At 44.3% G+C, this 54312-nt stretch overlaps 1 long non-coding RNA gene across 2 annotated transcripts; it reads right to left on the bottom strand.

Annotated features, from left to right (window-relative positions):
* Window positions 1–21225: 21225 nt before the first annotated feature.
* Window positions 21226–39207, bottom strand: LOC123591433. 2 transcript variants are annotated; one of them, XR_006709319.1, is made up of 5 exons: window positions 39103–39207; window positions 34119–34246; window positions 33216–33323; window positions 32763–32910; window positions 21226–21677 (listed from the first exon to the last, which is right to left on the bottom strand). It is a non-coding gene; the product is annotated as an uncharacterized LOC123591433 (long non-coding RNA). The 2 variants fall into 2 exon arrangements; XR_006709316.1 differs by having other exon boundaries at window positions 21226–21674.
* Between the last annotated feature and the right edge of the window lie 15105 nt (window positions 39208–54312).

Below are 54312 nucleotides of genomic sequence, written 5' to 3'. Positions count from 1 at the left end.
GAGACTGATGTGGGGCTCGAACTCACAGACCGCAAGATCGTGACCTGAGCCAAAGTGGGTTGCTTAACCAACTGAGCCACCCAGGCATCCCATGAATGAGAACATTTTAGAAACACATATTACTCCAGTGTTTGTTCACATACAGTTATGTAGACCGTATCTTGAAGATCTGCTATCAGTCTCTAATTATTCTTCCTCAGGGAACATACACAGACCTGTAGTTGGTGAGTCAGAGAATAGTGTCTTTTCTGTCTGATCTACAGTCCTCTTCATGGAGATTTTGCCAATCCCCCCTTTCACACATCCTATGATATGGTTATCTTGTAGAGATCTCAGCTGGAGTATCTCTTTCTTATTAGCAAGAAATCTTGAGTTTCACCTTACAATCACTATCAACTAATTGTTTTAAAGGTTAGTCTTTCTAAAACCTCTACAAAATTCTGCTTGTCCACAGCTCACCCCTTTCTCTCCCTTTCTCAGTGTCTGTATTCTCTTTTCACCCTCTGCTACACTCAGCGCTTTCCACACTGTAAGATGGAAGAGAAGTTTCACTTTTTTTTTTGGTGGAAAACGTCACTTCCCACTTGGGTATAAAATCAAAATTAATTTCCTCAACTTCCCCTCCTCTTGGGGCAGAAATATGAATACCCGGTGATTCCCAGATAACACAATTGAACACCCCCCAACCCCAAAACATACACAAATAGCTGCACAAAACCACAGTAGTCTAGGAGGGATTCCTCCTCAACATTTTGAACCATGTTATAAAAGCCAAAGAGCAAAGCTAGCTAAAGTGGGCAGTGTTTTTGGTAATACAGATTCCTGAGCCCACCCTGGACCTGGATTTTAGGGGTAAGCCCCCAAGAGTCCTTATGTCTAGGTGACTTTGGTGCTTTGCTCGGCCCAGGTGTAAAAACTGGGATAGATCACAACAGCAAAAAGTGTACTGAGGTCTTTGCATAATCCTGCAAAGTAAGAGAAGCAGAGAAAGCTTCCGTTTCTTGAAATTGGGAACGATTTGGGGAAGAATGGGTATTTCAGAAGAGGGCTCATGGAGGAGTGGGGCATTCTAGGCAGAAATGAAGCCAGGGAGGGATTAAGAAGAGACCACTTTTTTTTTTTTTTTTTCCTGGGATGAGGCCAGAATGAATGGCCCCAGGGTCTGTGATCCTTTGCTCCCCTGGAATTCTCAGCCTTTGATAAAGCAGTGCTTTCATTCCCAAGCAGAGAGCAGGTTGTGTGCTAGCGATGACGTTCCCAAACAAACCAGGGGGAGGGCCCTACACCCCCTGCCCTGGGAAATCCTTGGCTGGAGCTGTACTTCCTGCCTGACCAGCCCACCACATGGGTCTCCAAACCTACCTACTCTTATTGCACAAAAGAATCACCTGGGAGCTTTTACAAACACCAGTGCCTGGCCCCTTCCCCAATATTCTCATTTAATTAGTCTGGAGGGGAGCCCCAGCATGGGCATTTTAAGAGTTCTCAGGTAATGTGTAGCAAGAGCGGAGAACCATTCAACCTGCCAGCTGGAACCCACCAGTTGGGAAATTCTTGTTCGCCATTGTGTCTCAATTTCCTCATCTGAAGGATACTGTGGAGGTGATGGGGGTCTTCAGTGTGGCTACACTTCTGTGGTCCCTCACCTCTTCACAGGCATCTGGTTCTCCCCGCAATTCTCAGTTGCTCCCTGGCTTGTCTCCCTCCCATCTTTTCCCTTCATAGTTTATGTTTTGCTTTGGTTCCTCTGGGCTCCTGATCTCTGCTAAGTGACAAAGACTGCTAATTGCTTAATCAGATGAACTAATTGCTGTTAACACTACCTGGCTAAAGTGCTCTCCAAGCCAGTTAGAATTGTCCTCTGAGGAGCAGTCCTTACAAAGGGACTTTCAGATAGGGCCGGTAGTAAACAACAGGGCTTCTCAGTCCCCTCCAGTCCTCCCCCAGAGGGACCGTATCTGTGGAGAGAGGAAAGAACAGAGCTCTGCCCTTCCTAGTTGTGTGAACTTGGGCCATTATTTGGTCTGTGATTCAGGGGATAGAAACACTTACCTTCCAGAATCATTGTAAGGACCCATCAAAGGGTGTGGCATTTGTAGATGTTCTGTAAATATTAGCTTCCTGTTCCTTTCTGCCAAAGGCCAGAACCAATTATGTCCTTTGATAGCCACATCTCACTTTTAATACATGGAGATTAAATCTACAGCTAAGCCAGGTCTCTTTCATCCTGCATTTGTGCAGTTCGTTTTTAGATCTAAATACTGCATTTTATATCTTTCCTTCTTAAATTTTCTCTTGTTATTTCCTGCCTGACACTTCAGTCTTTCCAGAGCTCCGGATCCTGACCCTATCTGTTACCCTACATGGTAGCTAAACTTGCTGGTGTATGCCATCCGCAGAGAGGGAGAGCTCTCAAGGTCTTCACCCAAAACATGGAGAACATTGTTGAACAGAACAGGGCAAAAGATAAAGCCCTCTTACATCCCCAGCTCCTAGCATGATGCTGACAAATTAAGCATATCTTTTTAGTTTTAATATTAGTTGCAAACCAACCAAGCCATGCCTTCATTCAGTTTACACGTCCCCATCTCTCCACTGTTACTTTTGTGGCAGAAACTAGTTTCCTGCCCCAGTATTCATTCTTTTCTTCCTCCTTAGTAACAGAAACTTCTATTTAGCTGCGCTGATCCCAGCCTCTCTTGCAGCTAGCTAGATATGGCCATGGGCCTCTGTTCTGGCCAATGAATTGTAAGTCGAATTTTTTGCGGGACTTCGGACAAACGTCCCTAAAAGTGACTCAACTGGGAGGAGCTAACACTCCCCCCTTCTTGGTGCTTGAATGTGGATGTCAAGGTTGAATCTCCAGCTACCTTTCAGTTATCTCAGATCACGAGGTGACCTTGAGGATGAAAGATCCCTCTGGAAGCTCATCTTTGCTGAACATGGAACCACGATAGCAGTTCATGAGTGCCTAAATGTTTTCTTATAGGAGAGAGAGGTAAGCTTTTATTTCGTTTAAACTTTTGAATCTAATCCTAATGAATGCACCTTGTTAAATTCCAAATACTCTGTGTATTTCTCAGGAAGAAGGATGGGGAGACAGAAAGAAAGGAGAAAGAGATTCTGTGTTTTCTGATGGGAGTCTGGGATTTCTCCCATGTCTGGAAGAGTTCTATACACCCACAACCTTTTCAACCTTTGAAAAATAGCTTGGGAGGTCATTATAAAAAGGAGAAAAACAAAAAGGGAAATTTGTCAGCATGTTTTTGAGTAGATCTCCTAATGTGAGGAGCTAGAAAAGCCTTTCTTTGGAGACTTAGGCCATTTCTAACAGTTTCTTTTGAAATCACTAATTATGCTCTAAAAGAGAAGGCATCATTGGAGCCAGAACCAGCAGCCAATTACCCACAAGAAATCGCTCACTGTGTGGGCTGCCTTCTCTCTCTGTTCGCATAATTTCAAAATGTAATTTCTAGAATCATGCTAAATACTTGTAAACAGAGATTGGTTTAATTGCAAGGAGGAACAATTTCAGGGGATAAAAATGAGAGTTGTTTCTCATTTTGTCGATAACAGAGCAGTACTCCTTGGGTCAGACTTGCTGTTCCCATCTGTCTTCCCACCAAAATCAGGTCCCTCTGGATCTCCAGTGAGAGGCGCCGACCTCCACAGGAGGTGCAGGTTGCTCTGGAGTAGTGGAAAGAGTGAAGCACTGGGAGTCAGAAGACATGAGTTCAAATTCCAGCCTTGGCACTTACTATGTTATTACCACGAGTAAGTTATTTAGCCTTCTTGAGCCTCAGTTTCCCCATCTCAAAAATCGGACTGCTACTCACTGTCAAAAGGACGAAACGGGTAAGATGTGGGTGTAAACTGTAAAGTGTTCGGCTGGAATATAAGTTCCATGAGAGTTTGGCTGTTCTGTTCCCTGCTGCTTCCTCCGGAGTTTGGCTGCACAGTTCCTGGAAGACCGCAGGGGTGTGGGTCCATGATTGTTGCCACAAAATTGTGGCATAACACAAATTAGAAAATGGCAGTGGCTTATCACCAGCAATGTTTATTTTTCACAAGTCTGCAGGGTCTAGCTAATCTAGGCTGGCCACGGCTGATGTCCCCTGGGCTGGCTGGCTCATGTCTCTGCCCTCAGCCGGGGCAGATTAGCTGGGACGGCGCCACTCCATGGGTTTCTTCTCATCCACCACTGGAGACTAAACACTAGACTGGGCTCATCCTTCTCATGGTGATAGCAGAAGCACAAGAACGAGCAATACCAGTATGCCTGCGCTTTGTCTGCTAACATCCCAGTGGCCAATGGAAAAAGACCATGGCGAAACCCAGGATGGAAATTTCACTCTGACTACAAAGTTACATGGCAAAGGACATGGAGAGAGGGAGAGGTATCAAATTGGGCCATTGATGCAATCTACCACAGGGGGAAATTCTTTATTGCTGACACGAATTTACCTGTTTTTTGAGTGAATGAAGATAGATGTAGAGAGAGCTGGGTTTCTTAAAGCAAGCGCACACATTGCCCATCAAGGCTCTCCTTCCCATACCTGTAATCCTTTAACTAATGGGGAGAAAGCAGCTACATGATCTGACAAGGCCATGTAGTCAAAGAAATTCATCTATGGTTCCTTCTCTCCCCCCTCCTGGAGTTCCCTCCTTTCCCCTAGCCTTCCCAGGGATCCCCTCCCAGCACCTAGCCTAAGTGTTTTTTAGCTCACTCTTAATTAATTGTTGCTAATATTGCAAGCGATTTCTAAGTGTTGCCTGAGATGTTGAGCCAATTTAAGTAGAAGGACAACCAAGGTGGAGAGGTATATCTCTGTCTCCTTTCCTCTTAGGAAATAGGTATAGAGCTTCTCGAATTGAAATAAACAATATATATAATTTAAAATTATAATGACTATCAGTGGTGCCTGTGTGGCTCAGTCAGTTAAGTGTCTAACTTTGGCTCAGGTCATGATCTCGCAGTTCGTGGGTTTGAGTCCTGCGTCAGGCTCTGCACTGACAGGTTGGAGCCTGAAGCCTGCTTTGGATTCTGTGTCTCCCTCTCTCTCTGCCCCTCCCCACCCCGCCTCTCACTCAAAAATCAATAAACATTAAGAAAAATTTAAATAAAATTATAATGAGTATCAAAAGAATTAAAAACAAACTGTTAGTGGCCTTTGAGGAGTTAGTCTAGAGGTAAGTAGATGAAAAAGGTATTTCCTTTATATTTTATTCCTCCCTGTGTTGTTGGGGAAAAAGTTCAGGCACATGCATGTTGTTTGTAGAATATATTTTTAAAGGCTTAAATATGCAGTGTGTGAAACTCCATTCTTGGGTGTGTGTGCATGTGTGGGTGTGCGTGTGCACTTTCAAGCCCCAGAGAGATGAAGCTATAAAGGTGGCATGACAGGGATCGGCTGGAGAAGGCAAATCCTACCCTGTGGACGGTGGCTTGCCTACCCTATTCACAAGGCTTCCATTTAAAAAGAGAAAAAGGATGCAATTCACCCGTCCTCATAATAATACATAGGAGACAGCATGAATGAAATTAACATTCTCGTCTGCTCACCTAGAATAAAATGTCACTGAGTGAGTAAGAAAGCGATTACTTCCAAGGCTGAATGAGCAAACTATTTAGGCAGATGGGGGAAGTCCTGTTGTACTACTGATTTGGGGGTTATTTCCCTTGTCTTTCCATTTCTTCCTGCCTCCTCCAGGCTTCCTGTGGGCCTACGTTTGCATAAAGAGTGTGTTTTGGGGGTGCAAATCTTGGGAAGGCACCGGCCTCTTTTTGGAATTTGCAATTTGGTTTTTAAATGTTGCTGTACAGCAGGAAGGCACAGTAGGAAAAGGCTTATAAGATAAGATAGATTTTTTGGAAAATGCTGTTCATAGCTCTCATCTGGTAAGGCTTGGATGGCTCTGCTCTCAAGGTTTATTTCTGCTGCACAATAACACAGGTGGAGAGCAACCTGCCTAGACTTTTACTTTGCATAATGGCTGGAGAGGGTCCTCTAGCTACTGAGTCCATCTCTGAAAATAGGGCTGATGAGAAATCTGCTCGTTTACTCCTGGGGACAGACTTGGCCCAGCCTCCTCTGAAATGATGAGGGGGAACCGACTCGTATTTCTGACTTCCTTATTTACTGCTGAGACAGGAGGTTGGTGTGGGTGCAGGTACTTGTGAGGGTGTGTGAGGGAGGAAGGGAGTGCTTGGGAGAAGAAAATCCTGGAGCGATATGACTTTTCCAAAGAAGAACATTGTCCACCTCATACTCCTGTCATTCAGGCCACGGAGAACAGAGCAAACCACAAAAATGAAAGCTCCAGCCCCCGATAAACGAAGACAAATGACCACATGCCTCAAAGTCCCTCCAACCTTGAGACCAGTAAGAAGGGACCCGGAGCACCCCGTGACCTTGAAACTCACAACTTGGCAAAAACCTTTCCATTACAAGAAGCCAACCTTTCCGTTACAAGAAGAAAGGTCCTGGGTTGGTTACAGATAGATGAGGATCGCCCTCCCAGACTCGGGTCCTAGAGTAAGAAGAGGGTTTGTATCAGCCCAGGTGACAGGCCCCAAGTCCTCCCTCCCCCTGCCTCCCCCTTTGCTCTCTTTGCAGAGATTTTCAGTCTATTGCAGCATCTTGCCATTAAAGTAAAGAGTGCTTTCCTGAGAGCACATCTTCGATATTTCTGCAATTGTGCTGTAGCCAGCTAATGTGTAATGCTGTAGTTTAATAGTCTATTAAAACACAGCACTGCACATTAAAATCTCTACTGTATCACTGCAGATCTGCTTAACAAAGACGAGGTCCCCAGAAAGCACTGTTCACTTGCTGAGAGTTGCTGCAACAAGACAGGGGACTTCTCTTAGGCAGAAAAATTTAAAAGGGGAATAGGGTGGTGAAGGGGTTGATAAATACCCTCCCCTCTGGCCCCATCTCCAGCACAGCCTGCCCTTTGCCCCGTCTGGAAGGGACAGAATCTGCTGGTGCTACGGATCGCATCTGGAAATTCTTGGAGTTTAAGAACAAATCCCTTCAGATCAAATCTCATTACTCAGATCTTTATTTGGAAGCACTTGAATTTCCCTTCTCTCCTTCTCGGAGAGAAACAGGGTTCAGGAAAGCTGCCCCCAGCAGGGAAAATCAACGGGGCTCCTCCCTCCAGAACAATTGCCAGGGCGGAGGAATGCTTCAAACAGCTGTAAATCCTCCCACCAACTTCTCCCTCCTTTTAGAAACTACAACACAGCCCCACATCAAAGCCTCCCGTCAGCTGCCAAGAGAAAGAATCAATAGTTTAACAGAAACAAGCAACGTGAATGCTGGGTGTGTGTTGTAAACACCTGTATTGCCAATAATCCAGGTATCACCTTAGAAACAGGGGAGAATCAAACCCCTGGTGCTGTGGCCTCTGAGGGCCCCACTGTCGCATTCCCACAAAGGAGCAGTCAAAATACCAGCAGTGGCTTTGCTGCAGGGCCGGGTCAGTGGGGGAGAGGAGGGAAGATGGGAAGGTGAGGATCGGAATTTGAGGGTGGGATGGGCAGAGTCAAAAGCCTGAGTCAAGAAATAAGGTAAAGAAATGTGGAAGAGACACATATTGGAACGGGCATCATGAGCTCTGCCAGTCTCCACGTTGCTTCCTAGTCTTCATGACAGCTCAAACCAGTAACCTTGGGGACTTCATCCCTACAAGGAGGGCAGTGAAGGAAACCAGTAATATGTCACCCCCCAAAGATGCCTTTTTCACACAAAAATTATTTTGAGCCGAAGGCAATTAAAAATTTTTTTAACGTTTATTTTTATTTTTGAGGGATAGAGAGAGACAGAGGGCAAACAGGGGAGGGGTAGAGAGATACACACAGACTCCGAAGCAGGTTCCAGGCTCTGAGCTATCGGCACAAAGCCCGACCCAGGGCTCGAACCCACAAACCATGAGATCATGACCTGAAGTCAGATGCTCAACTGACTGAGCCACCAGGGCACCCAGACCTGAAGGCAATCTAAAAGCAGGAAATGTGTAAAAAGCTCCCCCTTTTCTTCCCAAAGGCAGGAAATAAATTCTCCTTTTGCTGGAGAGAGAGAGAGACTCTCAATAGACAAGAAAAAGCACCAGAGGAATTTACAAACAAACCTTGTTAAACTAACCCTTATCTTCCTAATTAAGGAAGTTAAAGTCTACCTAGACCCAGCTGGACTACCCCCACCCCCACCCAAACCCCTTTGTCTTGCCAATTCTTCACAAATATATTGGTTTTTTGGACTTAAAGGTATAAAAGCCCTCTTTGCTCTGGCCATTTCTTTGGGTCTTCATTCTCTTGTGACGGCTCCCACTTTCGTAGACAAACTCAATAAAATTGATGCTTTTCTCTTATGAATCTGTCTTTCTCAGTTTAATTTTCAGACCCAGACTCAGAGGGCCAAACAAAACTTTATCCTCCCTTACAACAGATACTTCTCGATGCCTTCCCCCGACCCAGTCCATTGGACTCCAAGTGGAACCTGCGCGATGCCTGAGTGTGTACGTAGGCGTGGCTGTCTTTGGTCGCCATAGTTTTTGAATTCTGAGGACAACTTGATAACAGTTTGTTGTTTAATTTATTGGGCTACTATGACTCTACAGCAGTCCCATGTCATAAAGGCAGGGCCTGCTTGAATTTGGGGTAGAACTGCATTTTCCAAGTGAAGCCCCAGGTTATGTCGATTTGGTGATTTAAACTGGGAGTATCTGCTCCCTAGATGTCTGACATGTGACCCACCTCTGACAGAAGATTATCCAGAAAGCAGCCACGGTTATACCTCCTCCTAACTCCACACAGATACCTCCGTGTTTCCGACACACTTACCTCCCCATGAAGAATCTCCCCATGGAGAGGATGTTGCCAAGATCGTCACTTTCAGGGGCTTTCTTTTTCTTTTTTTTTTTAATTTTTTTTTTCAACGTTTATTTATTTTTGGGACAGAGAGAGACAGAGCATGAACGGGGGAGGGGCAGAGAGAGAGGGAGACACAGAATCGGAAACAGGCTCCAGGCTCTGAGCCATCAGCCCAGAGCCCGACGCGGGGCTCGAACTCACGGACCGCGAGATCGTGACCTGGCTGAAGTCGGACGCTTAACCGACCGCGCCACCCAGGCGCCCCAGGGGCTTTCTTTTTCAATCATTTCCCCCCAAAAGCGTCAGTCTGGGCAGGGAGTAGAAGCCTGTGGCTTATTGTCAACTCTCCAGTTCTTCTGAGAGCTGCTTCTGGAACTGAGTTGCTTTTGTGGGCTGACATCACACTGCCCGTTCCTCCTACCCCTCCAACCACTCTCTTCCCCCTGCCCCAGAGTCCTCACCCGCTTACTTTTAACTCAGGCTAAATATGTGTCTTATTGTAGTGGCACACGTTGATTTCCTTGAAACCCTATTGGAGGTAGAGTGGTTACAAATACATGGATGAATGAGCCGATCATTCCCTGACCTCTTTCTCTCCCAATTGTATGTGCATGTGTGTGTAGGGGAGGGAGGTATGGGAAGAAGGGAAAACCAGAATTGCCCTCCCTGGTGACTTGGAGTTAGAAAAGAGGTGGATTTTTTTTTTACCTGGAGTTTAAGTGAAATGGGATGAATAACAGTAAAAAAGAATTAAGAGTCTTCAGTGTTTATGACAGTATGTTTTTTATAAATGTTTATTTTTATTTATTTTGAGAGAGAGAGAGAACTCAAGCAGGGGAGGAGCAGAGAGAGAGAGAGAGAGAGAGAGAGTCGCAAGCAGGCTCCTTGCTGTCAGCACAGAGCCTGACCCGGGGCCCAATCCCACAAAACGTGAAATCATGACCTGAGCCGAAATCAAGAGTTGGACACTTAACCGACTGAACCACCCAAGTGCCCTGACAGTATGTTTTTAAGAGAAGAAATGAAGAACCACAAGGACAAAGTGATTTTCAGAGTGAAGGGTGGTGTTCTTCTTTGGTTTTCAATTAAGCATAAAGACACTGGGAACTTGCTCGAGAACCCTGTGTCAGGGAAGGGAGCTATGCCTGACTCCTTCAGGGGGCCAATGACTTCCCCAAGCACTATCTCATTGAGTCCTTACCATGACTCTTCCACATAGTAATTATTCACATTTTATAGATGGAAAACTGAGGCAGAAAGCCTTTAAGCAGTGGGCCTTAGACACACACCAGTGAGGGGAAAATAAACCCCCGTATTTTAATACAGTTCCTCTGATCATCTCCTTATATTACATCATGGGGCCACTTAGCCCATTGGAAAGGTTGGACTATATAATAATGAAAAAGCCAGTGTCTTCTCCCTCAAGCCATGTAAAATCTGGGAGATGGAGGAAGATAGTCCAGGAATGCCTATTGTATAAAGAAGGGACAAGAAAGGACCAAACAAGTACTTTCAGGAAGAAGGTTAGCACCTCTGCTTGCTTGGTCTGAAGGACATCCAAGGGAAGAGGAAGGTCAGGAAGCAGGCCCAGTTTGCTGCTCTGGGTTCACCATAGCCTCAAGTCCAGGAGTGACCCAGATCCTCAAAGGGGGCTTCCCTGGGTTCCAGGAATACCCCCCCCCCACCCCCACCCCGCCAGACCTCCTCCCCTAGCTTGGCTCCCCCAGACCAGGACCTGGAGGCTGCCTGGAGGAAACGGAGGGATCCTTGTGATAAGGAGATAAACGGGCGGGCTGGGAGCTGGGCTGATTTCTCCTCCCCTCTCTCCACATTGAGACTGGTAATTGTACGTGTTTGTCTTTGTGTGAAGGGCTCCCAAATTGAAGAAGTGAGAGTTAGACTCACAAATCCAGGGGAAGGGTTTTAAGGGAGGGACTGCTGCACCCTTATCTCTGCCCCCAGCTGTGAGGCTGATTGATGCTATTAAAATTCCCAGGGAGCCTCTCCGCTGGCAGCACTTGGAGGGGGGTGTTGGGGGGGAAGCAGGAGGGGTGTGTGTGTGTGTGTGTGTGTGAGAGAGAGAGAGAGAGAGAGAGAGAGCTTGCTAGCAAGCCAGCTAGAGACAAGCAGCCTGGGAAATGCTTGTTGATTTCCTCTTGAAATATTTCAGGAGGGGGCGGGGAGGGGGGGAAGTGAGGACTGAAAATGCCTGATAGGGAGGATTTCAGGGCTGTTGCCCATGATAGTGTGGGGTAGGTGCGGTCTAAAGACCTAGGCCTACAAGACTTTCCCTTGCCACCTTAGATGCAGGAATTTAGAACCATGTTTCTGAATTAGAATAATCAAAGTGCACAAGTCTCATGTCTCAGGCTCCTCTTTAGGTTTCCAACACAGAATCGGAGGAGAATTAGGAATAAAAGACCTGGGCTCAAGTCTTTATCAGCTGTGTGACCTTGGGAACTCCTAATAACCTCACGAGCCTGGATTGTTTATCATCAACTTCAGTTTTGTTATTATAAAAAGACAGGAGAAAGTGAAGGTGAAGGCATTTTGCACTCTGTGGGGTGCTAGACGAATAATACTTATTGTCACTGAGGTTTAGCCTTGAGGGGTCCAAAACATTATGGGCCTGTTTCAATGGATACCCCGATCTTGCCCAAGCCCTGGTTCCCTTGTAACTGACTTCGCAGGGATCCAGCACACCTTCTAGGAGGCTTGGATGGGGCTCTGCCAGGAAAAAGCCAATAAACTTACTCCCAAGAGAGCAACATGTGGCCAACAGAGGGACCCCAAAAACTTTGCCCCCGAAATGAGTGCTTTGTCAGCAAATCCCACTCAGGCATGGGGCCTGGAAAAGACATGGCAGGGTGCGCTCTTGTTCCTCTGGCCAGGTAAGTGGAATGGGCCATGGAACATCTTTAAAGGGGGCCCTGGTTCCTTCCCTCTCTGCCAAGGAGAGGGGTCCAGTCCTACCCTTGTCCAGGAAATAGGGGCACTCAGTTTGACCTCTTCCATTTTCCTCCCCCCCCCCACCCCCATATCAATGTGCAATCTATCCTTAGGACGAGCTGGAGAGACAGTGAGTCCTTCTATACCATTCTAGATCCCCTTGGGCCTTTTCTGGGGCAGGCAGGTTGGGGTGTAGAGCAGCATTTGTCATCGCCAATCATTGTGATTGGTTTTATAAGCACTCTCTTCTGTGGGCAAGCACCTATGTGCCTCTTTGAGTACTGAATCCTCCACAATGCAGATCCTGGCTCCGGGGTTCCCTCCATCAGGCCCCCCTCACAGCTCTCTGTGCCTGGGTACCTGATACAAAATGCACAGGCATAACCAGCCTTATTCCTTCAATCCTTTCCTTCTAGGCACACTCAGTATATCCTTCAGACCTTTGTTATAAACACCCCTCCCAGGTCCTCCTTTGTGTTTTCCCTTCCATTTCTACTAAAACCTATTCCATGGAAAGAAAAGGGTATCACCCATTGTACCCATTGTACTGGGACAGACACATTAGGCTCCTTCTCTGATTTCCTTAGCTACAGCTGCTGCCACTCCCTCCTTTCCCTCCCCTCCCCTCCCCTCCCCTCCCCTCCCCTCCCCTCCCCTCCCCACCTCTTCCCCCCACCTCTCCCCACCTCTCCCCACCTCTCCCTTCTCATCTTCCTTCTCCCTCTTCTCTTTCTCCTCCTCCTCGACCTCCTTCTCCTTCTCCTCTCCTTCTTCTCTCTCTCCCTCTCAGTGCCCCATATATCCCACTTTGCACTCCCACCCCCCCGACTTTTGCAGTTGACCGAAGCACCACCTTGGAAGGTATGGCATTCCACTCCTAAGATAAGGATCTGAATGACATAATCTGGAAGTCTGGGGGGTGGGGGGGGGGGGAGAAGCTTCTTCTGGGGTGAAACTTGACAAATGGGAGGTGAGACATAGGTGGGGTGTTCTCTCTCCTTTCTCTTTCCTGTGCACCATTGTGAGTATGAGATGCCTTTCTCCTTGTGCTCTTTCCAGAGAAGTCCCTTGTGTCGAGTAAAGAGCTTCTGTTAAGCCCCTGGCTCTTTTTCTCAGCTAGCACCGGCCAGAGTATGAAATCCATTCTCACCTTGACTTACCTTACCCGCATTTGACCTTCACCCCCTGACCTCTCACTTCACCCCCTGACCTCTCACTTTTATGCCCCAGTCTCTGCTTTTCTAGAGGACCAGGGCCCAAACATTTGGGTGAGATCTGTGGGTGAAACCTGTTAGATCCAGGCACACCTGTCTACTTCTCCTCACAGGGATTTCAGACATCTCTAACTGTGGCCTTTACATTTGTTGTTCACTTAAGAAGGGTGTGAGGGAGGAAGAGAAGCTCTGAGGCAGGGGAAGAGGAGAGACAGAGGGTCTCTCACTTGCTCCTAAAAGCCCATTTCCAGATGGGAATTCTGCTGTTTGTCTATATACAACGTTCCCAGCTTTTTAGAAACAGACCAGGCCTGGAGCACAGAAATCTTCATGGGGGTAGGATTTAGAGAGAACAGTTTGGCAAGCTTTTTCCAGGCTGGGAGGAGATCGGAAAAGGCTCCTTTCTGTCCATCGACTAAAAACTTGCTCAGAAAGGAGACATCATAGCAGGCACAGTTTAGCCACTGTGAAGGACTTCTGTTCAATGAAAGGATTTAGAAAAAAATGAACTGCAGAGTGCATAAGGAGTCTTGAGATGGACTTTTTATCTGCATTGCTTCTCTTGTGGTGTTTTAATTTTATTTGCCTTTTGAAAAATGGGGCCGTGTCAATAGCAGCCCGTCACTCCATCAGCCGGGCCCACATGCAGAGCTCACAAAGGTACATGGCGACGGAGGCAGGCAGTCTTTCCCCTCCTGCCCTTGGCTCTCTGGAATCCTACATTTGGCACGAGTGCCCGTGACAGGCTGCTGAGAGGCAGTGATCTGCTCTGCAGCGGGTATCTGGTAAAGAAGAACATCTCCAATGTGCAAATTGCAGAAACTGGCTTCTCCCTCTGTTCTTCTGCCGGGGAACGAAGACCGCACAGAGAACACAGAATGCATGAGGAACGTTCGTTTCTGTTCCACTGTCTGTAGATGCTGTGTTTTATGGATTAAGGGAAGACAGAAGGAAGGACCAGACTAGAATGACTGGGTGTGGAGGTGATCCAGCCACATGGCCCAGGGAAGACAGTTTTAGCCACTAAAAGCCCAAAATGCCACGTGAACACCACGTGTCTCCATGCTCTCGTGGACTTAAACCCAACATGCCACAAACTAAGTTCATCATCTTCCCTCCAAGGCCTGTTCCTTCTTCTGTGGTGGCCCTTCTGTCAACCTGCAGCCTTGTCCCCTGCCCATTTCAACCTAACCTCAGGAACTTGGATCATCCTGGACTCCTCTCTTCATTATCCCCACATCCCATCACCAAATCTCATTGATTTCTTTTTCCAAGACTCTAAAATGCTAACATCTCTGGGGCATCTATGCCCGCATCTCCACTTTTCCATCCTAGCATCCCAAATGACTGCAAATGGCATTGTTCTTACTATAGTCCTACCCATTCCTGATGCTGCAGCAAATTAAATTGAAAAAAAAAATGCAAATCGTATTATTACCCTTCCTGCTATAAAGCCCTTGACTGTCTTCCCATTGCCCTTTGAGCTCTCCTTCAGTGCCCTGTAAGTTTGCGTTCAAGTCTCAAGGTCCCTCACCAAAGACCTTTCTCATACCTTGCTGCCACCCTTACCTGCCCATCCCGGCTCTCCGCTCCTGGGTCCCTTTACATGCTCCACACTGAACCTGGAGCCTCTGAATGTTGTTCACTCTGCCTGGGAAGACCTCTCTCTAGTCCCCTTCATAATAAGCTTGCTCTTGTTTACTCGCCTAAGTTTTGCATTTCTCTCTCAACTCTCAGTGCCATGGAAGAAGGTACCATGTCTATTTGGGTGACCATTGACTCTTTAGCACCCAGCACAGTGCCTGGCACTGAGTAGATGCTGAAAAACATTGTATCTATATACTTTTTGCCTTTAGAAATACTGCAAAGCCTTGGGACCACTGGTGATTTTTTATTTCTGCTTTCTAGCTCAAAACAAGAAGGACAGAATATTCTATTATCATTTGGACTTGAGTGGAACTTATTTATATCTGTGTGTTAAGGCTTCCAGGCATTTGCATCTGAAGCTTTTTATTTATACGTGCAGAATGAAGGGATTTGTGTTTCTTTAAAGGAATTTTTGGCAATAGCCAGCAGGTGGGTTCATTAAGGAAGCAACAGAACACTCTTATCCCTATTTTTATTTCTTTTTCATGGTTTGGAAACTGAAAAACAGACAAGCAGCTGAGGCCAAAAAAAGAAAAGTGGGGGCTACACTCTGGCTTCGGAGCTCTCTTCTCATCCCCTTTAAAAGGATTGACCAGCACTATATGCTAACTAATTTTGATGTAAATTTTAAAACATAAAAAATAAAATTATAAAAAATCTAAAAAAATAAAAAATAAAAGGATTGACCAGGTTCCCCATCTGAAGGAGCTGGGCTGCTAGCCCACTGGGAAGGCAGCTCTGTGGAGTAGGAGGAGCCAGCACTGCCCTCAGGCATCCTGAATTCCAAGCTTCTGTTAGTCCTGAGGCCGAACTAACACTTAGTTTGTGACCCAGTTTCTTCATTTGTAAACCAGACTAAATCTCTGATCTCAGGATTATTGTGAGGAATAGAGGAGGTAATGTGCAAATTATTATAAGGTGCAAATATCAATTCAAGGCGATCTGGGGGAACCACTGAACCAAATCTCCCAAATACAAAAATAAGGTCTGGGATTTTTTTGTCGTGAGGTGCCCCCACCAGTGTAGCGCCCCCATGTGGACATGTGTCAGCAACTTTAAGACTAATGCTGCATATTTGCATCTCTCCCTATTCCAGTGGTTTGTAAACTCACAGATGGGTCTGAATCATCTTACATTCCTAGTCACCAACAATGTTCAACACCCGGTAGGCTTTGCATAAATGTGTGTTGAATGAATGTAAGGTGGGAAGCAAGGAGGAGAAAGGTATGAAGGTCAATAGTGGAGGGGTGGGCTAGCTCCCTAGAGAAGTTTACATTTTCTTAGAAGTCAGGGAGAACAAGGAGAAGAGCCAAATTATGGTATGCCTTCTAACTCCTGTGGCTCCTATCCCAAGTCCTAGAACTCTCCTGGACCTGAGCCAGCTTCAGGGATGGGGTTGGGGAGGGAAGGAGGTGCTCTTTATCTAGGCTCGATTCAGCTGCATGGGTCTCTCCTTGAGGGGGGCCCTGCTGAGGTACCGGGAAATGTGGTGTAAGAATGCCCAGCTTTCAAGATGCGGGAGACTTTCAAGAGACACGTGTCTCCAAACAAAGCTGTTAGAGCTAAAATACAAAGAAACATGCCTTCTCAGTCCCTAAAACATCTGTCCATCCGTCGAAGATCTGCGAAGTCCCTGCTGTGTGCTGCACTAGGTGTTGGAGTGACAGGAAATGAATCATACCCTGAGCTCACCAGCCCAAGCAGGGGTGGAGTATGACTTCTCTTTCATCAGGAAAACCCACGGAGGAGGGCGCAATGTCGCAGACCCTGGCAGGGGAAGAACGCAGCCCCTGCCACCTGGCAAAACTCATACCGCCACCTTTCTCTCCACTGCTCTGGTATCACCGCTGGCCTGTGGGTGCCAAGGTACCTCGTGCCGGGAACTCCGGGGACTCCCTTGGGCCTTCCTCCTTGCTGGGAAATGGTACATCACCAAACAGGATGTTGGCCACGCAGAAAGCTTTTGGAATTACTCGAACGCTTTCCGCAGCACGTCTTTTCCGGAGGCAAAAAATAAGGAAATCATTCCTTCAGGGCCCCAAAGATTTTTTTCTTTTTTAAAAGGGGAATGGTTTTTCATTGTGAACTGAAACCAGGTCTCCCTTCCCCCCAGGGATGGAGCCTATTTGTCAGCACTAGCCAACACCTGGGAGGTGATGATCTAGGTACTTTTCTAGGGTCAGAGAAAACTGGTCTTCAGAACACATCTTCCCTGCTGGCTGCTTCCCGCATCTATGTGTCCGGTGGCACAGTGGAGGCAGAGAGAGAACAGCCCTGCACTGGATCACCAAGTGTCCTTCAGCGGATAGAAGATCACTTCAGGGGAGATGAAGCAGCCACAGAAGGAGAAAATGGTAATGACTCTACTGCTCCTGGGCCCCATATTGAATCTATCCTGCTCTCCAGCTTTTTCCACACACAAAGCGAGGGGCTTTGTCATTTGAAAAGATCGCACCAGAGCATCGGTGTTGACTGAGCCTTCTCTGCCAGAGACACTTTCTTAACCCATTTAACGAGCAGGGGCTGCCAAGGGCTCCCGGCCAGTCCCACGTAGGCCTGGGGACACCTGAGCGGGGTTTTGCCACGATTCTGGCCAAGCGTCTTGAAGCTCTGTGCTTGGATGTGCTAAAACCAACTAGCCTTCAGCAGGGAGCCCCCTCCACTCCCAAAGCTGCCGAGTCAGGCAGCTGGACTACGAGGGTTTTCTTTCTTGGCCTTGAGGAGGGAACCAAAGGAAGCTGCCTCCATTCATGCCCGCGGTGTTTCTGAACAAAGGGGCCTGTGTATATGCTGCAACAACAGTGTCTCTGGACCCAGAGCACGGGCATCGCTTGATGCGTCGGGCTGGAGCGCCAGCAGCGTGGCGGAGGGTATGTGTCGGAATACAGATTGCTGCCCAGCCTTTGGGGCAATGCCCACCACGCGGGGGGGCTCGGCTCTGGCAGCCTGACATTCGGCTGTCAACAGCTTGCAGGCCTGTTGGCTGCATGGCCAACATCCTGTTTGGTGATTTGACAAGAGTCCCAGACTCTCTTTGCATATCAGAACTCGGGTCTCCGTGCGCCCAGCATGGGATGACTGCATCTGGTCAACTGCAGCGTTCTCTGCCATTGATGTCACTCGCCCAGCTCACAAAATGCAGCTGGAGACTCCGCTAGAGCCCTCAACTTATTACCCTTCATCCACACTCTTCCTGTAAAGTGGGGACTCATTATTCGTGAAAAGACACCAGTATCTGTTGAAAGACACTGTCTTGAAAGAGGGCTAAACTACTTCACCAGATTCTGATAAAGAGAGAAAAAAAAAAAAAAAACCAACCAGATGGCCCCTTCTTTCATTTTGTAAACAATCCCCACCCCAAGAGCAATAATTCATGACATCATGGCGGGACCTAGCCTAAAGGGCCCTGACCAAAGTAGCTGAGATGCATCTCATGTAGTTTCCCCTTTAATCCAGCTTCAACGGTTTTACATGAGCAATTTGCAAAGGGATCACGGATTCGTTCGTGTGAAGATTTGCCGTTCACTCGCATACCACACTCAGTAAAACCGTAAGCAGGATAAGTATGTCCCTTCGGATCACATCTGTGTGTCCTTCCAGCTTTCTTGCATCCGTACTTCCGCCGCCGCCTCCATCTTCTCCCCATTCATCAGGCTTCTCCTGCCCTTTCTTCCTTCATCCCCTACCTGCGCCCAGTGGCTCACAGATCTCACCAGATCCCTGAGGTGCCCACAACTGTCACCAAGCAAAGTCCAGACGTGGATGCACAGAAGCCCTCATCCCATTGTCTTTCCTCTGTCTTAGAGACTGAACACTCCTGGGGAAATGGACACTCCTGCATCGGCTAGGCCACCACAAGTTCATGGTCCCCAGCCTCCGCAGGTCCTCATGCTGCCCATGTCGCCTTCCCCTGTCCTCGGAGAGTTCGCTTCTCTGTGCCCCTGGGTGGCCACTTCATGTCTTCCAACACTCTCACCAAGGCTCCCGCTCGACCTTGATTCTCTCATACTCTGCAGACACACTTGTCCCCAACTTCAAGGTCATCAGGCTCATTCTCCCACAACATCCCGCCCACTTTCTACAAACACTTACACATGCATACCCCTCTGCACCTTCAGGCTCAAAGGCGTGTTCCTCTTTCTGTGCCCTTTACTCTCCCCCTTGATGCCTACTGACACACTTTGATGGCTATCCTATTTCATTTTGATGAAATCTCTTCCATCTCCCTTTAAGCCCCTAATTATACTCAAGTTTCACGCCCCACGTCTTCCTCTAGTCACTTCAAAACTTCCTGTCTTCCACTCTCTTCCAGACGTCTTGCTGTCTACACATCCATTCATCCTCAGCTCTTTGTCCTCTGGTTTCTGCTCCAACCCGCCACAATACTAACATTGCTGTTGCCGAGGTGGCCCACGACTTCTCTGGCAGCAAATTAATAGATTAGTTGCAGTCCTTTTCTTACTAGAACTTCCTGAAGCATTTAAGAATATGGATGACCCCAGGGTGCCTGGGTGGCTCGGTTGGTTAAGCATCTGACTTCCGATTTTGGCTTAAGTCATGATCTCACGGTTCAAGAGTTCGAGCTCTATGCCAAGGTTCTATGCTGACAGCAAGGAGCCTGCTTGGGATTCTCTCTCTCCCCTCACTCTCTGCCCCTCCCTCACTCGCTCGCACTCTCTCAAAATAAATAAATTTAAGAAAAAGAATATGGATTGCCTTTCTTTGAAGTGTCCCAATTCTTTAACTTCCATGTTACATTCTCTATTCTTCACCATCCCTCAGAAAGGCCTCCTTTCTTCTGCCTATCACAGGCATGTGGGGTAGGCACATGGGGTATTCTCCAGGATTCTGTTCTGACTCAGAGCACGTCTTCCTCTGCCACACACACACCCTGGTGAAGCTCATTCTCTTTTGTGGGACCTGCAAAGAACTCCTAAGTCCCTCTTTTTTTTTCTTTAAATTTTTAAAAAATGTATATCCAAATTAGTTAGCATACAGTGTAACAATGATTTCAGGAGTAGATTCCTTAGTGCCCCTTACCCATTTAGCCCATCCCCCCATCCCACAACCCCTCCTGTAACCCTCAGTTTGTTCTCCATATTTATGAGTCTTCTGTTTTGTCCCCCTCCCTGTTTTTGTATTATTTTTGCTTCCCTTCCCTTGTGTTCATCTGTTCTGCGTCTTAAAGTCCTCATTTGAGTGAAGTCATGTGATATTTGTCTTTCTCTGACTGCTAAGTCCCTCTTTCTAATCAAGATCTTTACCCTTATCTTCTCCCATAGGCACCACTAATCCAGTATTACCAGAGCCACAATCAGGGACAATTTTCTTGTAAAAAAACGACCTCTTCTGCACTTTGCTGATGACACTGTGGCCTCATTGCAGGGGTGGGGATGTTGCTCCCCTACTCCCCTATGCTCAGGCATTGTAATCACCAAGTCCCTCCCAGTATTCATCAAACCTATCCCTTCTCTTCCTGCTCTCCCTGCTACCACTCTCTCCCCTGGTCCAACACCACAGCCTCCCAGATGTTTGCCCCATTTGCAGTCCTTACCATCTTCCACCCATCTGCCAGAGTGGCCCCTTTGAAAGGCAAAACTGCACCTGTCAAGTCCCTGCTTAAAGGCCTTCCATTGTTTCTCCCTGGTCTGGACCCTCTGTGGGTCATAAAGGTCCTGTGTGACCAGAGGGGATGCTCCTTCTCTGCAGCCTTGAGTTCTTTGCTCCAGCACCAAATCACCAGGGCGGTCTCTTCTTTCCCCATGTACCTTGTCCCCTTCCTCTTCCTCCTCTGCTCATCTCTTCACTTGGCTGACTCTTACCCATCCCCTTAAGACCAACAAAGTTTTGCCTTCTCTTCTTTCCTCCTCCATAACCATTTTGTATGTGTTCTCACAATACCCTGAGCCTATCCCCACTGTACAGGTTGAATTCTGTGCCCAAAATTGAAAGTTGAAGTCCTAAACCCCAGTTCCTCAGAGGGGATCTTATTTGGAAATAGGGTCGTTACAGGTGTATTTAGTTAAGATGAAGTTATACTAGAGTAAGGTGGGCCACTAATCCAATATAACTAGTGTATCCTTATAAAAAGGGGAAATTTGGATATAGACACACACACAGGGGGAATGCTATGTAGAGATGAAGGCAGAGATTGGGAAGATGCTTCTACAAGCCAAGGGATGCCAAAGATTGCCAGCAGACCATCAGAAACTAAGGGAGAGGCCTGGAACAGATTCTCCTTCACAGACCTCAGCAGGAATCAACCCTGCTGACACCCTGATCTCACACTTCCAGCCTCCGGAACAGTGAGACAGTAAATTCCCATTGTGTAAGCCACCCAGTTTGTGGTACTTTGTTACTGGGCAAGTCACGACGGCCCTAGGCAACAAATACACCCACCATTGTACTATCATATTGTATTGTCATTGTTTGCCTGTGTCCCTCAGTCCCCAATGAAAACTTTGTGAGGGCAGGAAATGTGTCTTATTCTTCTTTGTATCCCCAGGGCCAAAAACAGTGCTGACAACATAAAAAGACTCAAGTATTTGATAAATGAATTAATGAAAGCGCAACGTTCCAGAAAGGTCAAAATAGCTGAAGACTAAGAAGATTAACTGATTTCTGCACCTCAGCTCCTTACATTTCTGTTTTTTTCCGATGGATTATTGTTGATGTCCATGGCTTTCTGTTCCTCATGGGTGAGTATGCTGGCGATTGTCCAGTCGACCTTCCTGAGGAATGTTGTGCTCTTTTCTGCCCATTTTGTGCCAATGGCTGCAGGTCCTGCTGTGCGGCCCTCTGTCTGGGTTCCAGCTCTCACTAGGTTCTGGCCACTCTGCTCTGTTCCCTGGTCCCTTCAGGCCTAGAGAAGGTTAGGACATCTCACTGTCGCTAGTCCCATGGGCTTCATTTCTTGTTGTCCCCTTAATTCTGCCCACTCCCCTGGAAATAGTTTCTCCATTCAACTCTGGTGAGCCATCTGTTTCCTGCTGGGACCCAGAAGAATAAATACAGTCAGTAAGCAGGCGGGTAAGGACTAAGATGATATAAACATGATGCAAAAATAATTGCTTGGTTTTTTAAAAAAATAATCTTTTTAATCCCATTGCTTAATTCCTTTCCAGTTCTGTTTTCAAAGCATCACATACCTAGCATTTTTACATAAAGCCTGCTATTTGACCTTATCTGTGCATTTGATTAAATATAGAAACTATGTTTAGTTTAATTTGACATTTTATTGAGTACCTGCAATTTTCTAGGCACAGCGATGGACGTTGGAAATCCAAAATGGAAAAAATCCTGTTTCTGCTCAAGAAGTTCCAGAGATTAGTGAGGGAGACAGACATTTCATCGACAGAGCATGGGGCCGTGGGAGCCCAAGGAAGGCACTGTGCCTGGCCTTAGGGGAAGTTCTCACATCTGCATTAACACTATGAAATAGCTCCTCCTCATCTAAACATCTTGAGTAATACTGGTCCTTTGACTTCAATTGTTTTTCATAAAATCATATCCAAATTTATTTCATCAGAGAAATGCCTTCTGTAGGCCAAATACACATAGGATGATCATTTAACGTGTTTTGGGGTCAAACTTCTACCTTAAATTTTCTCTTTTCCTAACGTTATAGGTCCCTTGTGTTGGAAAGGACTTTAAATGATCACCTGGACCAGCGATTCCCAATTCTGGATGATCACGAGAGTGGCATTTTAAAAACAGCAGTTCCTGAGCCTCAGAGCCATCTGCTGAATCCAAACCGTAGGGGATGAGAGGGAAATGGGACAGAGACACACCTGGAGATCAGGAGTTTTTTCTTTTTGAAACCCTTGTAATGATTGTCCTGTTCAGTCTGGTTGGGAACCATTGTTTTGGATTAGCTCTTATTTATAACAACTGTAAGTTAGACAAAGGTTCTTCCAAATGTGGCTCCTTGGCTATTTGAGTGTGTGGTACAGGCATAGAAATAAGTACATGTATATCAAAGGGATATGGTGGAGAATCAAAAAAAAAAAAACAAACCTTTTACATTTCTCATCAGTTGACTTTCTACCCTTCAATGGGGAAAAGATTAGCCTTTTTTTAAGGAATGGTGCTGGGACAACTGGATATCTACATACAAAAGAATGAGGTTGGACCCTTACTTCACACCCCATATGAAAGTTAATTCAAATGGGTCAATGATTTAAATATAAGAGCTAATAAAACTCTTAGAGGAAAGCATAGGCATAAATTTTTGTGACCTTGGATGAGGCGATGGTTTCTTAGATATGATATCAGATGCTCAAGAAATAAAAGAAAAATAGATACATTGGACTTCTTCAAATTAAAAAACGCTTATACATCAAAAGACTATCAAGAGATGAAAACATAACACACAGAATGAGAGAAAATTTTGCAAATCATATATCTATTAAGGAGTTAATACCGAAAACATATTAAGAACCCCTACCACTCAACAACAACAAATATACCAAAACAACCCAATATAGGAAATAGGAATATAGGAAATATTCAGACTAGGCAAATCCACAGAGACCAGAAAGGAATTTAGTGATTGCCAGGGGTTGGGGTTGGGGGGAGGGGTAAACAAAGGGTGACAGCTAATAAATATGGTTTTCTCTCTAGAAAGATAAAAATGTTTTAGAATTTGATAGTGGTGACAATTGCACAACTTTGTGAATATACTACAAAATCACTGGATTGTATAGTTTTAAAGGATGAATTTCATGGTATGTAAATTAAATCTCACTTTTTAAAAATTTATTAATTTTAAAAACTACCTGGGTATTTGGGGCCCCTGAATCTGCTTTTGAAACAAGTCTCTAGGAGGATTCTTAGGCACACTGAGATTTGAAAACCACAGTACCTCATTTGTATCACTTCATCTTCTGAAAATTTGAAGAATTTAAAATCTGTTAAAGAACAAAACGAAAAGCAAAAACCAGACTACCCAGGGCATAGAAAGTGATCATTTATTGAACAAATATTTAGCTGCTGCCTACTGTGTAGGCATGCTGGGCCCAATGAATTAATCATATAGGAGTTCAGAGTTAGGAGGGGAGTAGACAGGCAAATAGTTGCAGTACAGAAAGACAACTAGGACACTGGCTTCAGTAGAGATTTGTACAGAATAAGGCAAGGTCAGTAAGGAGGCCCAGGGTTGGCCTGGAGTTGCCAAAGGATGAGGCAGTATTTGAGTTTAGGCTCAAGCTCTGGGTACATAGAAAGGTGGAAGGGAGTAAGAAAGAGAGACAGGAAGGCCTTCCAGGCAGAGGAATAGCATGTACAAAGGCACAGAGATTTGGAAGAATTTGGTATACTAAAGCAACTGTAGCAGGTTGAAATAAAATGCCCAGGGGAGAAGAGGCAGGAAAGAAAGCAAAGAGTTAGTTTCTTGTACATGGAAGAGACACTGGAAAATTTAAAAAAAAGGAGGATACCAGTCCTAGTTTGGGAAGATCAGTCTGACAGCAGGGTGGGAGATTGGGCCAGAAGAAACAGGGGGGCTGGGAAGCAGGTGGGAGGAAGTCTTTGTCTGAAATGCTGAAGATCCAAACTAGGGCAGTAGAAGGCAGAGGCGAGAGATGGATTCTATACCTATTTAGAAAGGTATACATACAGACCCTGGGGATAGATGGAATGCATTATAGGATGGTTAGCCTCATCTCTGTCCTCTACTCATTAGATGCTAGGAGCATTTCCCCAGTTGTTAAAGACAAAAATATCTCCATAAATTTCCTGGAAGAAAAAACTGAGGGACAAAATCTGCTCTGGTTGAGAACCCAGATGTCCAGTTAACTAGTCCCAGTTAACTGAATCCTGCAATGGGGTATGGTCGCATTTGTCTCAAGGTGAACTTTTAATGCAAAGTGCTTTTGAGTGCTTAGATGATAGGAAGCTGGGTTAGCTTGAGATCACAAACCTAGCTGTGTGCTCATTTTTGTGCTTGTCTGCTAATAAATGTCTGTCCGTGAGGCAGAATCTGGTCTGAGGCATGCTCTGATTGTGAGGTTGTTGGGGAAGAGACCTATAGCCCCTATATTCTAACATTTGAGAGATGCCATTAGCTACCCAATGCAGAGTAATTGTGACCAACCATCCTGACTTTGGTCAGTTTGCAACAGAATTGTCAAAAATGGTTTGCTGTCTGGGGCGCCTGGGTGGCGCAGTCGGTTAAGCGTCCAACTTCAGCCAGGTCACGATCTTGCGGTCCGTGAGTTCGAGCCCCGTGTCAGGCTCTGGGCTGATGGCTCAGAGCCTGGAGCCTGTTTCCGATTCTGTGTCTCCCTCTCTCTCTGCCCCTCCCCCGTTCATGCTGTGTCTCTCGCTGTCCCAAAAATAAATAAACGTTGAAAAAAAAAATTAAAAAAAAAAATGGTTTGCTGTCTTCTGGTTGGATGGGTGACACCATTCCCTGAAATAGAGAGTTCCCAAGAGAGAGTGTAAGTGGCTCAGGGCAAGAAGGAAGATGCAGCAGTGCTAGCTCCAGGACGAAGAACTTCTAGAATGCAAAGAATGGATTTCTTCTGGGTTTCTCAAGTGATGGGTTTATAGGAATTCTTACCCCAAAGTCATGGGCCTATGATGATCACAGTGTGACCCAACTATGGCTCTGCCCAGCTTTCATGACAGGCAGATTTCCTCAACAAGGAGCTCCATTTTGATGGCCATGGTAGCCAAGTAATAGTCACAGAATGTTTGAGTGGCAAAGGAACTTAGGCCCCACCTGTCATCGCTCACAATATTTCTGTGCCCCATATGAGCTAGATCTGCAATCTGTCCACATCTGTCTGCTTCTACCACTACCCTGTTCCATGCCACTGTCGTCTTCTATCTGCACTGCTGCAACAGCCCCTAACTAGTGTTCTAGTTTATTCCTTCTTCCCTATTCTCCACAGAGCCACCAGAGTGATTATTTCTAAGTACATCATCTCCTGATGAAATAACGGTCTCCCATTGCATTTAGAATAATTCCATAGTCCTTATTCATTTTACAAAGCTCTGCAAAGTCTGCCTCCCAACCTCATCCAAGCCTTGTTCCTTCATTGAACTGCAGTTACAGTGGCCTCTTTTGGTTTAAGGGCTTTTTGGCCCTTAGATCTTTCCCATCTGAGGCTTTGGACTTTGATGGTCCCTTTTCCAGAAGTGCCTTTCTCCAGATTTTTCTGTGGCTGCCTCCTTCTCATCCATCAGGCTCAGCCTTGATAATGTGCTCCCAGAAAGCCTTCCTTGTCTAGAGAATCTCATGGTATCCCCATCCTCAGTGTCACATCACTTTCTTACTCCTTTGCTACTACTTTCACTGCAGTAAATTACCTCGTGTGTTAATTGACCACTTGCTCCTCCCTCTAAAATGCAAATTCCTTGAGAGCAAGGGATTGCCTAGATCTTGGTCAGCATTTTATCTCACACGGCCTGACATGTGACAAGTGCTCAACTGATGTTCAACTGATATTTGGTGAATAGATGAGTGAACTTTAGGGTTTGTGCCAGAGTAAATCTATTTGACTTGTTAAGTGCACACTGACGGCCAAGACAATATCTCTCTGTATCCGAGTCTTCACTAGAAGTTGAGAAATTTGTCTTTACTGACTACTATGAAGGCCTACTTGTAGGTGTCTAATCATTTTGGAACCCCCCCCCCCCCCCACCTACCCTCAACCATCCATCTGCCACACAAGAGGGGAGATGTCCTGCTTTAAGACAATTCATTCTTGGGTCTTTCAGACTTCTCAAAATTATTTCTCCTGTTGCTATGGTTCTCCTTTATCCCTCCCTCCCTTCCTTTCCTTCTCTCTCTCTCCCTCTCTCTCTCTCTCTGGCTTGTTCCTGAAAAGTCATGTGTTAATTGTATAGCTTAACATTGAATCATTAACTTGTAATTTCAGAAGCCTTGTGATCCAGTTCTAAAGGCTCTGATTGGCTGCACTTGAGCTTTTGGCTTCTTTGTGAAATGATTAATGATCTGTAAACAAACACTTACATAGGGTGGTTAAAGTACCCGCTATTTAGAGGCCCCTTGTGGTGAATCCTTTTTGTAAATGGAAGAACTATCAGCTTTATCTCCTCTGTAAATATGGATTTTCCTATTTTGGAAGCCGTGTTGGCTACACCTGCCCCATTTATATGAATCTAAAATGTGCTGCTTCCTCCTCTCCCTTCTTTTACCTGATTATTCCATCTGGTCATTCAATACACCTTCATCGAGCACCCACTATGTGCACAGAGATTAACAAAACAGCTCCTGTTCTCAATGTTGCACCATCTGACAGGGGAAATGGACAAGACGATGATCACACAACAGTCTGATATGAGGAAAGAGCCTCTAGTTAAGCCCCAGGAGATGAGAGAGTGCCTTCATGATAATCCTTGAACTTTTTGGGAGAAGATGAGTAGCAGGTAGCCAAGCAGATGGAAGTGAGGGGCCAAGTAAGGCAAAGAACCTTCACATGCAAAGGCACAGAGGTATGAGAGAGGAGTTTTTCAGGATAGTTCCAGCTGAGGGTGGGTGTGGAACACTAAAGGGCTGAGGCTGGAGGAATAAGCAGCAGCATGCACCCACATGGAGGAGATTGCTCTTAAGGTGATGGAGGACCATTAACAGGTGTTACAGGGGACACATAGGAGGCCATGGACAAAGCTACACTGTTAAAAGATTACTTAGGCGGCTCTTGTGGAAAGTGGATGAAAGGAAGGGTAGGATTGGTGGCAGGGACACCTGTCAGAGGACATTGTTTTAGTCCATTTGGGCTACTATAACAGAATACCGCAAACAGGATGGTTTACAAATAACAAACATTTATTTCTTACAGGTCTGGAGGCTGGATGTCCAAGACCAAGGTGCCAGCAGATTTAGTGTCTGATGACAGCTTGCTCCTTCATTGACCACTGCCTTCTCCACGTAACCTCGCATGGATAAAGAGGTGAGCTAATTTTCCAGAGTCTATCTATGTCACTAATCTCATTCATATGGGCTCTCCTCTCATGACCTAATCACCCCCCAAAGACTACCTCATAATAGAAACACATTGGAATTTGAACATACGAATTTTCTGGTGTGGTGTGGCGGGGTACAAACATTCAGAGCATAGCAGACATCACAGTTGTTCAGATAAGAAATAAGGAATCTTTAAGGCAGAGATTTTTACCCTTGGACATTGTGGCACCTGAGGAGGGAAGTCCACACTGGGCTTTGGAAAATCTAGAAACCCTTTTATGAAGAATATGATGTTTCCATGAATATTTTCCTGAGAAGACCCCTAGGTTTTATCAAATTTACAAAGGGATCCATTACACTGAAAACAAGGCCACAGCAGCAAAGATAGAGAAATCAGATGTGATAGGAGAGAGACTTAGAAAGATACACCAAGATGCATGACAAATGGGATGTGGGTGGAAAGAAGAGGAAGAGGTTGAGGCTAAAGATCAAGCTTCTGCGTTAGGCTAGGATTGGGAAAATCGTATACCTTTTACCTACAATCCCAGAGAAAACACAGTTTGGGGGCATGAAGTAAGAGAGGAGAAGGAAATAAATTAATCATTTACTCATCAATTATTTATTGAGTTCTTACATTGTCTCAAGTCCTGTTCTAGGTGGTGAGGATTCAGCTAAATAAAGAAACTTATATTCTAGTGAGCTGGGTAAACAGACAATAAACACATTCATGTAATATGATGGTAGCTTCTCTGAAGAGAAATAAAGCTGGGTAAGGGCATCAAGAGTGATGAGGATGCTATTTTGATAGATTAGTCAGAGAGGATTCTATGAGCAGCTGGTATTTCAGCAGAAGCTTGAGTGAGATGAGGAAGAGAGTTTCGTGGCTATCTGCTCTGGGGCAATAGCATTTCAGGCAGAAAAAGTAACAGGACAAATGCCCTATGATAAGTGTATCCTTGGCTTATTGGAAGAACAGCAATGAAGCCAGTTTGACTTGAGCAGAGTAAGTCATGAAAAAAGTCTAAATAATGAGGTAGACAAGGGAGCTAGAAGTTAGACCATTTAGACCCCTGGACTTGAAAGATCATGGCAATAGTCATGGATTTCTTTTCTTTCTTTCTTAAAAAAATTTTTTAATGTTTATTTTTGAAGGAAAGAGAGACAGAGCATGAGTGGGGGAAGAACAGAGAGAGAGAGGAAGACACAGAATCCAAAGCAGGCTCCAGGCTCTGAGCTGTCAGCACAGAGCCCAACGTGGGGCTTGAACTCACAAACTGTGAGATCATGACCAGAGCTGAAGTTGGATGCTTAACCGATTGAGCCACCCAGGTGCTCCTCATGGATTTTTCTTCTAAGTGCAATGGAAAACCATTGGAAAATACTAAGTAGGAAGAAACATCCAACATCAGTTTGGGACATGTTGAATTTGAAAGGCTCTGTGAGACATCCAGGTGAAGGGATGCGGTAGACATTGGATATGAAGCCACAGAGGGTTGAAGATTTAGAATATTTGTGAGAATCATCATTATACAGATGGAAGTGGAAACCATGGGTGTGGATGGCTTTGCCTTGGAATGTTGTAGAGTGTGCTGAAAGGGGAGGAACTTGAGAACACCAGCAGTTAAGGGGTAGAGAGAGGAGAAAGAATTTATAAAGAAGCTTGAAAAGGAGTGGCAAAAGAGAATGTAAAAAATTCAGGAAGAGGGAGCTCTCAAAGTGATGGGGAGAGATTTTGAAGGTTGATAGTCTCAGATGCTGCAGAGAGAATAAAATAAGAGTATGCTTTGCATTCCTCAGTCTATATAACAGTACAGAAGGATTGGAGGTGGAAAAATTATAGTGGGCTAAGGAATAAATAAATAAGCAGTGGTGACTCCATGTAGACATCAACCCCAATTGATGGGCCTGGCTCAGATACTTTAGTGCCTACATTTTCTTGGCCATGTGCATTGGGCTGATGGCCAAGCTGTAGGCTTGGTTATCAGGAGGACAGAACCAAAATATCTCATGCCAAGTAGTAGACTGGTGGACAAATCAGGAGGTTGTAATCATGGAGTCTGTGTAGATTGCAGAAAATATAAAACCAGGAAGATTCTGATAAAGAAGAGTCAATGAAAGAGTAAGGGTCTAAAGCTCCTGATTAAGCTTGAAATGTAGGTAAAGTGGGCATAACAGGAAGTCCAAGGGTGGAAGTCCAAGGAGATACTGGAGGTAAAGATTTTAAAGGTGATGAGGGGAAAAGCTGAGAGTGTGGTTCTAGGAGAATATGGGAAAAGTGCAGCAGAGATGAAGTTCACTGGCCTCAAGGAGAGAAAAAATAGTTCTGCTAATGTAGGCCAGTGACTGTAGGCTAGTAGATTACAAACATGACAATCTACAGAAGATGGTTTGTCTAAACCATTTAGTGAGTCCCAAGAAGCATTTTTTAATGGATTGAAACAGAAGTGAACAAAAAGTATCAGAGTGCATCATTCTTAATAAAATACGAATGTTTCAAGAAATTTTTGATTTAATTGTGTGTGTGTGTGTGTGTGTGTGTGTGTGTACTGGGTCAAAATATAAAATTTATTTATTGTTGTGGGTCATGATACAAAAATTAAAGCTGAGATGATACAAGCTCCAAAACACAGTTTTTGCAAGAAGGTGGAAGGGTGTGGAAGAAGAGACAGGAAGCTTCAGCCTGAGCATCTTGTGGCCTGGGCCAGAGCCACATGGAGTCCGGGAAAATGGGCAGTGATCCAGAGATAGAGCTGCCCAAGTTGTGAGTACTTGGTTTGGACATGCCAATAAAGGAAGCCATTTCTCCAAAGTCTGGAAGCTCTAAGAGGTGAACTCTCCAGAACAAGGTGTGATCATTACAGATGGTATTATTTGGGGATGTAGATTTGAGTCACAATATCCAGGAGTCATAACACTCAATCAATCAAAGGCTCTCATTTTGAGAAAGACTCAAGTTCTAGCTTAAATTTAGCTCTGTCAAAACACAGCAGAATCTGCTGATACAGCTCTGTGAATGCTGCTATAGTTTCTTAGGGCCTTCACCTTCAGGGTCTTGTATAAGCAGAGAGGGTGAATGTTGAATTTTGCCTCTGAATGTAAATTTCACTTGACTTTCCCCTTTTAGAGCCCTTATAATCTACCACCCTCTCTTTTAGTCTCCTATTTTGTCACTGTGTTGTGTGAAATTTGCCTGTAGTACTATGAATGTGGGGACTAAATACTTGGGTTGGGTTGCAAGAATGAAAACAAGAAAGAATGGGTCTTAGATTTCCCAAACATGGAATCCCTGGTGTTTGCAGATGCCATGTAGCGGAAACTGATTGCTGTTCTGAAAACCCATTCCCAGTTCCTGCTGAGCAAACAGCCAACAGGCTGAGTTTTCCCAGCCTCCTTTGCAGTTAGGAATGACCATGTGACTAAATTCTAGCCAATGGAGGGTGCATGCAGAGGTGATAGGTGCCTTCCTGTTTTCCCATCTGTAGGCTGGATGTTGATGCCAGGGCAGACTTAGGAGCCTCATGTTGAAGATTAGCCTGAAGGACCCCTTTCACATCTCTCTGATCCCCACTTTGTTGGACTTTATGCAAATGAGAAAGCAAGATTTTCTTTTGGGGTTTATCTGTTATTGCAGCTAGTATTACCTGATCCACTCCACCTGGTTCTGGCACATACTTAGATGGTCAACCCTGGTGACAAAGGGATATCCATGTTCATTTATAGTTTGCCTTTTGATCTGAAACAAATTGTTGAGTTCATTCGCTGTCTACACAGAGGCTTATCCTAGTGTTTTGAAAATAAGTTTTCTTAGCTCGGTTTTCATTGTAATTTGTGTTTTTATTTTCTCAGGGTCATTGAAAAATCAGTGCTCCCTGCTTTCCTCACCCCCCACTGAAGTCCAGAGCAGATACTTACTCAGCTGATTATTAAATTTTGCCTTAAGAAATTATTTTTCCTCACTTTTGGAAGTCTTCAACTTAATTGACAACTGGGACAAATCAAGTGTTAGTGGAAATCTCCAGTGATTGTGAATAATAATGGCAGTTGCCATGCATTGGACAATGCAAGATAGCAGACACCGTGCTAGGCATTTTGCACACATTATCATGAATCTAATAACCCTGCAAGGTGGGTGTTAGTACATCGTTTAGTGATTTTGAGCGGAATCTGAGAACAACTACAGGACTAATCAACGTCACACAGCCTGTGATTGGTGGGAGCCAAGATCCAAATCAGACATAACTGGCTCCAAAGGCCATTCTTGATGCATTTGCTTTCCAAGTATGTGCTTTCCAGTTGCTTACCTTAAATGTCTGCTCATTCCTTTTTTCTCCTTTCCTTCGAAACTGAGTTTCCTGGCTCTGCTCATTGACTGGTTAACACAGTGTACCCTGAATGCAGCCAGGGACACTTAATTTTAACAGAGGAAATAGAACTCAAGCCATTCAGGGCAGGTTGCTTCGGGGCGGCCTTGATGGGTATCAGGATATATAAATGTTTGCATAGTTCTTCTGGCAAACATGAGCTCGCACTGCTTACTGTTAAAGAGGAACAGCAAAAGCCATCACCTCTCAGGCTCCTCCATGTCTGTCTGGTGAAGTAAGAGTGCTGGTGCACTTGAGGGACCCGGAGGGCACGTTCCACGCCACGGATCTTTGCACCTCCACCCTCACCTCGTGCCTTGCAGAGGCCTGAGACCTGACATGTGTTTGTTGAATGAATGTTGAATGAGTTGCCAAGTTTGCATTTGATGATGCTTTCTATTAAAAATGGGGGTGCATGCTGAGTAAGTCAGGGCCAGGTGACCAGGAGGCACCCTCGGGTGGGAGGAAGGAGGGTCTGGCTGGTTGCTTTATGAGATGGTCATTTCAAGGCTTTTACCGGATTGCTACAAAATGGCTTTGCCCATGTTTCAGGACTACAGACTTTTGGCTTTCATTTGAGTTCCCCTTCTTCTTTTATTTTTTTTTTTTAATATGAAATTTATTGTCAAATTGGTTTCCATACAACACCCAGTGCTCATCCCAACAGGTGCCCTTCTCAATGCCCATCAACCCACCCCCCCCCCTCCCACCCCCCATCAACCCTCTGTTTGTTCTCAGTTTTTAAGAGACTGCTATGGTTTTTGGCTCTCCCTTCTTACCTCAGGCAAGTTTCTTGACTCTCTGGGAATAAAATTCTGCCTGTGGGTGAGTTGGCGCTGTGAGTCCTTTCCAGTGCTAAGACTCAGCCGCTTGCCAGCTGGCTGTGCATCTAGGGGCACGAGGCTCAGTCCTCTGGAGCTCCTATTCCTTAGAACAGAAATAAGATTGATGCTATTACCTGTACCGCAGGCTTACTGTAGAGGCTAAATCGCCCCTGTAAAGCATTCAGCATAGTGCTTGGTACCTAGGAAGCACGCAGGGAATTGGGTTACTGCTAATGCCCGTGTTTACTAAACTGGACTTTCAACCTGTGCCCTCAGTGAAGCTCTAACTCATCGAGTGAAGGACAAGTTCTTCGCTGGCTGCACCGGGGGTTGGCGCAAAATCAAAAGGGCTGTGCTTCGAAGGGCTTGGAGTTTATCTTCAGCATTTAAATATTGAGACTCACAGACCTTGGGCAAGCGACTTGACTTCTCTCTGCCTGAGCTTCCACAAGTGGAAGGAAGGAGTGGACGGGAAGGAATCTTCTCCCCTAGCGTGTCCATGAGTCTCGCTGTTGGCTGGAACACAATTACAGACAGAGGAAAGAATGATTAGTCACCACCCCAGTAAACATAGGAAGGTTATCATCTCGTTTTATTAATAGACTAGGCTATGCACGCCATAAAAATAGGGTAGCTCCACATTTTAAGTTCTTCGAGTTCTAGTTTTTGTTGCATCCGATGAAATGTGCAAAGAGAATTGTGTTATGTATGGACTTTGTACAATGGTCTTCTATCTCACACTGCAAATCAATTACTTATTAACTTTTATGGCCAAGGAAAGAAAAATATATTACTATTCATTTTAGCCTTTTCCTTATCGACTCTAAGAGTACAATACTAGTTCTTTGAGAAAAAAAGCGTTATATTCTTTCTTTCGTTACAAAGGATCTCTACCACATCACAAAAAAAATTAGAATGGATAAAAAGCAGGGAAAAGAAGAAGCCTATCGTACTACTCAGCCACTGTTAGCATTTAAACATTCTACTTCCACTTTTCTTCTGCATGTTTTTACACCGAGTATTACAGTTTTCACTAAACACCATATAATGAGCATGTACCATGTTACAACATAAAGTTCATAATAACTTTTAATTGTAAAATAATATCCCAGGAGGTATGTCCTGGCTTCTTCTACTATTTGCCTATTCTTCTCAGAAGGCAATAGAGCCAGAGCAGGGGATTGGGCGCCAGGGCCAGATTGAGATGCGGCTTTGACACTTTCTAGCATTTGTGACCGTGGGCAAGACCCTTAATCTCCCTCCAGGCCTCAGTGCCCTCTGAAAGTGCGGGCTCTGCAGTACCAGTCTCACCGGCTGCTGTGAGGACTGGATGACATCATGTTGGCCCCTCTCCGGTGTCCGGACAGTAGTAGGGTTCACGGATGTCGGTGGTTGCCGCTGCTTCAGCCCGCACGCCGATCTGGGAGATGATTTGATTTCTGTAAACATCCCCCAAGAAAACACACATCAAATATCAGGCCATGTCACTTCATCTCTCTGGGCCTGGCTTCTCATTTGCAGCGTGAAGTGGTCGGACTATAAAGTGTGACCTCGAAGGCCCCTTCCGCTCCGATCGCTACGCGCTGCTCCGTCATCACTAGAAGCAGCTAGAACTACTGCGGGGAAATGACCTGTGGAAATGTTCAGCCTTGCTCAAGAAGAAAGGACCCTGCAAGGGGCCTGAGGGCTTGTGCACATCAGTTTCTCTTTTTGTTCCGATAAACATTTGACATTTGTTCCGGTGCCTTCCTTCTAAAGGCCTCTTCTAGTTTGGTTTGTGTGCTCTTTAGATCTCCATTTTTCAAGCGGGTTCAACAGCCAGAGTGCTCACCCACGTTTTATTTATCCATTTCACATTTCTAATGTCGCTTCGCTGCTGTCATCATTTTCCTATGTGGTCATTTTAAGGAAGATAAATTGGACCGCAAATCTCAGTAGAACAGGCGTTGCTCTTAGTCCCCAAGGGACAAAGAAGATTTTTCTCCCCCCACTCTTAACACCACCTGCTCGTACTCTCCCTATGAAATTTCCCAAGAAGAATTTTTAATTAAAAAAAGAAAATTCTGCGGCCGGAGTAGTTGGATGGGCCCTCTCCCTGGAATGTGCACTGTTACCCCGAATACTCAGATTCCCCAAACCAAGTGCCAAAAGGAATGGAACTAACCTCACGTTAGCATCGGAGCTGACACTGCAAGGAAACAGATGTCGTTAGCATAGAACCGCCACCTGCCACCTCTGACATCTTGTTCCCAGGCTATTTCAGTGAAGCCAGCCTTCCTGCTTACTCACCCACGGTGCTTCCTGGGTGGGCACATGATTGCATTAGAAAGGAAACATGGGATGGAGAAGACACCTGGCCCACATGGGCGCCCACTGTGTGGCAGAGTACAGCACAAGGTCAAGTATGCAGGCTCTGGATCCAGATGGGTTTGAATCCTTGCACTGTCCGCACACACTATGTGACCTGGGATAGGTTATTTAACCTCTCTGGGCCTCAATTCCCAACATAAGACTAACAGAAGAGTCTCTCATAAGGCGTGAGAGAACCGAAAGAGTTAAGATATGCAAGATATGTGGATTGGGCCGGGCACATGTTCAATAAACAGCAGCTTATAACATGAGGGACCATAGATTCTGTACTGAATGAATTGGATCATCATTTTAAGGGCCAGTCAGTAATAGTGGAAAGTGGAAAGTGTAGGGGAAAGGGTTTTAGAGGCAGACTTGATTTTGAATCCAACCTTCAGTTTGTACTTAACTTGCAATAAATTGCTGGACTTCTGGTACCCTCAGTGTTTTCATCTGTTAGATGGGAACACTTTATCTATCTTGGAGGCTGACGATGAGGACTAAATGGGAGAACGTATGTTAAGTGCTTAACACAGTGCCTGGCAGGAAATCGTGAGAATGTGAGCTCCTGACATGGCCCAGCAGATGGGAGCCAGATTCCTACCAGGGTTTTTAAAGGCAGGCGCTGTGTTTCAGTTGTTCCTGGTGTTGGTTTTGCTGATGAGAGCCTCGTCTTTGGTGTTCCTGGGGCTAGGGTCATCAAAGCCACTTTGAAAGTCTCTATTTTCCTGCAGCATCTCCTTTCTGGCGGGGGATGCCTGCCACATACCAGGGCAGTGTATGTGATTCTAGATGGCACTGTGGCTGTCTTGTGCACGGGCTGCTTTGTCCTTCTACAGACCGACCACCACCAGGAGCCCTTCTCTGCACACCATGTCCCCTTTCTACCTCTTAGATGCAGCCTGGCTTCCCTCCATCACTGAGAGATAAAATGTGCTCTTATAGCCAACAGGGTCCTGTTTCCTGTCCTCCCCTGGCTCACCTCTGTGGAGGGTTGGGACCTTGGAGCACTCATTCCTTCCTGGGACTATTTCTTCCCACAGCTTCTCTACCTACTGCTGTTTCGTTGCCTCCCCTTCTTTCTGCACCTGACCATCTCCCCCACCCCAGCATGCCCTCCCTGCAACCTCATCCCACTCCCACCTTTTCAGGTGAGCCTTCAGGGCACAGCTAAAACCCTATGTTTCTCACAAAGACTTCCAGACCTCTCCAGGTGCCAGGGGTTTCTCCTCTGACCTTCCAAAAGACTTAACCTTCATATTACTCAATATGTCTTTGGGAGAATGGATGCTGCATGAGTTTCCTTGTGTGTAGTGCTTCTCTAGTCCTCTGGTTCACAAGCTCCTTGAGGGCACACAGAGTATCTTCTGTAACAGAGGGGCTCTATCAATATTGGTCTTAGTTGATACATTATGAATAGCTTTCATTTGTTGAGTGAGGTCAGGGCATGTATGTATGCATGTATGTATGTATGTATCTATATCTATCTATCTATCTATCTATCTATCTATCTAATCTATCATCTATCTATTACCCTGTCATCTGCTTATCTCTCTATCTTTATCTACTATCTATCTTATTTGGTCATCACAATATCCTCTGAAGTGGCTATGACTATGTTGTTCATTTTACACTTGAAGAAATTGATTCAGAAAGAAAAAAGAACTTGACTAAGCCTAAACAGCTAGAAAGGAAGAGAGCTCAGTATCAGAATTCAAGCACTTTTACCAGAGATATACATGAAACAAGTAGTCTCTAAACTCTCTCTACTGGGTATATGTGTTTCTTTGTCATTTATAAATATGTATCTACCATAGTATTAATATATTTTGTACATTCGAATTTAAAATAAAAGGACAATCTAACTCTAAGTACAGACTGTGGTTTCTACATACCATCTCCCATTAAAAGGAATCTGCTCCTTGGAAAAGTCTGGGAAGTGCTCCTGGAGCATCTTGTCATACGAGAAAGCAAGGAAGATGTCAATTATTATTGGGGTCATGCCAAAAGGACTCAGGAGCCAACTTGAATAGGTTTCCACTGGCCAAAAATTAGGACACTTGCAGGGACCACAATGGCTTAGACCACATTATATATATGTAAATTCATACGTTTATAGCAATACTTAAAAAATACCGTGGTAATCACTTTTAGAAAATACTAGGTAAGGAACTAATTATTTTGAGAACCGGTAAAGCAAAAGAATCATTTGTCCTGCCTTTCCTATCAGAACTGTGCCTCTGGGTTAACAAAAAGCTAATGAGAAGGTTCTCCTTATGAAGTATTCCAGCTAATAAATGAGGACAGCTAGATAGAATTAGAATACCACATTTTGTAATCCCTAGTGAATTACAGGATTTGGCAATGATCATCACAGATTGCTGATATCACACACACACACACACACACACACACACACACACGACAAGCAAATATTATGTTCTCCCAACAGTTGTCTATAGCACCCTCAACAAAGTGTTCTTGCCAGAAATATTTAATTTGAACCTGAGGGAGTCTCTTGATTTTTCATTTATAGGAAATACAAGGGATAAAAGCACATGGTAAGTGATACCATGGAAGTATAATCAGCAGAATCCAGCCTCTGGAAGGTTAACCAGGAAAAATAATCCAAGTTTTTCAACAAAAATTTGCAAAATTAGAGAATAAGAGGTTGAGCGAAGAACCAATAGGGATTGGGATTAAAAGGGATATAAGGAACATATTTTCTCCATCACAACATACAGTCTTGGTTTGGATCCCAATTCAAACTGTAAAAAATATATATAGGACAACTGAAGAAATGTAAACACTGACTAGATATTAAATTATATGGAGAAATTATCATTGATCCTTCTAGAATATAAATATGGTATTGTGGTTACATTTTTAAAGAGGGAAGAATTTTTTTTTTAATTTCTTAATGTTTATTTTTGAGAGAAAGACAGAGTGTGAGGTGGGGAGGGGCAGAGAGAGAGAAGGAGACAAAGAATCCAAAGCAGTCTCCAGGCTCTGAGCTGTGATCATAGATCACATAGATCCTGTGGAAGGATCCTAACTTCTCCCCCATGAGGTCTGAAATACTGAAGACTGGAGGCCTGAGGGCCATTGATGTGCATGCTTAGAACAAAGGAACATTCACTGAGCCTAAAATAGGGAAAGATACTCCCACACAAGGCAAAAACCCCAGCATAGGCTGGGTGGGCACTTTATCTCTTGATAAAGAAGTGTTCTGGGAGGTGGTGAGGGGTGCCCAATGACTGCATGTGCAAGACTGCCTTTCCCAACCTATCAGGTGGCATTTGCTTCAAATAATGTGGGTGGAGAAGGGGGTGGAACAGGTAGGTGGATGAATAGAGGTAAACAGACTAGCCACGAATTGATAATTTTTGAAATTGGATGATGGTTATATGGGTACATGGGAAGTTCATTATGCTTTATATGTATTTATTTATTATTAAAATTTTTTTTAATGTTTATTTATTTTTGAGAAAGAGAGTGTGAGCTGTGGAGGGGCAGAGAGAGAGAGAGGGGGACGCAGAATCAGAAGCTGGCTCCAGGCCCCGAGCTGTCAGCATGGAGCCCGATGCGGGGCTTGAACTCACAAACTGCGAGATCATGAACTGAGCTGAAGTCAGACGCTTAACCAACTGAACCACCCAGGTGCCCTATGCTTTATATATATTTAAACCTAAACAGCCCCCCAAAATGGTTTTGTATTGATAGCATACAAATAAATCTAAAAAATTCAATGCTTTCTTTACTTCAAATGGATTATTTGGGGATAGCACACCTCTGGGTATGACACCCCACTGTGGAATCCATTGCTCTAGTCTATGTGGCATCATCTCTCAACCCAGGGTCCCACAGGGACATGATCTTTTCTTTTCCCCCTAAGAACCAAGCAAGGTCTGCCTTTAATGTAAAAGAAAGACACCATAACACCCACCTTGCCAAATTAACAGCACTTAAAAACTTCCTCTCAGGAATTTCTCCATTCTTTGCAACCTGCATCCCTTTTATAACAATGGAAGGAATCTGCTCTTCAAGATCCCTGCAAAAGGAAAGATTTGCATTGTTTAAAGGGGAAAAAAAAAATCTGATGTTTAAGAAAAAAGAAAAAGACAAAGCTCTCCTTCAAGAAGTAACAACCCTGCCAGCTTACTCTGGGTGTGAAATAATGCCATTGGCAATGAGATTGGGGTGTTCTATCACAGTCTCAATAAACTTTCTCTCCCCTGGGTAGTATTTTATAGTTACTGCTTCTATGCCCCGTTGGCACAGGCATAATTTATTATTTGTTTACATGTTTCATATACTCTGCTAAAGGTGGAAGCCAGTGATGCATTATTACCGAGAACGTCAGCGTGTGTGTGTGCCTGTGTGCGTGCGCACACATCGAAAGATTCAAGATCTGACAGATTCTGAAAGTCATGAACCATCTACTTTTCATAGCACAAGTGGCCTCCCCAGGACTACAGGAGCCTCCCTGGGCTTCTGGCTTCGATCAAATGTGCACTATGTCCCTAGTTTCTTTTTTTGTTCTCTGAGAAGGAACAGGACAATCCTATGAAAATACAGGCCCCCTGTGACTGTTCAAGTTCTCTCTTTCCTCCTTTGACTTACCTTCCTGTATGAAGATTAAATTCCTCCCACTCTTGGGCAGAACGTGTGTTTGTGCAGCACTTTCCTGGAGACAACCGAGTGAAGGCAAGAAAGCAGGTATTAATGTCTGACCTGTTATCTGCATAGGAGACCCAGCAAGGTCAGGGGAGTGTTCAAGTTCAAACAGCCAGAGAGGAATCCATCCTGGGCAAGCTCTGATGGGACAGGAATGACCGCATTTGCCCAGTCACTTCCCAGCTCTCTGACCTAGGGCAAGTCACTAACACCTCAGGTTCTTCACAGTTAAAAAATGGAAATGATAGTATTTACTGGACGGGGCTGTTCTGAAATGGTAGATTATTTTAAATGCTCAGCAGAATGACTGACATGCCATAATTGTGCAATAAATGTTACCAAAACTAGCGAACTTTCCAACGTATTGTAGTCTATAAAAGCTCTGGGATCTTGTAATAATAACAGCAACAATAATAAATCACTTATAGAATAATAAGAAGAACAGGTGTCTTAGTACATGCCAGACACCCATTTGAAGCACGTTTGATGAATTAACTCATATTCATCACCACAGACCTATCTAGCAGGTATCATTAGTACTCCCATATTACAGATGAGGAATACACAGGGCTGTTAGATTTAAGTAACCTACCAATACCCTTGCCTTTTAAAAGAATTAGCCCAAGCTTGAAGTGATTTCTTGCTCTGGCATCTTTCTTGTCATCTTTCAATGCGTGTGGACCTGTACCTGCCACTGGGGTCTCCAAACTCCCTCTCTGCACTTGCTGAGATCTCCCTTTTGCCTGCATACACTCCCCAACTTCCACAAGGTCGTGATGTTGACAGTTTCATGGGCCAGGGGTTCTTTTGGAAAACAAAGCTTGGGGGAGAGTAGCAACTTGCTCAAACCCACTCAGTGAGCTCTGAGGGTCAAAACTACATTCTTATCCTACTGCCCATGTATGTGGGAGGCTGTAAGAGAGCAGAGGGTCTAGCTGCCGGCAGACCCCAGGCTTTCCTTCAGGAGCCACTGAGCCTCTGCAGTCGTCAGGACCAGAGGTACGAAAACACTCAGTAGGGGGCACCTGAGAGCCCAGATGGCCACTAAACCAGGCTAAAAGCTGCTGGCTCCCCTCCTTGGAGACCCAGCCGACTGGGAAGGGCTTGGAATTTAATCCTCTGCATTCCATTCAGGGTTCCTGTGACATAATAAAGCCCAAGGAGGGATCTCGAGTGACTTGTCAGCAGAACCCCCAGAGGGATTTTCTATAGATAGCCTGGGCGTGTCTTGAGCACTGAGCTTGGTCCCTCGCTGTGGGAGGAAAGTGCTTTTATGCCTGGGCTGGGCAATGCCCTGTGTGGCAGGTGGGTGGGGTGGGGGACCAGCCAGGCACTGTGCCCGAAGGACTTTGTAAGGCTCAGAGATGTGTGAGAGCAAGGGCGGGGGGGGGGGGGGGGGCAAGGGAACCCAGGCCAGGAGAGGGAATTCCAACTATGGCGTTTTGGAGAAAACTATTTAGTTATTTGCCCTCACTGACCTCACCCCACGTTGGAACTGCTGCTGCAACGAGATGTCCCAAATACTGAGCCTCACACAGCCTTTGATGCTGGCTCTGAAAAGATTCCGTGGCATGAGCCAGGCTCTCTTTGGGGAGAGAGGCGTGTTTGGAATGTTGGTGTGCCGGTGCTATGATTGGAGGTTTGGGGTTTCAGAGTTCCTTAATTTGCATGGCCATGCTGCAGGGTTATTACTTTCCACAATAGAGGGTTGGAATTTGAAACTCTGTTTACCTTCCAGATTCCAAACAAGCAACATTCCTATCAATAATGGCACATAAATACCGGCACGATAGCAAAGAATCCTATCATTGCTAATATTTTTTTCATCCTGTCTGCTGGTGGAGAGGAATTCTCAGAAGCCATGCATATATTTTACATAAAATAATAGCTAAGCTGCCAAGGACTTTAACGATATAATTTCATCATGGGATTCTGGGCTCTTTGGTTTACGCTGCCATCAGAACCCCAAGACAGAATTAATTCATGTAACTGGGACAAGCCCAAATGTTGTTTTTCCATTCCCCTCATAAGTGAACTCAAACTATCTTAATTGCCCAAACATTCGCTGGGTAGAGTATGAAATAGAGAAAAGCCTGTCTGATGTATTTGTTAACTTCACAATAAATTCATTGGCAGCAATTTACTGTTGTTAAAAATGCGAACATTCAGGGGGTGCCTGGGTGGTTCAGTTGGTTAAGCGTCCAACTCTTGGTTTTGGCTCAGGTCATGATCTCCCGGTTCCTGGGATCGAGCCCCATGGCAGGGGAGAGGGGGAACTCTGTGCTGACAGCACAGAGCCTGCTTGGGATTCTCTCTCTCCCCCCCCCCTCCCCACCCCTGCTCCTCCACCATCTCTCTCTCAAAATAAATCAACATTAAAAAATTAGAAAAATATACGAACATTCAGGTCAAGCAGCCTGGGTTTGAATCCCAACTTGGCCTTAAAGCTGTGAAAACTTGAACGAGTTCTTGATGATCTCCAAGCCTCCATTTACTTATCTGCGATGTGTCCTTGCTAACGTCTACCTCTCAAGGTAGGTGAGAGGCTGAATGCAATCAGGATGGATGGAATGGGTGCAGATAGTACCTGTAAAAGGTCCTTTCGTACAGTGCCTGCGCACAGTGACTGTCAATACGTGGCTGCTTTATTATTAGCTCCACAGCAGAAGCAAAACATCCCTGAAACGATTCCCCGACACCACGAAGGTCCAGGAATCTTAGCCACTTCCAGCCAGGAGCTTCTCTTTTTAGCCCCTAAATTCCCCAGATGCTCCACATTTGTGAATTGTATTATTCCCAGCCAGAGGGAGCAGGGCAGCAGCCCCCACCCTGTCTGGAATCCCACAGCACCTCTGAGATTTTGACCAAGCACAGCTGCCTGTTGCAAATAATTTAGGAAACATGAAACAGAACATACTGCAGTTTCACAGAAAGGTCTGAAGAGTGAACTTGCTGTATCTGTCATGCACCTGCTTGTTTCTGCAGAGGAACCAAAGCAGGGCTCTGCCCTCTTACCCTGCAAGGCAGGAAGCAGCAAATCCTCAAGTGCAAAAGACGGGGGTCCACGAAGGTCCCAGTTCTCCCTAAAGTCTGTCACAATGCTACTGTGTCCACGGTGTCTGGAGGGCTTCTTTGTAGATGTAAACACAGTTCCTGCCTGTAAGTAAATCTTAGCTTTGTGATAAAAAAAATTATGGCTTCCAATCTTGCCTCCACCATGTATTAGCTGTGTGACCTTGGGCAAGGAACTTAATGTTTCTGAACTTGTTTATTAATATCTGTGAGATGAAGAGAATGTTAAACCCTTCACTGAGTGGTTGCGTAGATTAAGTGACTTGTTATATGTAAAATGCCCAGGACAGCTCCTGGCATATGGCAGATCTCCCACGAACCTTGTTTCCCTCCCAAATAGCCAAGAAGACAGAAAGAGAGAGGTTGACCCCCTATGCCTTTCCTCATCTCAGGATGGTATATAAGCCTCAATTGCCAGGCCGCCTTTGAATCTCATATCTTTGTGGGGCATACGTATGTATGTATATATGTACGTAATTATATTTGTTAATCGGCCTTTTTATGGTAGGGGGTCTCAGCTAAGAATTTAGAATGGTAGAGGAAAAATTCCTTTTGAAATTATTCTTCCTCCTCTACAGTGTCATCTGCCAGGGTCCTCAGGGTGTGGGGACATGAAAGGTAGCCAAAATGCACGGTCTTGCAGCCCATACCCAAGCAAGCTGCAGGCCCCTTGCCATCACCAGTAACCTAGCTATTTATACCACTCTCTGCCCTGACGTCTTCTCTGAGTACGCCAACCTAAATGACCTGAGGAAAGGTATTTTAGAAACCCAGGGGGGCCCTGTCTGGCTCAGTCAGTTAAGCATCCGACTCTTGATTTCAGCTCAGGTCACGATCTCACGGTTCATGGGTTCAAGCCCTGTGTCGGGCTCTGCGCTGACAATGTGTAGTCTACTTGGGATTCTCTCTCTCTGTCCCTTTCTGTCCCTTCCCCACTCATTTGCATGCTCTCTCTCTGTCTCTCAAAATAAATACACATTAAAAAAAGGGAAATTCAGATATTGCTATCAATTATCAAAGTGGAAGGAAATTTTGCCTTTAAAAAATTTGTTTTGGTCACCCTATTTCTCAGCCTTGACTCCAGAGCTGGGAGTCCCAGTTCATGGGGACCAGAGTGTTGAGTCTTTAAGTATTCCCACCTACTTTCCTTGTCAAGCAATGGCAGCAGATGGCCATAAATGGAGAAGGGGAATTATACACCCTGCAGGGCCCCATGTAGGATGCCTGTTGAGATTTTTCTCCAAGAATTTGTGTTGGGTTTAGGCAATGCAATCTCGAGACTTTTTTTTTTCTTTTTTTTTTTCTTTATTTTATGCAACTTTTTCTTATGTACCTCTGCTCTCTCTGAAAACATTTTCTTCTCATCTCACCTCTGTGAGTGAACTGGTCACAGTCATTTTTAGGAACTGTGAGTGTGGTTGAATTTATTTGCAGGTCAATTCTGCAGCTGCTGAGTACCCAGAATAGATCTTTGGAGAGAAAGAACTCCAGTTACAAAGGAAAATAAATGTAGACTTGCTTGTTTTCACCTCTAAAGCAGGTACCATGCCTATTAAGTCCTGTGTATTTCCCCACAGCACCTAGAATAATTCTCTGTAGTGTTAGTTATTCCATAAATAGCACAGTCTAATCTCAGGTTCAAGAAGGGACTCAGGGGTAAATGGAGTGGGGAGGGGGCCGCAAAAAATGGAGTCCCCTCTTTTAGCAAACGATTGTTTGTAACTGACACCATTATACATCCTGGGGTCAGGGAGACTAAGTATACAGTTTATGGTAAACCTTCTGAGAAACTGTCAACCCAAAATATCCACCGGACACTCTTTTGATTATAATCACTAAAGAGGCTGAGCCTCTGCTTGATGTGCTTTGAATCATGTCCAGCATCACATTACTTGCAAATAAGCTCAAAAATAAATGTTATCAGAAATTGGCAATGATGTTGGACAGATCACTGCGCTGGGCTTGCCTCCATATTTGCAATGAAACAACATGTCTCTTTGGTGAGTCTCTTGGCTCCTCTGGGTCTTGGTTATATTTATAAAATAACCAGATTGTTGCTCTCCAAACTTTTTAATAATCAAACAAAAAATTTTTTGAACACCCTTCCCCAGCCCTGTCACCTCATTCATTTGCTTAACAAATATTTACTGAGCACTTACTACGTGCCGGGCATTCTACTAGGAATTAGGAATACAATCTGTGAGAAAAACGGATGCATTCTTTGCCCTCATGAAGCTTATAGTCTAGTAGGGGACTGACATAAAATAAATGTCCATGAAAATAAAAATACAATTAGAAATTGTGTTAAGTGCTTTAAAAGAAAGCATAGCCATCTGAGCGTGACATGGAAAACTAATGAGGGGCAGGGGAAGCAGAGAAAAGACCTATGGTTGTATTTTTAATGTCCTTTGTGAAACCACATAATGTAAAACATTGCTGTCCATTGAATTATTCTTTAAAATTATTTGTATTTAAGGACCCCTGGGTGGCTCAGTCAATTAAGCACCCAACTTCAGCTCAGGTCATGATCTCGTGGCTCATGAGTTCTAGCCCTGTGTCAGGGATCTGTGCTGACAGCTCGGAGCCTGGAGCCTGCTTCGGATTCTGTGTCTCCCTCTCTCTGCTCCCCCCACCCTGCCCCCACTCACTCTCTGTCTCTTGTCTCTCTCTCTCAAAAATAAACAGTAAAAAAATATTTGTGTTTAAAAATAAATAAATAAAACTGTCGTATCTTACTAATCACAAGAGCATGTATATACATGTGGGAAAAGGTAGTTTGTCTAAGACAGAATCCATGCCTGCTTTGCACATGAATGTGTACACCGACACCTGGCATCCTACAAATTCTGCAACCTCGCAGGAGACTGAGGACCACTCTACCAGAGTACCCCTCGTCTCCCACTGGATCTACTGGCAATGTGCAGGGCTCCTCAGGAAAGATCTTAAAGAAAAACAGATGGTTTTCCAATCAGGCTTCACATCAACACTCAGGGAAGGCCAGGTCACCTCCCTCCTGCCCAGAGCCCAAAACACCCATCAGCTAATGACCGTACATGAGTCTCCCGCCCAGAAGTGCGACCATGTTCCTGCCACCTGGCAAAGCTTATTTACCTCCAGGCCCGTCTGATCTACATTAAACCCAACATTCAAAAACTTCATCAAGTCTTTCCAACATTCAGGAAAGAGGCTCCCTCCCTCCAAGCTCTGACGTTGTCAGTCTATATTTTCTTTCTTAGGGCTCAATTAGGTGGTTGTATGTTACCTCCTAAGAACTTGGATTTCTTCTCTAATGGCCTCCTAGCTAGTTAAATACATATTTGATTTATGTTTCTAGATTGTAGTCTTTAAGGCGTTCTGTCAAGCTCCCCATTGGAAGTAAAAATTCTCAATATTCTAATTCTTCTTGCTTAACAAGGAAGCAATAAATGCAGATGAGAGGCTGGGTCCAGGATGAGAACGATCCCTTTTAATAGGCAAAACCACCAAAGGATAGAGGAAGGATCAACTTCTACTGGCGACTGCCTATCTTGTCCAGGAGGAGGAAGGAGACAAGAGGTTCAATATGTGCAAGGCTCAGGACTGAGCCTGGGGGCTTAGCTGGACCAGATGTGTAGAAAAGGAAGGTCCTCAAAGGGCTGGTAATACCTCACTTAGACTCTATATTCTTGGATGGCAGAGACGGCATCTTTCTCATACAGGCCCAGTGGTGGCTTGCCCAGTGGGTATACAGTCACTTTTCAAATTCCAGCTCTCCTACTTATCAGCCACGGGCCAGTGTGAGTTGGAAAAATCACTTAACCTGTCTGAGTTTCTCTGCTTTCTCTCACTTTATTGTGAATATTTCATTTATTTCATAATCAATTTTAGTATTTTAATGACATGGCAGTGAAACAGGTCTCCAGGACTCACATTCAAATTTTATCAGAATGATTCATGCACACGATTCAAACATCACGTGGTCCAAAAGATTTTGTAAATGTGAAGAAACGGTACCCTGACCCACCTCTCTTCACCCTCATTCACTTCCCATAGATGACAGACTTTAACCGGTTTCCATTTTTAGTTCTGCTTGTGGTTTCTTCTGAATCTTCAAATAATATGTTTACACTGCTGTGCCTTGATCAACAGCCTTAGTAGACATTATCTATCCACTTCCTTTTAGGGTAGATAAGGTTTTAATTTTTGTCGCTCCACTCCCTCCTAAGTTTTGAGAGTCTTAGCTATTTTGGTTTCCCTGTTACTCTTGTAACTATAGACAAACCTCTAATTCTTGCTCCATCGACAGTCAATGATACCTTTGACTGCTCATTCAGTAAAATGAAGATGGAAGTCAAACGTCTCTTTCTTCCACCTCCCTAGCCTCTTCTCCCTCCCCAATTCTGTCTATTCTGTAACCACAGTTAAGTTTCCCCTGCTTTGTTTATAGTCAATTCTAAAAACTGAAAACCAGAAAACACTGCTTACAGTATGGCTGTGTAAATAGTGTTACCTAGCTAAATAGTGCGCCATGATTACATTTCTTTTCTATGGTTCCAGTGTCGTGACCCCACTACCACTCAGAGAAAAATGTGTCAAGAACAAATAGAGTTTTCTTTCTCACACTCATCCAATTGCTCAAAATAATACTACACCTTTAGTTTCTATTTGTACATTGTTTTTTTTGTTTTTCCTGGAGTTTCTGAGTGGGTTTTTTTTTTGTAATCTTTTTTGGTAGAAGAAACCTATGCCTTCTTTATCATATCCAGCCTTTACTCACTTTACTTTTTAATTTTAACCCATTCCATTCTTCTTGAAAACATTTTTCTTCAACGTTTATTTATTTTTGGGACAGAGAGAGACAGAGCGTGAACGGGGGAGGGGCAGAGAGAGAGGGAGACACAGAATCGGAAACAGGCTCCAGGCTCTGAGCCATCAGCCCAGAGCCCGACGCGGAGCTCAAACTCACGGACCGCGAGATCGTGACCTGGCTGAAGTCGGACGCTTAACCGACTGCGCCACCCAGGCGCCCCTTGAAATCATTTTTCTTTAGGGTCCATTGATACTCTTTGAATTTAGACTAATTGCTTGCTAGGTCACTGACAATTGTTTCCAGGAATTTTTTTAGAAAACTGTATTATTTCTTCTATTTGAAAATGTCCCATTTTCTGGGAGTTTTGCTTTAGTTTTGCTGGAGTTGACACACTAAGTAACTCCCTCAGTAAGCATATGTGGGAGTAACTTCTTTCATTCTTGAATATCTGAAACAGAGTTCATTAGACATTCACATTTAAATATTTGGTTTGATATAGAATTCTAGTTTTAAAATAATTTGGCTCTGAGAACTTTAAACAATTTTATTCTAAGGCATTTTGGCATCTGTGGGTTTGGATTCAAAACCTGATGACAGTTGGATTGGAAAAATAAGGGACTTATTTTTTTCTCTTTGGTATCTCTTAGAGTCTCCTGATCCTTGGTGTTCTAGAAACATTCTTTCTTCTCCTTCTCCTCGTTCTCCTTTTCTTCTTCTTCCTCCTACTCCTCCTCCTCCTTCTCCTTCTTCCCCCATCTTTTTCTTCTTCATCCACCTAGGCATTTGGTAGCCCTTTAGTTTGGAAAATTCTGAACCATTTCTTCTATTATTTCCTTTATTATTTTTCCTTTGTTTTTTCATTGTTCTCGGTTTTGAACTCTTAAATAAAAGCAGATGTCAGAACTTTGGAATTGATATTCCGTGACTTTTCCCTTCATATTTTCCACATTATTCTCTTTTTCCTCTATGTTCTAGATTTTCTCAACTTTAAATTCTATCATTGCTATTAAACTTTAATGTTTTACAATCAAATGTTTTAATTTCTGAGAATTCTATCTTGGTTTCTGATTGTTCTTTTTCTTAGCATCCTGTTTCATTTACATATGCTATACCTATTCAGATATTTCAGGTGTAGGGTGATAGTCTTAGTCATACTACAGACTGGGTAGCTTAAACAACAAGCATTTATTTCTCATAGTTCTAGAGGCTGGGGAGTCCAAGATCAAGATGCCAACAAATTCAGTGTCTGGTGAGACCTCCAGTAGAATTCATGATTTTTATTTATCAAATAAGTTATTCAACAGTTATTAGTTCTTTAAAATAATTTCAAAACCATAAAAAGACAAAAGAAGAAGTGTGAAAATGTTTTTAGTTCATTAATCTTTCTAATGAATAAAGAGCTTCTAAAAAAACAGAAGGCCAAAAACTCGACAGGAAAACGAGCCTAGGATATGACACTAAAGACAAATTGCAAAGTGCCCTGAAATATACGAAAAGGTGCTCAACTTCACTGACAAGATAATATACATGAAAAACTACTCAAAAAATACCATTTCTCACCCATCAGATTAGCAAAAGTCCAAGTATGGGCCCATCCTCTGTTGGTGAGGCCGTGGGGGAGCAGACATGTCCTACATTTGGTGCGAATGCAGCATGGAGCTACTCTATGACAGGGGATCTGTCCATAGCTACTGCAACATAGCAGCATTTATGCATCCACTCAGCAATCCTACTTCTAGAAATCTCTTCTACATGCTTTATGTATATATATACGTATATATACATATATATATTACAGAAATGAAATATAAACTATAAAATATAAATATAAAATATTGGAAACACTCCAAATATTTATTGTTGGGGAGCTGTTTAAATAAATTATAGTCCATAATACAATGGAATAATATGCAGCAATAAAAAATGAGGAAGCCCTCTGTGTTTTAATATGGGAAGATTCCCAGCATGTTTTCTGAGGTGAGAAAAGCAAACAAGGAATGAACACATATATATAATGCTATCTTTTATATAAGAAAAAGAGAGAATTCAAGATATTAATTGGTAGCATAAAGAACAATTGTAAGGATGGATAAGACACCAATAAAAATAGTTACCTAATTGAATGGAGAGAAACAGGGATAGAAGCGAGACTTTTTAAAATTCCAGTAGAGTTAACATATTCTGTTAATATTAGTTTCAAGTGTACAATATAGTGATTCAATAATTCTACACATTACTCAGTGCTCATCATGATAAGAAGTGAGGCTTCTTGGTTTTGCTTTTGATTCATGCAACTGAAATGTTCACTGGGGGGAAAAAAGAAAATATAATTAAAAATAAACCAGTGTGAAAAAAAAATAAAAAAATAAAAAAAAAAATAAACCAGTGTGAAGGTTTAAAAAAAATTATAATTTCCTAAAATATAGCCAATGTCTAAAGGACTATAGGCCCCACTAGAATTTGTAGACATACAAACACATTTATTGAACTAACTTGATTGTACGTTTCACGCTTACAGAATCGCAGATTATTCAAATCGGTCAGGACCTAGGGGTCTGCTTGTTCCAATCCCCTCATTTTGCAGATAAATGAAATGAATCCCAGAAAGGTTTAGTGACTTGACCGAGGTCACGCAATTATTACGGCAGAGCCAGATTTTTCTACAGTTGGCTGACTGCCAGCCACGAGTTCTTCCCACTCCTCTGTGCACCCTAGAATATGTAAAGGATGAGTTAGGCAATGTCTCTGTGCCTCAGTGATAGCAATAGTGCTCTTGTTATGTTTTTTTGAATACACATAGGGCTGTTATGAGAGTTCCGTGAGTTCATGTTTGTAGAGTGCATAGAATAGTTCCTGGTATATATAATACTACATATGTGCATGGAAAATAGCTAAATACAGCTGACCCTTTGACAACACAGGTTGAATTTTGTAGGTCCACTTATACATGAAGTTTTTGAACTACAGTACAGTATCATCAATGTAGTTTCTCTTTTGTGTGATTTTCTAAGTAATGTTTTCTTTTCTCCAGCTTACTGTACTGTAAGAATACAGTGTATAATACATACATAACATACAAAATATGTATTAATGAACTGTCATTGGTGTCATTATTGTATATTATCAGTAAGGCTTCCAGTCAACAGTAGGCTATTAGTAGTTAGGTTTTGGGGGGTCAAAAGTTATACATAGATTTTCTATTGCTTGGTGGGGGCATCAGGCCCCTTAACCCCTGTGTACAGTTCAAGGGTCAATGGTACGTATGTTTTCAAAGACGATGAAAATGTCCCATTCTTACAAAAAATTTTTGAATCACTGAAGTAATACAAATAATAAAAAGGGTGACAGATCAATGATACAGTAATTGACACAGGAATGGAGGTATCACAAGCCATTTCGATGAGTGCAGTAGCCATCCGGAGGAGAAACGGGTCCCACTGAGCTGCTCGGGGGGACCAGCCTGGGCCACCCAGGGCTTGGGAAGGAGAGGGGAAGTGGTCAGAAGAGGCCTAGAGACCGAGGCAGAGCAGAAACCTGTCCCTTGGCCTCAAGTGCATCCTGCACTCTGGGGACTTGGGAGGTCCTCATTCATGGACCCTCACTGACATGAGAGATGCATGCATTCATAAGTGTGTGTGCGTATACATACATGTGTGTTCTGACTTTAAGGGACTTATAAGGGAGTATGAGAGATGAGAAACTCTGCCTCCAAATTATGTAAAGTGACAACCGAATGTTGCTGGTAAAGAACATGGAATTGACTTTTTGCCATGGCCCCTTATTTCTGCCACTAGAGAAGTTATAGCAAAAGAGTCCATACATCCTCCTCTCTGTGGGCAAAACTCTCTGTGGGACATCTAGAATTACTCAAACTTCTGCCAATAGAGAAGAACAAATCTCACCAGTAGAAGCCCCAAACTGTGTAGGTAACATCTGAATTTTTAAAAAATATTGCTTGTGAATAGAGAATAAAAGGAAAAAGAATAACTCTTCACTGATCTAAATCTCTTAGTGTCCTGAAATTTCTACCACCTCATTACTTTAAAAGGACCAAAATTTGTCCTGCCCAACTCTAAATAAAAGCTAAGTTTAAAAAAATGGATGTTAGGGGGGCACTGGGTGGCTCAGTCGGTGAAGCATCTGACTCTTGACTCCCGCTCAGGTCATAATCTCATGGTTCATGAATTTAAGCCCCACATCAGGCTCCATGCTGACAGTGCAGAACCTGTTTGGGATTCTCTCTCTCTGCACCCCCCCTCAAATAAATAAACTTTTTAAAAAATGGGTGATAGGGGCATCTGGGTGGTTTAGTCGGTTAAGTATTGAGTCTTGATTTCGGCTCAGGTCATGAGCTCGCAAGTGGGCAGCTTACTGAGTGGAGAGATCTGACTGGAATATTATGGTTTCCAATGGGGTGGCAGTTTTCTGGGTGGTCACGATGATTGGGTGACCCTACTGGCACTTAGCGGACCACAGCCTGCGACTGCTGTCACAGTGAAGAATTGTCTGCGTCCCACATAACTTTGTCCTCCTGGACAATTATATAGGTGAAAAACCTGTTTTTTAATCATCTGAACCTAGAAACTTACCACAAAGTTTTGAAGTTTTGAGGTTTAGGGAGGCTTTATTTTGTTTATAGTATAATGTACACTTAATTTCCAAAGAATGCAACCACTAAGCCAATCAAGGAAAGACTGTCCTTCATTTCGTTTGGAACTTTACCAGAAAACTATTGAATATTCCCGCAAACACATCACTGACTGGGATACCATAGTTTCCGGTCATCAATGTATTGTATCCCCAGTCCGTATTTGGAGACGAATGCAAGCACATTCGTGAGGATTTCACGTGGTGCAGGCATAGAGCCCTTCCTCAGAACTAGTAGTAGATCATTTGCATGTTGAGATACACATCATTTTATTGTCAGTTACCTTCCTTAGGTAGTCTGGCCCATTTTGTGGGTTTTGGGAGAATGTTGATGAAATTCTACATCTCTGGCTTGACTTTCCAACCACAAAGATATTCCTGGTTGAACACATCATCATCATCATCATCATCATCAAGCAATTTTTCTGAGTGGATATTACCATTACACAGGATACTGATTTATTTGAAATTATGCATGCACATAGGCTATATTATCTATGGATTTCACTTCAGGAAGATAAGGGGCATAATAAGTGGTTGTTTTAAAAAGCATCATCAGGACTGATGGATCAGAGAATCGCCTCTCAAGCACCCACGTGGAAGGAGGCGGGGCATGCACAGCGAACCCACGGCCCCGTAGTGAAGGAGCTAAACAGGGACAAAGCCTGCCCCAATCACAGCCCGGCTTAATTACCACGTTGCAGATAATGATCAGGTTGCTGCCATACCCTGTGAGCAGCTGCAGGAAATCAGTCTGGCTGAAGGCATGCTTTACCCTGGGTTGCTGGAGTCAACTTGGCTTTGATTCACAAGAGCTGGCAATTGCACTAAGTATATGACAGATCAACAGAAGTCTTTCCATTTGCAAAGCACCTGGGAAAACCTCCTAATAGGCCTACGACACAATTGGCACTTGATGAATATGTAACAGAAGTACAATTTGATTGAAGTAGGAGATTCTGGCCTATTTTTCTGGGTTTGGGAGGAACATTGATGAGAGTCTCCACCGCTGGCTTGATTTTCTAACCATAGAGATGTTCCTGGTCAAGCACATCGTCCTCATCATCATCAACAACTTTGCTTCATGTCTGATTACTATTCATAGCAGTAGTGCCTGAGACTGCTTATCTTGATAGTTCTGGGTACGATCATTACAATTTTTATTATCCAGAGCACTTATTCAACATTCAACAAATGTCTATCAAGAACCTACTCTGTACCAGACGGTGCCAGATGTGAACAAGAAGGTGTAGTTCCTATTGTCACAAAGTTCACGGATTCAGGGAAGAAATGGGTATTAATAAATAATTATGCAATTATGTATGCATTTATAGCTGATTTAATTATGAAAAAAGACAGGAATTATGTGAATACCCCATGGGCACCTGAACTCATCAATCTTTGCCTCCTACGCCCAAGCTTGGCTTCTCCCCAGAAGTCCTCATCTTATTATCTGGGTTTCTATCCAACCAGTTCCCCAAGTCAGGAAATAGTCATCTTAGCAATTGCTTCTTTCTCACTTCCCACCCCTGACACCCAATTAATCACCAACTACTGTTACTTTTACCCCCCCCCAAATGTTTTTCTAATGTGTCCCTTCCTCTCTGTCCTCACAACCCTCCTTCTCATCAGCCTGGACACTTCTAACAACGCTGTGACAAGTTTAGTCTGGCCCCGATATTGATCAGAATCCAGGTACAGAGGAGAGCATCCACTCCATCCAGTCTGGACGGAGGATGGTTGGTTAGAGGGCATTAAATACCTTGCAGAACTGTTGGAAAGCTGAAGAAACAGGTTGAGCTTTTAAAAAAGGCTTTGACAGGGGCTCCTGGGTGGCGCAGTCGGTTGGGCGTCCGACTTCAGCCAGGTCACGATCTCGCGGTCCGCCAGTTCGAGCCCCGCGTCGGGCTCTGGGCTGATGGCTCGGAGCCTGGAGCCTGTTTCCGATTCTGTGTCTCCCTCTCTCTCTGC

Source organism: Leopardus geoffroyi, chromosome B1 (genome assembly GCF_018350155.1).
Source record: "Leopardus geoffroyi isolate Oge1 chromosome B1, O.geoffroyi_Oge1_pat1.0, whole genome shotgun sequence".
NCBI classification, from domain to species: Eukaryota; Metazoa; Chordata; class Mammalia; order Carnivora; family Felidae; genus Leopardus; species Leopardus geoffroyi.
The sequence above is the reverse complement of the archived record's forward strand: the minus strand, read 5'-3'. Positions and strand labels throughout refer to the sequence as shown.